This window comes from Apium graveolens, chromosome 10 (genome assembly GCF_009905375.1).
Source record: "Apium graveolens cultivar Ventura chromosome 10, ASM990537v1, whole genome shotgun sequence".
Classification (NCBI taxonomy): Eukaryota; Viridiplantae; Streptophyta; class Magnoliopsida; order Apiales; family Apiaceae; genus Apium; species Apium graveolens.
Window position 1 is genome coordinate 132,172,865 of NC_133656.1, and position 71,270 is coordinate 132,244,134.

Genomic DNA, 71,270 nt, shown 5'->3' on the forward strand with positions numbered 1-71,270 from the left:
CAGAAGGGGGTTGAATGTAAATCTCAAAACTTTTTCAAGTTTTGAGCAGTTTGTAAGGCTAAGTGTTTGAGTGATCAAATGTGTGTGAATTGCTTGGAGCTGATGCAGACAGATATATATTCAAACACAAATGTAATGAACACAAAGAACTTAAAAACTTTTCTGGTGGATTTGTTGTTCCACCAGAGATGTGTTATTTCAGAAAATCTGTGATTCAAAATTAAATCACAGCTGCTTCCTAGTACAAACTAGATGATTTTCTCTCTTGATATTTCTAAACAGCTCAGGGAAAATTCACATCTAATTACTAGCTACTACTTGGTTTATATATCACCAAGTTTACAAGTGAAGACAAAGATAAAGTACAATAAGAAAATAATTCTCCACTTATTTCTATTCCATTTTTATCCAGTGTAATATGGAATTATCTGTTGACTTTCCATTTTGAACCAGACTAAAAACGGCTGCTTTTTCTGCTGTTCCTGAAATAGGCTACCACATCTCTGTCAATCCATGTGCCTCTGTCAGCTTTGTTAACTGTCACTATCAACTGCTATGAGACTGAGCATCCGTTGAAGTTTTCATCCGTTGATGGCTTTATCCGTTGATGCTCTAGCAGTTGAAGCTTTATCCGTTGAAGCACTTATCCGTTGATGGATATTATCAGTTGAAGCATTATAGACATCCGTTGAAGCTTTGTTTCTTATCCGTTGAAGGTCGTCAATATCCGTTGACACTTCTTCACTTATACAAAATTACAAGGCATGAAATATTTACAATTAGCCCTCCTATTTGTACATCCATTAGTAGTCAACATGACTGATTATTTTCTAACATCTAAGAATTACAGCTTGAAACCAGAGAGTGAAATGTGCTACAATACCAAACTTATTGCTAAGTAAGGCTACTCCTTCAACGGATAACCAAGATGGTCTTATCCGTTGAGGCTACAAACACTAGATTTCTACGTAAGTGTTTTGCTTAACTTATCATCAACCTAATACACATATTCCTAACAAAAGTCAGGTACTCCTTTGAGATCTAGAGTAAATATGTGGAAGGGAAGACCCAAGTGCATTGCTAGTATTAAGTAATATGCATTAGAAAAGCACATAAATATTTCTTGGTGAATTTTCACATTCCCTGATTACTGGAGAAATACTCTGATAATAGCATAAATTCTGATAGTAGTTGTGACTCATTTACACTGAGAAGCCACTGTAAAAAAGAATTCTAAAAGATGCATAAAATGAGCACAAATAGTTGAGGTGGACTCATGTAAAAATTTATCCTATAGTAGACTTCATTATTAATGACAGATTTTAAGCACTTTCCTTAATTATGCCTTATTTCTAAGATGTACTGAAGTTTATCAGATTTTAATCTTTATCTGATATTTTGCTAATGCACACACTCTCACTCCATATGAATGATGAAAATTACTGTGATGATTAAGTTGTTTTTGATAAACAGTTAAGTGTCATTTGCATAAATTATGAGGACAAGTTCTGATGGAAGTTCAGATGATTAAACTCTGAAGAAACAAGTCAGTATTTGTATGAAGAATCACAGATACAAACATTAACTTTTTGAGTACAGAAGCCATGTTCTGATGACTGTTAAAATCTGATAATAGTCAAATTCTGATATTAAATTCTGATGGAAACTCTGATGCTTACCTGGCATTATTCTTTACTTGACTTATTTGGTAAATACTGAAACGGTCATATTTAATCAGAATATAATTAGGTGAGATAAAAATAGTCATAATTATTTGGATTAGTGGTAAATGTGTTTGTCTTGAAAAACTGCATGTGCACAGTAATTATTACTCATTTCCCGTGCCCATTAACTCCTGCTTTAACTATTGATTGTTCACATATTTCCTAAATCCTAACACATCGGTCTAGGGAGACACTTATTAAGTTAACTCTACACTTAATCATTAATTAGTCCTCCAGTCCCTTGATATTCCATTGGCTATTTAACCGACATTTCATCTCAGATATATCATCTTCTATCCTCACACAAAATCATTCTCTCTCTTTTAATTCTTATTATTTTCCTCCTTCATAAAAATGGTTCTTGTAAACATGTTTATGAACTATGAAAACTTCAACGTCGAGTTTAGTTGTGGTGACTGGGAACAGGAATGGCACGTCACTGCCATTCCTGATGAGATATGGAACTTGGTTCCACAAGAGGTTCGGACAAATCTCTTGTTCTTTGAGATGGACTATCAACTCCATCTTGATCGCTTGGAAGAAGAACGGAGAGAGGCTCTTCTTCAGCAAGAACGGATCATCCGTCTTTCAGTGCTAGTTGTCAGCAGCAGGTGGAACTAATCGATAGCTTTCCTTCTTAGACCAAGGTTGTTAATGTTCACCATCTTAGACTAGGATTATCTTGTAATCTTTTGCATGTAATCTACAAATTTCATAAAATGTACTCTTTTGATATTTTAATGAAATTTCTTTTGATTGCAAGATTTAGTCTTTGTTTATCTCGCATTATGTGCATGTGAATGTTCTCATTGAAGCCTGTTAATCTTTACTTCATCTACTTGAACTGTATTTCTTGATGAATGTTTTAATTAAAATTGTGGTTACTAATAATTTGTGATGATTTGACAAATAAATGTTGAATTTGAATCGACATATCCTGAGTTACACTTGAGAAAGGTAGAAGCAATTGAGAAAGCTCAAGAGAAATAACAGGCCCAAATCACTGAGGTCCTGACTAATCAAGCTTCTCAACAGGCTCAATTGAATGATATTCAATCTTCAGTGGAACTTCTTCTCTCACTCCTACTATCAGATGATGCCAAAAAGGGGGAGAAGATAGTTAAGTCTAAATGCTCTAATGATCAGATACTGAAGAAGAAAGATGATGAAGCCGATGACCAGGGAAACCCTAGCAAAGGTAGAGGTCAAGTTCAAAGTAAAGGGCAGAGCAACAAGGTTTCTTCAAGGAAACTAATTACTGAAGCAAGCAAATCTTCTACTCAAAAGAAGACAAGTTCTGAAGCTGCTAAAACTCAAAATCTGATAGCAAGTACTGAAACTCAAAATCTGATATCAAATTCTGATGAGCAAAGTCTGATGACAAAGCCTGATGTTCTGATACAAGGTGGAAGTCAAGATTCTCAAAAGTTCATGCAAACTCTGAAGCTCAAGGGAAAGCAGACTACAGTCTACTACAAAGATCACAAGATTCAGACACTTGATGAGGAAATTGCTAGAAGATTGTTTCTGAAGCATAATCCAGGAATGGATTTAAAAAATCTCAAGGAGGAAGAAACTAGATTTTAAGATGAAAAGAAAAATCTAAAGCCAAAAGCTTTTGTTGCAAAGAAACCTCCAAAGCCTAAGGTAAAAGGCATTGTGATCAAGGAGAAGTTAAATACTGAGGCATCAAAGCCCAAAACAAGATCACAATCTGAGATTGATCCCAAAGAGAAAGGGAAAGGAAAAGTTGATGAACCAACCAAGCCACTGGAGATGAAAATTCCTCAAATTCTGATAAAGCCAGTGTGCAAAATGGTTCAAGTTACTGATGATATTCTTGCTGAAGATGAAGATGTTCAAACTCTGAAAAGAAAGAAGATTTCTGAAGAATCAAAGATAACCTCTGACAAGGCTCAAGTTGTTCAGAGTGAAGAATTGCAAGCTACAGCAGAAACAACAAGTACTGGTAAAGTCATCAAGACATCGACCTCTGACAGTGCTCAAGTTGATTTAGACAAGATGGAAGTAGCTGATAAAAAGAAACTTTTGTGGAAAAATGTCAAACCATCAGATCCAAAGAAAAGCCAATAGTTATCTGATTTCATGACTATTGGATTGAAAGCCAGAGAAGCAAGAGACAGAGCTGGACTAGGTTCTGATGAAGTTAAGATTAAAACCGGAGTTGAAGTTGCTACTAGAGATCCATTTCTTTTAACTGACAAATCACTTGAAGATGTTACACAGAAACACCTTGATAAGGTTATCTCTGTTCAAGTGGTACTGGATGCTCATGACAAGCACAATGTCAAGGAAAATTTGATTCTATTTCTTGAAGATGGAATGACATATCAAATGTTAGAATCAGATGTGTTAAACAAATCACTGAAAGAACTTTAATTCTTTCATTACCTTTTAGAGGTAAAGTCTGATATTACCAGGAGATGGTCAAATTTCATATTGAAGACCATCAGAGATAAAGCAAGAATTGTTGGTTCAAGAGTTACAGAATTCATTCCTAATATTGTTGAAGATGATGGAAGTGAAACTCCAATGAAGAAGGATTCTGCTAAGCTTGAAGTGTTACTGAATGAGAAATGTCTATGCTACAATGAAGATTCTTCCCATCCTAGGGTAATAAGACTGAATGATGGTTTAGAAATAAACCATATCTCTGCTTTAAGGACTGCAATCTACCAGATTGGAAGTCAGAATGAAGAGATGAGGCAAGTCAAGACTACACTCTCTCAAGTCCTGGGGATTAAAGAAGAAAAGCTGATATCAAGCTTTGTCAAGAATCATTATGGATTCAGCTTGACTCAGTGAGATTCGTAAAAGCTAGAAGGACTGTAAGTTGTAGTTAGTTATCTAGTTAAACTCTTATTTGCATTTTTACTTTAATGTTTTTGACATCATCAAATCTATTAACTTGTATATTTTGCATAATTTACAAGTTGGGGGAGATTGTTAGATATATTTGAGATGTCATGTCTAATATGATTCATGTTTAGTTTTCAGATCTTAACAAACAGGACATATCAGGACTTACTGGAATCAGGACTTACTAGAAGTCAGAACTTAATATCAGAACTTAAGGTCATATCAGAACTTAAGTACGGGAAGACTTACAGTTAAGGAAGGAAGCTGATTTACAGTAGAAGATCGAGACTAAAACAAAAGAAGATATGCATGGAAAGAGTTAGAAGACTGGAAGACTTGTAGAAGATATCTGATTGATATATTTTAGGAGACAAAATTATATTCCATATCAGTTAGAAGTTATCTTGTAATTGTGTACTATATAAACACAAATTTAGGGTTTACACTATATGTATTATCATTATCGAGAAGATTATACATTGTAACCTAGCAGCTCTTAGTGATATTTGTTCGTCACTAAGAGAGAACAACAGTTCTTATTATAACAGAGTTTATTCAATATACTTGATCTTTGTTACATACTTGTGTTAAATCGATTTGATTGTATAAGTATTCAACCCCCTTCTACAGTGTTGTATGACCTAACAGAGGATCTTCCAGTTTCAATAATCAAAACAAAACTGCAAGGCAGGGTAATGGCAAGAGAGTTATGCATGATACTTCAATTGTGTGTGAAGTATGTCATATGACAGGACATAGTAAGGACAAATGCTTTTGTGTGCATGGATATCCTTCTTGGCATAGGCTTCATGGTAAACCAAGGCCAAAGCCTCAGATTAAAACCGCTTATGCCTATAGTGTTGTTGTTGAGTCTAGTGGTCAAACTTCCGCAGTAAAAAATATTGATTCTATAGGCTTTACAATAGCTCAATGTCAGCAATTGATGACTATGATTCAAGGTGGATTTAAAGAACTCTATGATGCCAACAACGTCAATTATGTTTCACCTACTTCTTGGAACACTGCTGGAACTTCTGCTACTCATCTAGCTGGTAATGTCATTCACTTTGTTTGTCATACTAATAGCAAACATAGTTTAAGTGCTGATAAGTGGATTCTAGATTAAGGAGCTACTGACCATATCACTCCTCATTTTGAGTTACTCACTGATGTACATGTAATTACCATTGTACTGCACTTACCTAATGGTTGTCACACTCCTGTCACTCATGTAGGCACTGTCCACCTTCACACAAATATTTTCTTAACTGATGTCCTCTATTTGCCTACATTTACCTACAATTTGTTATCTATTCCTAAACTCACATCCACAAACTCTTGTGCTATATTTTTTAACTCAAATGTCTGTTATATACAGGACCATATCTTGAAGAAGACCATCGAGATTGATGAACTTCAAGAAGGCATGTATCTTCTTCACAATCCAGTTGTCAGTCATGAAAGCTTGCCAGTCATTCCTCTTTCTAAAAGTCGAACATTATATAATTCTGTTACTTCTCGTTCTGTAATAAATTCATTATTTTGGCATGCTCGTTTAGGGCACCCATCTGTTTCATCTATGAAGTGTTTACCCAACTCAATGTATCAAAATTATGTTATATTTAATACTTGTGAAACTTGTCATTTGGCTAAGCAACAAAGATTGCAATTTTCTGATAGTATTTCCGTCAGTTCTACCTTATTCGAAATTATCCATGTTGATGTTTGAGGACCGTATAGATTTAAGACCCATGGAAATTGTAGTTACTTCTTAACAATTATTGAGGATAAGTCTAGAGCAACTTGGGTTTTCTTATTTGTAGATAAAACTCAGGTCCATGTTCTGTTAATGAACTACATAGCCTACGTTCATAAACAGTTTAATTGTCATATTAAACACCTTTGTTCTGATAATGGCACGAAATTCTTGAGCACTCATTTTCAATCGTATCTTGCTGATCATGGTATTATTCATCAGCGTAGTTGTACATATACTCCACATCGTATCTTGCTGATCATGGTATTATTCATCAGCGTAGTTGTACATATACTCCACAACAAAATGGTGTTATGGAGCGTAAACATAAAACTTTGCTTAACACAACTAGGGCCTTGCGTGTTCAAGCATCTCTTCCTATATCATTTTGGGGTGACTGTATACTTAAAACCACTTACTTATTAAATTGAATCCCTGTTCAAAGCCTTCAAGGTCTGTCTCCCTATCAGATTCTTTTTTCTGAACCACCACCATTTGATAATTTGAAAACTTTCAGGTGTTTATGTTATTCTACTGATACTACTCCTCATATGGATAAATTCAGTAATAGATCAATTAAATGTGTGTTTCTTGGCTACCCCTTCTCTCAAAAAGCATATTGACTTATGGATATTCAAACCAAGCGAGTATTTGTTTCTCGAGATGTGTTGTTTAATGAACATATATTTCCTTTTAAGGAAATTTTTGTGTCATCTCATGCCCTCAGCTCTTTAATCCTGATGTTACCGAGTTTATTGATCCTTTCTCTGATTGTTCTGTCCCTGATCGCATCACTGATTCTCCACCCCTTGACACATCAAGTTCTCCTGTAACATCTACCATATCTCATGTAACATCCACCATATCTCATGTGCCATCTACTTCAGAATATGTCCACACTATGGATACCCCAGTACCTATCATACGACCTACACGACAAAGTACAAGGCTCAAAGCTATACCAACAAAATTTAAGGATTATGTTGGTTTACCCAATATATTGAGTTTATCAGTTATTTAAGCGCATCATTTTTCTAAGTTTACTCATGCACATCAAGTGTTTCATAGTAATATCACTTCTGTTCCTGAACCTGCTTCCTACAAGATTTCCTGTCAATGCCATGTCTGGTGTGAAGCCATGACTGCTGAACTTACCGCTCTTGAAGCTAATAAAACCTGGGATATTGTTCCTCTTCCCCCTGGCAAGAATGTTGTGAGCTGAAAGTGGCTATATAAGGTGAAATTTAATCAAGATGGCATTGTGGAATGATACAAAGCTCGGTTGGTTTCTCGGGGTTTTACTCAAACTGAGGGCCTCGACTACTTTGAGACGTTTACACTGGTTGCAAAAATGTCTAGAATTTGTGTTCTTCTTTCATTGGCTGCTGTAAATAATTGGTTTGTCACACAGATGGACGTGAATAATGCATTTCTATATGGTGATTCGGAGGAGGAAGTATATATGTCTATTCCTTAAGGTTATTGTTTGCCTTCTGAATTTGCTTCCTACTCTTCTTAAATTCCACTTGTTTGTAAACTGGTTAAGTCTTTATATAGGTTAAAGCAGTCCCCTCGAAAATGGTTTATCAAGTTCAAGTCCGTGTTACTCCCATACGGATTCAAACAGGCCACCTCTGATCATAGTTTGTTTATATTTAGCATCCTCAGGTTTTTCGGCAGTCTTTGTTTATGTTGAAAATATTCTGGTGGTTGGTAATGATTAACATACAATTTCTCATTTCAAGACTCATTTGGCCAGTCATTTCAAACTGAAAGATCTGGTTCCAATTAAGTACTTCCTTGGCATTGAAGCTGCTCATTCAGATAAGGGCATTTATCTTAATCAACATATATATACTCTTGACATTATAAAGGATGTTGGTTTCGAAGAGGCCAGGCTTGCTACTATTCCCATTGAGCAAAATCATACATTGTTAAGTAATACTACTTCACCCTTTCTGTTTAATCCTGGCCCTTATCGAAGGCCGGTTGATCGTCTTATTTACTTAACAATTACTCGTCCAGATCTCTCTTATGCGGTTCATGTTCTATCTCAATTTTTGTCCTCTCCTCGACAATGTCATTTGGATGCCGCATTCCGTGTAGTTCGTTATCTCAAGAACACTCTGGGACAAGGACTTCTTCTTTCTGCTTCTAGTCATCTTCAACTCACAGCTTATGCAGATGCTGATTGGGGAGGTTGTCCTCTTTCCCGTTAATCTCTCACTGGATATTGTGTTACCATGGGGTCTGCCTTACTGTCCTGGAAATCTAAAAAGCAGACAGCAGTGTCTCGATCCTCTGCCGAAGCCGAGTACAGGGCTTTAGCTGATATCTGTTGTGAGATTACCTGGTTATTGAATTTATTTCAGGAATTGGGATGTTCAAATATGCAGCCTATTTGTTTATTTTGTGATAATCGTTCTGCTATGTACATTGTTGCCAATCCTGTCTTTCACAAAAGAATAAAACATATCGAGATTGATTGTCATCTCATTCGTGAAAAACTCCAGAAGGGACTCATCACTACTGCTTACATTGCATCCAAGGAACAACCAACTGATCTTTTTACTAAGGCCATTCCTTCGTTTTCCATGTCTCATTTACTGTCCAAGCTCAATCTCCTCCCACACTCAAGCTTGAGGGGGATGATGAGAATACTCATGCAATTCAACGCCCTTAGTCAACATAGCTAAATATTCTATTTTGCTTTTAGAAGAAAAGTTAGTTAGTACGGTTGTAATCTTTTATTATGTAGTCTGCTTAGTTGTCTTATACACATCATGAAATAATGTAACAAACATCTCAGTTCCTCCATTAATGGAGCTGACAAATGTACTTCTTGCCAGTTGGGAAAGGGGGAACTAATATCATGATTGTTGATAGAAGTTTCTAACTTTGTTCTTGACTTCTTGTACGAAGACACTTCTCTCTTTTTTCTTGTTCTTTCTTTTTAATACAATGAATAAGAAAAAATCGAAGCATCATTGATTACACTCTCATTTAGTATATTGATAATGTTTTATATGTTGAATATGATCCAATTTTGAGAGAGTATGTTACTTGTCATACATGTAATTGCAATTCAATGCCTGATTTGCTGTTATAATTTGTTATATGTGCTTGATAATGTAACCATTTTAAGGTATGCCGTTACTTTCTACCTATAAAGTGGTTGCTGATTTTATCAATTTTGCGGTTATTCCATAAAAAATATCAGTTATGAAATTATATTTTTAAGTGGTGTTGGATTATGTATTTAGAGAAGAATCACCAATGCATCGATTGGAGATGTCTTGTTACGTGATATGCATGTCTTCTTTAAAGATTTAGTAAATATTGCACATTGACAAAAGATTCATTCAGTTGAAAACAAATGAGGCCTAAAACACAAAAAATAACTGAACCAAACATCCTGAAATACCTAGTTAAATCTTCATTAGTTTTTTTTTTATTTTTCACAATATGCCCAAGCTCTCCTCCTACGTAGTAATTGACTAACTGTTTTCTAAAGCGGCTATCTTCTGACGAATACTTTTGGTAGGGCTCGGCTCATATAAGAGGTGAGTCGAACTCCAACACAAATTTGATGTTGATAATCTCGAACCTAACTCCAACACAAATTTGATCTTGTTTAATTAATGGAGTTGAGCCGAGTATGTATCGAACCAACTAAAATCCAGTTCGAACGCAGAAACCCGGTTCGATTCGAGCTCGAACTCATGTAACTAAAAATAAATTGTTACTAAAATTTAAAATTAATATTTACAAGTCAAAAATTAATTTGTTATTACTTATATTAATATTTTTATTGATGAACTCGCGAGTATACTCGACTCGTCTCATCTTGATTAACTCGCAAGTAAACTCAAGTCGTTAAACTTAACGAGCTGAGCAGATCTCGTTTAAGTTAAACTATCAGCTTGACTCGTTTAAATGTACCCAAATTCAAACTTGTTTATACTCCCTCCGTCCCGGCCAATTGTTTACATTTGGTTTGGGCACGGAAGTTAAAAAATATGTATAAAGTAGTGAAAAATAGAAAGAAAAGTGAGTGAATTAGTGAGACCCATTGATTTTTAATGTATAAAAAGGAGATAGTGGAGTAAAAGTAATATGAAATGGAAAAAAAAGTGAGAAAGTGGTGAGACTCATTTACTATTTTTGATAAGTTTTGAAATGTAAAGAATTGGATGGGACATCCCAAAAAAAATGGTTGAGACGGAGGGAGTATTTTATTAGCTGCATCGCTCAGCTCAGGACATACTGCAACCCTACTTCTAGCTAACAGGTGTGCATCAATTTTCATGTAGAGTAATTGTCGAGATCTTGTTCAATATCTGATGTAATTGTCGAGATCTTGTTCTATATCTGATGAACGTAATATCTGATGAACGTGGACTATGTAATGTGGACTATGGTCTGTTTCTTATATATCTATGCGAGTCAAACTTTAGGTTGGTGTTGTTATATCTAATTACTCCCTCAGTCCAAAAAAACGTTTTCTATTTGTGTTGGACACATTTATCAATACATATTTTTGATTGTTAATATCTTTAATTTCGTATTAGTATTATTTCGTATTAGTATTAAATATAAAAACTCCATTATATTAAAGTACTCATGAATACGAATCCAACAAAATCACTCATGATTATGTTTGATATGTTTGATGTTATAGATTTGACGAAGTATAATATTTGTTGGTTTACAGCTGTATGTACCTCTTCATTATGTTATGAAGTTGTTAAATCTCTTACTTCCATATGGCAAGATGTTTATTAATCTTAAAGGAGTTTCTCTGGTTATATATGTTTGAAATTCAAGTTTTTTTATATAAAATTTAGTGGGTTAAGCTCTACATGGGTCATGGAGTCCCCAAAATTTTCACATAATGTTGTGGTTTGTAAATTCGGTACAAGTAGAATAATTGTTTAATGGCCGGTTTGGGCTTTCGTTGGTGCAAAAATCCTAGTTAGTGGCCTGACTAAATCCTTGTTTTTGTATTTTACTTCTTATGATCAATTGTGGGAAATAACATGAAAAAAAGTTAAAATTCAGCAACAAAAAGAAAGTTCATACTTAGCATTGACCTTAAATTATTTGCATAACCATTTGAGCATGTGAACTGTTAACCAGAATTAGTGTCTCATCTTCCCTTTATATTGTAAAATATTTGACGGAAGATACTTAGCAAAATTACAAGGACATCTTTTAATTATACAAGGCTACTGATCTGAACTGGAACTTCATATTTTTGGCTTCAGAAAAAAGATTTGCCAGCTTCCTGGAAATGTTCTGAAGGTTTCTTTTCCCAGCAGATAAAGAACTATGACCCTCTAAAACTTGGGTCAGTTTTCATTCTAATCATTATGCTGATGATAGTTGTCTGTCTTTGCTCACTCATCACAAGAATAAATCGACACAGTTGTTAATTGTGACTCTTCATGTCTGTAAACAGGTTTCCACATGTCATGGCATTGCGTTTAGTGCTCCGGTCATTGCTCTGGGATCCTGTAAGTTGTAAGTACTTATGAGTGATGACAGTTATATAGAATGAGAGATGGTATATTTTCTGTTCATATTCGTCAGCAAGTGTAAATGCTTGCTCATATCTTATTTAAGAAAGAAATTGATATATAATGGTTCTGCTCAGACCTATTTTTTGGGTCTAAAATGTGATGGATAACTTCCAAATCAAATTCGCATTAATTTAGAGCCAAACATCATACTAACAGGATAGCTAAAAGCAATCGTGGCCCTGGTCACCTGTATTTGACAATGACGAAATGTCATTATCCATGTAAATATGAATTATCAAGCACTATTTCGGGCCGTACGGATTATATTATGATCAACTTAAAGTTTTTTGAGTCTCTTACATGAATAATTTGAATCTTGAAATAAAAAGTAAATGTTTTGATTTTACATTACCTGATAATTATTAGGATATACAACAGCTAACTTGTATGCATATATTTGAAATTTGTAGTTCAGTGTGATCTCAATTGGAACTCTTGTGTGGTTGGTTAATAGTGCGTTAAGCAGTAATTTAATGGCGATAGACATTATTCAGTGACAATTGCGAGTTTTCTGGAGTTTTAGTGATCTTTATATTATACTCAAGACTTAATGAACTTTTGAAACTCAAGTTTTACATCAATATACTCATCTGTGTCTCTGTGTTTCAAAGTCATTCATTTTTGCTTCTGAAGTTTAAACCTTGGATTTTTTTCCCGATCCAAGATTAAACAGGTATGCATTCAGTATTTCATGGACAAAAATGAATGACTTTGAAACATAGGGGCATGTGAGTATATTAGTGCAAACCTTGAGTTTCAAAAGGTCATGAAGCCTATACTTAACTGTCACAATCTTTAAAAATGGTGCAAGAATTGTACTTGGGAAATATCTGATACGCTATGTTTTTAATTTCAAAATAGGAGGACCGGTTAAGTGTCGATGAAGCTTCACGGCATCCTTATTTTACACAAAATGCACAAGGTCCTAAACATGGACCTATATAGATTGAATTGGCATCACTGCCTAAGAAGTTCTGTAAACATAGAGGTACTCTGTTTATCTGGAGCTGTGCTAGCTGAAAGTTAGCTGTAAGCAAATTGCATATTATTTATTATCATATTTTATCTGTCTTCTGTAAGAGAACTGAACAAATTATTTCAACCTGTTGAAGTGGGCTGTCTTCCAGTTGCGAGTTGAATGAATTACTACAGCCCCAACCTGCACTTGTTCTACAAACATCTGTTTTAGTGTATATACATCATTTGATTGTTTAGAACACAGTTGCATGACTAGTTGAAACTTATAGCATAAACCCAACAGTTGTAGATTTGTTCAATAATAGTTGAAAGCATAAAAAACGGTATATTTACTTGTAAATTTATGTTCAAAATTTGTTGATAGCATAAAACAGTTTTTAAGTAGAACCAGATGACAGTCGTTGAGGCAGAAAAGGGATAAATTATAATTATCTACAAGAAATTCAATCATATCATATGATTCGCAAGTGTAAATGTCATTAAAAACGTTAGTGCAATGTGAAATTATATAGAAAAGAGACTCCCAAAACTAGATACATAATCTCTACAGCCACTGTCCCATTCTTGTTTGCCAACAAAGTGCAACTTGACCATACAAACATAATAGTTTAGCTTGCATTTGGCATGTGAGATGAACACAACTGAGAAAATAATTGTGATATAATTCTATACAATTCTGTAAAAGAAGGGTTTGATGTCCATTTGCAACATTACACCTACTTGAAAACAAAAAAGATAACACGGGAGCATTAGAGCAACTGTTGAAATGCGTATGACGTGTGAGGATATAAATATTGCGTATGCAGTGTCGAGCAACCTGCAAAAGGGTGAGCAGGAGAAAGAAACTTTTGATGATAGCATGGTGGTTTGCTTTAGATGCTATCACAAGTCTACTGCACATCCTTGGAACTTGCGAGTTGAGCCAATGGCACCACAATAGCTGACAGATTATCCATGCTCCCCTTCCTCAACGCAGAATTTACTACTCGGCCAGCCAATAAAGACCATAACAAGTTTAGTGACATATTCTCAGAAGCCTCGGTTTCTTCTAAAAGTTCACAAACATCTTGTGAGGTCATACTTTCGAAAATGCCATCAGATGCAACCACTAAATACATGTCCATGCTTTTCAAAGACTTCCAATCTGTCACTTCCGGTATTGCATTGACACCATACCTTGCCATAAAATCAATCAAACAAATATATTAAAGAGATCACAAAATAGGAAGACAAAAAAAATGCTTCACCATTTCTATAAAGGTATGTGCTTTTTAAACATCGACAGAGGAAAATACCTAATGTTTTCAGCATACTTATCTAACAACATGCTACTTGCACAACGAAACGAGCCATAAGGGGTCCATAGTGTTGGAAAAGTAAATATGATTTAAATGTGCTTAAGAGAAACTAGTTAATAAAAGCAAACATAATATGTCGGACTTCTTATTCTTCAAGAACTACCTTTTAAGATAAATGTCGCCAATAGAACGAGATACGGCTAATATACCATTAACGCGAGGTACACCCCATACTCGAACAAAACCACCAGCAGCCTCTATCCGAGCTTTTTCATCATCTCTGCTTGGATGATGATCTCTTGTCAGTTCCTTAGCTGAGAGCTTTGTCACAGGATGATCTGCATTTTCAAAACTGATATGAATGGCGGTAGCACAAATAATCTTATTTAGTTAATACGACATCATTTTGACAACCAACTATAATAGAAAAAGAAGCTCTCTGCTCGGTGATAGAATTTACTCTCGTATGAGCATAGGAGTGCTTTTGAATCACCAACATTGGCAACTAAAATATCACCATCCAGCAAAAGAACAACTGTGGCCGTAGACCCGGAAACATATTTGTTTTTTAGAGCTTCCTGTTATTATGCGGAAATTAAAAAAATATACAAGATAAAATAGATGTGTGGACTTGAGAGCAAAGAACATGAATCGTCCAGAGCAAAATTTACCAATGAAAATTTCATATCAATATCATGGATAGCTCCTAATAGTGCTTCCTTCAAAATGTTACATACATGTATATCATCAGTAACCGCCAACCCTCCTGGAGAACTGAAACATCAACATAAAATGAATCATTTACTAACTTACGTAAGATCCCACCATGTGATCTATGCAATTGAAAAATCTTGGTACCTATTTAAATATCAACAAGTTTGCCATGGAAATGAGACACGTAAAAGCTTTAAATAATACCATGCTTTCTGAAAGTAGCAAGTATTGATATTATTATATTTAATAATACCCTTTGGTTTGACGAAATTTCATTACATTCAGACATCAGAATAAGCCTTTAATTAGAGATCAGAACTCGATAAAATTATAGACTAAACAAGAAGCAATTCTGACTTTGGCAAAGTAAAGTGCTCACAGTGGCAGAGCTGAACCAATTCCAGGGTACAAAAAATGTAGGTGTGCAAACAGTATTTACTGTCGATGGGTAGATTTGATCCCGTGTCCTTTATTCAAAATATTAATACCTTGAAAAACTTCGCAAATTGTTACTGCCAGATTTAAATATTTACCAAGTACATTTCAATACGCTATAGTTCTAACTTCCACCAGCCAGGATAACTGTATTTTATGATACAATGATACATACAGTTATCATATCAAAAAGTTCAGAATGGTCCGTGGGTATCCCGTGTACTACATGGCTTCGCCCCTGAGCGTTTCTACAATCATTTCAATATAAAAATAAATTTTGAGCTAAAGAGTTTCTGAGGCATAAGATATACATCCATCTACTTTAAAAAAAAAATCAATTATAATTACATCCAAAAATGAACAAAGAAATACCTCCCAAGTGTTAAAGTATCATTCTCTGTGTTGTTTTTGTTTTGAGAAACCAATTTGCGTTTTTCCACAGAAAGCATGGACTGCTTGTAAGTACAAAATATAACATGCAGCAGAAAGTAATCCAGCAAATAATTTGAGGCCATCTCGCTGGCTTCCTTGCCTCCATGACCATCAAATACTGCAAGTACACCAACTACTATCTCCTTAAGCTCATCTTTACCTGCAGCCACAGAATGTAACATGATTATTAGCTCAAGTGTTCAAGCATGCTCATGAATCCGTCTATAATTAGCGAAGGAAATGAAAAATATTTGCGAAGCAAATTCATGTGTAAGAGAATTCATGTAATAGTGAATAACTTATTAATAGGTTATGTAGGAATCCAGAACAGTTGTCTTTATAAGTTATGATGTTAGCTATTAGATAGAACGATTAACCAACTAATTGAGGGTCAATAAAACTTTGACTGACATAAAGAAAAATTCATGAGCTGGTCCTGTTTATAAGAAAAATAAGAAACAATTCTGCAAAAGTTGATTTGAGACTACCAACTACCAAGCACTGGTATCTTGAAATCAATATTGCACGTAACGCGATCCTCTTGATAATCCCGATGCCCTTGAACTGTAGCAAACTGGCAGTTAGTAGTTTGATTATTAAGGATTCTAGGTGGAAGGACCCACTGAGGACACTCAGGAGACTGAAAAACGGCCGGAGCACCACCTTCATCATAAGCCATCATACAAGCCACTGAAACCTCTTGAGCCGTTGCTGTAAGTGCGTACATAAGCAACCCAAGTACTGCTACTGTCATCATTAGGTTGGTTTGTCTATTACGCTCCTGGATCAAGATAAATGAATAGCAACGACTAAAATAAATAATAACAATCAGTTCAGCTGAATATAATTAATATAACAAGTTTTTCTGAATGAGCGGGTAAGTCAGTACCACTACTTGAGATTTGCAATAGAACTGTATAAACTACGACTGAAACTAGTACAGTCGCAAGCAACATAATATGTAATTACTTGCATTACACTTTGACACCACAAACACTAGGAAATCAGTTGTAATTTGTATATCTATGCCAAGAAAGTGCCTACAATTTCAATTATACTGGAGTTCTTGGAGTCCCAACATGTTCTACTTCGGAACATAATTGTTTTGCAAACATTTTATGCTAACATGCGACTCCTGCGAACATGTCATGCTAATATACGCCTCAAAAGGCTTAATTGTAACTGGGAATTCCATAAAATTTGCCCAATATTATATGATAATACTAAAAAAATTGAAATGAAACTTTACAGTAGACTTTCATAAAAAACCCAAAAACAAATAATCAAAAATCATGGAATAAATCTATTACTATAACACATTAGACATTTATCTGTAATAAATTGATTTAACATGTTATAAATACAACATCACATATTACTAAAAGATTTGAAATATCCCTTAATCCCTTTTTATCACAAATTATGGGTTCGATTCGTAAAAAATGGTTTAGGAGAAAATAAGATTTGCAAGCAACAAGTGTGTATCAATCATTCTATATGGACAAAAGAAACAGTTTCCAGATGCATATTGCTATAGAGAGAGGGGGGGAGGGAGAGAGAGAGAGGGGGGAGGGAGGGAGAGCGAGAGAGAGAGAGAGAGAGAGAGAGAGAGAGTCACCAGCGGCCGGAGCATATTGGTATTTTGGAGCATATTGGTATTTTGGAGCTGACTGAGATCAATTTAGCAAAGTAACGCCCGCAAGCTTAACCAGTAACCCCTTTGTCGCTCATTTGACATTTATCGCTTAAAAACCAGTTTTATAACCGGTGAAGAGAACTCCCAATTTCGTACACGAAAATGAAACAAAATTTATGGATTTTATTTGATATTTTTGATACAAGTATACGAAAATACATGAATAAATTCAGTATCAGTTTTGAATTTATCCTTCAATGCATGACACGAAAAAAAATATATAAAATAAATATATATTTGAATAAATTTATCAAAATATATTAATACATATACCTTATATTAATATTTTATATATATAATTTTTACCAAAATAGATTTAAATTAAAATTTTACAATACTTAAGTGCACTTGAGTCTAAAACTGCAAACGAACAGACGAACAGAGTCGAGTCGAGCTTAATTTTTCCTTAAAAAAATGAGTCGAACCGAAACGAGTTTAATAACCGAATGGAAAGTGATGTTCAAACTTAGCTCATTAGAACCCAAGCCGAACACGAGTTTGTTCACGAACAACCGAGCTAGGCCGAATTCGAGCGGAGTCGAGTTATCCACTGATAGTTTGCTTTTTTCAATCGAATAACCTTAAATTATAATTTATAATTTTACAAGTTCGTATCGAGATCAACTACTAATTTTATCTTACAATTATATACGCACGCACTCTCATACTCTACACTTATTTCTTAATTTAAGTCGTTTTATTTTTCAAGACGACTTTTAAATATCCAATTTTATTTTTACTTACGAGACATCGTAACTTTGCAAATCGTACATTGCTTTTAAAAATGACGATTTCAAAATTTATTATATTTTGTTGTTTTACTTAAATTTGGTTTGTTTAAATTACAAGTTATTTATTTTATTTTATTTTTGAACAACGGAAGCATATATTAGAAATAATGGGCCAAGCCCATATCATCCTTACAAGCCCATTTAAACAGGTCAGCCCAAACAAAATCACATCCAAATTAACATCAGTCCAAATAAACTACTAATTAACCAAACGTAAAGTAAAATAACAAAATACTAGAATAAATAAGGCCCAAAAGAACCATTACAACTCTTCATCTTCCTAACTGCAGTGCTGCATCAGAGCTCCATCTCTTCATCATCCTGGGCATCACCTGGAACTTCATGCTCTGCCAGACCAGCCGGAAGCTCTACCACTACCTGAAACCCTTCACCATCCAGAGCATATGCCTCTCCCTGAACAACTTTAAGACCAGCTTCAACACCCTCCTCTGCAACATTACCTACATCTGCAAGCAACCCATCATCCTGAGGATCCAGAATTTCTTCAGCCAAAACATCAGGCTCCAACTCCCCTTGTCTCACAGCCCTAAACCTAGGGTCAATACTCCCCAGACCCATATCAAGATACCACAGCTCCTCAATCCTGCCAAAACCTTCCTCCACAATGACCATATGATCCCAATGATGGGCACCATACTGAGCCAAGTAAGCCGCCATTGCATTAGATTCCTGATCTATCAACCTTAATTCACATTGATAGTTACGGTCAGCCTTTCTCTGATTAAGCTGCCACAGAGCATGCGCATGCTCCACCCTAGCACCAAGTTCCATGGAATTAAAAAGCTCCCAAAAAGCCTCCCCATGATCAGTTTCCAGAATAATCTTCTTGAACTTCTTGTAATAGGCCTCTTTCATCCCTTATAGAAGAGCATGCAACTCATTTAACCTAACATCTTCAAAACCTAGTGACCCTGCAGTCATGTGCAAAATCACCCCACTTCTATTCCTAAAAACAACTCCAATCCCAGAACGACGCCCATTAGCAAGTGGCTTCTGAGAAAAGAAGCTGTGAACATTGCATTTCACAACACCCTTTCCAGGCATACGCCACCTTGCATTAACGTTAACCAACTCGACCTCCATTGCCAACTGCTGCAAAACCCTAACTATTTCCTCTTACAAAAACACTCTCCAATGATCCAAGGGGTTCCAGAAGAGTGGTATTAATACAACAGTGAAGAGACTCTTAAGAGCACATTATGACCCTAAAAACTCTAGAAATACGCTTCCAACCAGACTATTAGATTTCCCAGGCACTTTATGGGATCTTTTCACCTCCCCGAGAAGTCATAATGACACTATATAGGTTGTCAAATAATGCCTAATCCCCTAATAACTTTAAAACAATCAGAAATATGAAAGATTCCCTCCCAAAATAACTACAAATTAATAATAATCCGAATGAACCTCTAAATTTATACTCAAAAAAATTCCGGACTGCTTAAATATGTACCCCTCCTTGCATTAAAATTGGCAACTTCATTTTTGGACCTCATAACATGCCTAACTTGTACATCAAGAACTATCTCATTCCACAACTTATACTGAATCTCACTCACGTCCAACTGCATTACTAGCTGCTTGCAATCTGATAATATCAAGTTTTTTTTCCTTTTGCCAACTCCTATTTCTAACAACATTGAGTAGAGTTTCTAGAGCAGAGCATTCCACTTCAAAAGCATTGGAGGCTAGAGAAGGCCCAACAAAATTGAACAAAACATGCCCTGATTTATTATAAACCACTCCACCAATTCCAGCAACCCTTAATCCTTTCCTTTCCCAGACGAAGCTACCATCTATAAAAGCTATAATCTCATGATCTCCATTAGAGATTATCCTCCACCAGAAATCCTTATGACTTGCAGTAATCACCCCAACAGGATTGATTACCCACCACTGCTTTCTATTCAAACTTATCATACCATTTGCCACTCCCCATTCTAATGCCCTATGTTGTACCAAAAAAATTACCTTTTCTAAACTACTAGAAGCATTCTGGAAAACTCTTTGATTCCTATTATTGACGGAGGAATCTGGTAACAACAAAGATTGAGGTTTCTTGCCGGAATTAAGATCTATGACGGTGGTTCTTCGCCGGAAAATCAAGCGGTGTGTGGTGGTTTGTGGTTATTTTAGGCTGAGATTGATCAGAGTAAGTGGTGTCTCTCTTATCAGCTCTCAACTTCTTACCCTCTTAATGTGCCTATGTACCCTTTATATAGGGATCAAGCCTGACGTAGTTCTTGTGGAACAAGAAATCTAATGGGCTTAGACTTCTTATTCCTAGGCCCGGTAGAAGCCCATCCAAAGTCCGTATTCCGCTAGCTTTAGGAATGTCCAACTCTTAGGCCCAACCGCGAAGGCCCAAGGCTCGTCCGTAATCGCGGGACTTCACGGATAGTGCATCTCCCTGCGCAAGAATAACACTCTGCTACAGCCATCTCCCTTGATTTACGGGCGCAGGTATAGCCACGGTTCACCCCAAGTGTCGTATGCATCCCTTTCCCCCGAATGAGGATAACCCACCAGATAACAGGACAGGTGATCCCAAGCTCTTGGGTGCAAAGTGCAGGATGACTCCAAAGTTCTCCAACGAGGACACCCGTTGAATACAAGAACAGAGTTCTCAAAGCACACACCAATGTTAACCCCGCATCCCCAGCGAGGACACCCGTTGAATACAGGAGGAGGCCTTCAATCATCAGGCATAACCCCTGAGGCCTTCAAGCTTTTCACGGACATCCCCCTCGTTGACCGTATCAAGGAGGGAATTCTTCAAAGAGTATCTACAACAAATACGTTAGTAAAAACAATCTCTATTTCTCCTCTCCATGCAAGCTTTGTCCTGAAGTGACCATTGAGAATACTTAGACCAAGCTAGGACGCGTCCTAAGGCCCTTGGCGCGTCCTAACCTTTATGAAACTGTATTGTCTCCTCAGAAACCATCGCACAAAGCATTCCATTACTCAGGGCGCGCCCTAAGCAATACAGGCACGTCTCCCAGTCTTGACTTGCCACAAGACCACATTTGCCAAGTCCTTTCACCATGTTTGACGCGTCCACATCTCTTGGGCGCGTCCTTCCCTAGCAATGTATTCCCATGCTTCACCATCACCTGACCATAAAATATCTTCTAACATGTAGACGTGTCATCTTTGCCTGGACGCGTCCTTACCTTCCACAATATAATACAGGTCTTGACTGTACTTAATCCGCATTTGACCCGAGTCACTCCAATACCAAATTTTAGGTATAACAACTACCCCCCAAATTTCATTTACAGTTGAAAACAAAATTGGAATCTTTATCCTTAAATCCAAGCAACGAAATTTGGCTCACTAACACAGGACGCGTCAATTACGGAGGACACGTCTTACCTTCGCTGGTACTTGTAGCATACAGCTGTCCTCCACGTCAGCTATCTTTTCTTCTATAGATACCCAAAAAGGGAACCCACACTGTCATTTCTATCCTTCTCTTTCTCTGAAAACCACCATCGTCGTCGCCTCTAAACTTCAAGTTCAAAACTCTGACGATTCAGCCGGCCATTTCTTGATTTTCTCAGCTCAATCCAACTCTCAACTCACAAGGTACGCGGATCTTCTTTTATTTCCTCATTTGGTTGAGTAAATCGGTCATAGTAAGTAAAAAACCCTTCATATACCTCATGTTTTCATGCACTGTTCTTCATTTTCGTCGTGTATATATATGTGTATATATAACAAATCTCCATATTTTGCTCTTTTAATTCTTGAATTACATGTTTTTAGGGTTTTATTATATTTTCCCCAAATTGCTAACAGTCGGTTAGAATTCCACTGCATTGCAACCACATAGGACGCGTCTACCCGTCAGGGCGCGTCTTATATTCCCTTGTTTAAGACGTATGTTTAAGTCGTTTTAACCAGAGGTCACATAGGGGCAATACTTTACTAGGACGCGTCTTCGTTGTGCATCTCATGCGATAGATTCTTAGGACGCGTCCTCGCATGTTCCCAGTATCTTCCTCCTTCTTTTTTCTTTTATGTGGATGCGTCCTCAAATTTTTCTTCCTTCTTTTGCAGCTGGAGGACGCGTCATCTTCATCACCTTTCCATCCATTCAAAGTTCTCAATAAACGCCTTGGGATTTACTCCCCACACTTGATCTCTTTCAAACCCGATTTTCCTGAATTTCACAGGACGAGTTCCTTCCTTGAAGCAGAAAGATGCGTCTTCAATTCTCTCAGATCAAAGATCTCTATAATGTCTGATTCCAGTTCTGATTCTATGGATCATGTCCCCATAGGCTCTAGAATGAAAAAGAAAGAATTCAAACGAAAAAGAACCCCAATTCTCAAGGCCAGAGCTACTATCGAAGATTGGACTGATGATGAAGTCATCCCAACCACCAGTCAACAACCCTCCTATATGATTGTTTCTGACGAGGGTGCGTCTCCTTCTCAGGACGCGTCAGCTTCTCGAGACGCAGCTTCTTCACAGGACGCGGCTCCTTCTCAAGACGTGTCTCCTCTCAGCGTAAGTGAGTTTGAAAAAAGAATTCCTAATCCTGAAAAGTATCCCGTGTCTCCTCAAAAATCCGACCCACCCCTCGAAGACTGGGAACCGTCGGATGTCGAAGTGGATTGTGACTGGACCCAACTTGGTGCTTTAACTGAGGCAGAGAAAAATGCCAGGAGGAAGAAAGAAGGCAAGCTAGCCTGTGTAGCCCTCGACTCCACCCCAACTAACTTGGAGATCCAGTGGCACATGAAATACTATGAAATGGAGGGCATCTGGGCGCGCCCTCTTCATACCATGAGGCCATACATCTTCAACATTGGGAACCAAAGGATCCCTAGAATGGTGCTCACACCAAAATTGATTTCTCTAGGCGTGGGCGCGCCCTTGCACCCATACATTAAAAAGATCTTGAAGTGGTATGACGTTGTCCCGGTTCAATTATCTTCAAACTCGTACAAACTAGCTTGGGCTTTGAACATGATGTACCATAATCTTGGACTGGACGCGCCCTCCATGAAGGAATTCAGCTTATTTTACAGCATAAGAAAATCAATCCCTGGCAATCATTTCTTTGTAGTCAACAAGTGGCTGAACAACAAGGGATTCAATGAAGGCAAAATCAGCCACGAGAGGGATTGGAAGGAACCTTTCTTCTACGTCTATGACGTCAAGAGATCCCGAGTTCGTTTCAACCTAGAACCAAGTAAGTGATTCCCAAAATATGTCCTCATATGCTTGACGCGTCTTTTACTATGGACACGTCCTGCTTTTCCAATTTTTTTTCTTTTTCTTTAACAAGTCATTTTTTATTTTTTTATATCTTTAGACAAAAGAGTTCAAAAGAAATTAACAGGGAAAAGAAAAAAAAGAGCAGATAAAGTTCTTCAGTATGTAGAGAAACACTTCAACCTCAAGGACATGATCACGGAAGACAACCTCAAACTAGTGGGCGCGTTATCTGCCCGAGTTGGCTCTATCTGCAAGTTTCGTGAATTTCATAATGGCAAACCTGTTCTCACAGCCTCAGAAAAAGCCCGGGGCCTTAGTGCCGCAGAAGTGGCCGAGATTGACATTAGTAAGCAATTCGATTTAGAACAAGGTAAGTATATATGAGAGAGAACGCGTCATCCTTTTTGGACGCGTCCAAAGCTACAGAATTAGCTCCTCATTTTTAAAAATATCAATTTACCTAAATCCGTAGGGCGCGTCATGATTCTTTGACGCGTCATGCTAATGTTTGTCTTTCCTTTTATACCCAAAACTTAATACATTTTACGGGTGTGTCCTGCACATATATCTCTGTTTTGGGCGTGCATTAGTTTCAGGGCGCGTTTTGTTCCAGTCATTTGGGACTCACGCTATTTTCCCGTGACTTGCACTTTTCCCATAACTCACGTTATAGCCCGTATGTCCTTAGGTAGGGCGCGTCATATATTTATGATGCGTCATTCTTTCTTTATTTGACACATTCACGCATTCCTCACATCTCTGCATATACCTTTATTGACATATCATCATGCATTTACATGCCCTTATATACATTTTATTTGACACTTGCATTAACAGTCTTTAATTTATGTTCTCGGTGCGCCCTTCTATCTGGACGCGTCCACCTTATTCAACTAATGTTTTTCTATGTTCATGTCGCAGATATGGCTTCTCTCCCGAAAGGATTTGCTATTGGAGCTTCCAAAAAGCTGAGGGCCAGGAAACAAGCCCCTGCAAAGCATGATCCAAAGGTTAAAGACCCCACTCCTGCTGTAACTCCTTTCCCTCCACCAAAAGTGATTGACACTACTGTGCTCGACATCCCTGAGAAGGAGGACACGCCCTTAAAGTGTCAAAAGATTGTTCCTGACGACCAATCTTTTGTTCTCAGATATCTGGGCGCGTCCTCGGTTGGCGACTTTACTGAGGATGAAGTCAGGGGTTGGACTTTCAGGACTGAGCAACAGACAGAGGAGGCAATGGTGAGGGCTGCAGTTGAGCTTCATCTGCACGCCAGGCAAAGTGCTAACATGTCTGCAAGACTCAGGGCGCGTCTTGCTGCCACCGACACTGCAAAGAGCCAAGCTGAAGATAAGATAAAATATCTGGAAAAGTACATTAATCTGTTTGCCCAAGAAAAGGATGCTGAGATCAAACGCCTGGAGGAAGAGAAGACGCGTCTTGAGACGGAGAAAGCTGTGTTGGAAGGTAATGTCTCCTCTATGGAGAAAATAATGGAGAGTGTTATCACACTAAATTCCACCATGCAGCTAGAGCTTAACACTCTAAATGATGACAGGCTACATGGGTGGAAAGAGGAGAAAAATATAGTCTACCAAAACGGCTTCGCAGCTGGGTTCGAAGAATGGTGCTCTGGGTTTATTGACAATGACCCAGAGTATTCTTTTTCTAAGTTTGATACAGACACCCAAACATGGGTAAATGACTTCAGAGTTAGGACTGCATATTCCATTAAGAGCAAAAGGATCTTTCTAGGCCTGGAGGAAGAGGACGTTTCCCCGATACCTTCTCCCCTTAACGTTCAGCCTCGTCCAACTGACACCCAAGACAAGCCTCAGGATGCGCCCCATACTTAGGACGCGTCTTCATTTGATTTATGCAACTTTTATCAGGACTATCCTAAGGGTGCGGGCCCATTCAAGCCCTGCCACTTGTAATGACTATTTTTGAACTTGCTCGTTTTCATGATATTTCTCTTTAATTTGCCTCTGCATATCTTTTTCTTTATCAACTCTACTCTATCACATGTATGGGCGCGTCCTGTACGGAGGACACATCACCTTTTAAACATCGTTATTCTTTCTACCATCGCATATTAAGCAGGTGTTATTAATGGGCGCGTCCTTTCTATTTGGACGCGTTTGGATAGAATTGTCTGGATAGTGTATTATTTTTTATTTATTCATTTTTTAACGAGCATGATATCATGATGCACTTGTGCATTCAGATAAGACACAGGGGGTCTGGGGCGCGTCCTTAGTTAGGATGTGTCTTCCCTTTTAATTATGCTTTGTCAAAATTAAAGAAACATAAAACTATCGGAGCATCAATCAAGATAACTTGGGCGCGTCCTTGGGAATAGTGTGCGTCTTAGTTCCATTTTCACTTGAGTTTTGTTGTCCCTTTTGACAGTCACTACTTCAATTAATATCTGTATAGAACTATCACTCAGGGAGCGCCCTATGGCTAGGACGCGTCATGCAACTAAGTAAATCAACAAATAAACAACCCTTTGGAAAATTTTCAAAGTTTTTTATTAATAATGCGCTCTGGTGTCATAAGTGCACCAGTCCCACGACTACTATGCTCTGTGGGGAATTTATTCGAAAAATGATCCTTCAACTAGTTCTAAGGTAAGTAGTACATGCACTACCCCCCTAGGCTAGGAGGAATTTATTTAATTCTAGTCTATAATCTGGGCTTAGCCCTAAGTATATAATAAAAGATGTATGTAAGGGTCCAAAGTCGCGCCTCACTAATAATACTTTCGGAGATGTTCCGCATTCCACGCTCGCGAAACCAACTTCCCTTCCATATCCTCACGGTGATAAGTCCCTTTCCACAAAATTGCTTTTATCTTATAAGGTCCTTCCCAATTAGCTCCAAATACACCATGTTGAGGATTCTTCGTGTTTGGCATCACCTTCCTGAGCACCAAATCCCCTATCTTTAGCAACTGCCCTTTTACCTTCTTGTTATAGTACCTTGCGGCACGTTGCTGATATGCCGCAAACCTCAGCTAAGAATTCTCCCTTGTTTCTTCCAAAAGATCCAAATGAAGCCTTTGATTAACCTCTGCATCCTCCTCCACGTATCGATCTCTGCGGAGCGACCCCGAACCAACTTCCACGGGGACCATAGCTTCGTAGCCGTAAGTCAGCATAAATGGAGTTTCTCCTGTTGTAGATCGTGGAGTAGTGTTGTAGGACCACATCACTTTTGGGAGTTCTTCAGGCCAATTCCCTTTACGCTCCTCCAGTTTGGTCTTAAGGGTGTGCTTTATTATTTTATTCACGGCCTCTGTCTGTCCATTACTTTGGGGATGATAGACCGCTGCAAACTCCTTCTTAATTTTCAGGTCCTCACACAATTGTCGCAATTCCTTGCTGTCGAACTGCTTCCTGTTGTCAGAGACAAGTTTGTAAGGAATACCAAACCTGCAAATAATGAAGTTGAAAATGAAATCTCTGATTTTCTTTGCCATGATGGTTGCCAATGGCATAGCCTCTGCCCACTTAGTAAAGTAATCAATCGCGACCACCGCATATTTGACATCCCATTTAGCCTTGGGCAACTCCCCAATAAGATCTATCCCCCACATGGCAAATGGTCACGGGCTTATCATAGACATCAAGAGCGTTGTTGGCATAGATGAGTAGTTCGCAAAACGCTGGCAGCGATCACATGCCCTGACGAAATTTGCAGCATCCTCTTTCACTGTAGGCCAATAATATCCTTGGCGCAAAACTTTCATCGCCAACGAGCTACCCCCCGAGTGATTGCCACAGATTCCTCTATGCACTTCCCTTAAGATATAATTTCCTTCTTCTTCATCAACACATCTAAGCAGCGGCTGATTGAAGCCTCTCTTGTACAGAACTTTGTCATACACCACATACCTTGCAGCCTGATAGCGGAGTCGACGAGCTTTGAACTTATCCTCGGGGAGTGTTCCCTTATGAATGTAAGCTAGAATGGGCATCATCCATGTTTCCTTAGGAGCCTCATCCACTTGCATAATTTCTATCTCTGGGATACTAGGAATCTCCTGGATCTCAAGGGGTATGGATCCTAACAACACAGCCTCTTGTTGCGACCCCATTTTTGCTAGCGCATCCGTGTTACTGTTCTTCTCCCGCGGCACACATTTCAACCTAACTTCTTTGAACATTCCAATCAGGTGTTGTGTGCATCTCAAGTATAATTCTGTTCGTGGGCCTCGCGCTTGAAATCCCCCGTTCACCTGATTCACCACCAGCTCTGAGTCACTCCTCATAATTAGGTTTCGCACTCCCATTTCCAAAGCGATCTTTAGGCCATTAATCAACGCTTCATACTCCGCATCATTATTTGTTGCATAAAACTTGAAATGAATTGCGCTCATCAGATGATGACCTTCTAGAGACACGAGTACTATACTTGCACCTACTCCTCCATTGTTAACTGCCCCATCCACATGCAAGATCCACCAGGGATGTGGAAATTCCTCCAAAGACTCCTCAACATGAGGTGGATGTAGCATCACCAAAGCTTTGTCATCAACTTCAGAATCAAATTCCAACAAGAAATCAACTAAGGCTTGCCCTTTAATCGCTGTTTGGGGCACATATTCCAAATCAAACTGTCCCAACTCCACAGCCCACTTCAGCATTCTTCCCGATGACTCTGGTTTGTGAAGGACTTATCGTAGCGGGTATGCCGTACGGACTTCAACTCTATGGGCCTGGAAATATGGTCATAATTTCCTTGATGCAAGGATCAGGGCATAAACCAGCTTTTCCATGCTTGTGTAACGAGTTTTAGCATCGTGCAACCGCTTGTTCACGTAGTACACTGGTGACTGTTGCCCATCTTCCTCTCTTACCATAACTACGCTGATTGAATACTCAGACACTGCGAGGTACAGTACTAGAGATTCTTCATCTAATAGTTTTGACAGCATGGGAGGGTTTCCCAGTTGCTCCTTGATCTTTCTGAAAGTCTCTTCACATTCTGGTGTCCATACAAAGTCTTTCCCTGCCAACTTAATCGCCTTGAAGAATTCTTTGCATCTGTTAGAAGATTTGAAAACAAATCGATTCAGCGCGGCGATCCTCCCAGTTAAACTTTGTACTTGTTTCACATTGGTGGGTGATTTCATATCTAACAATTCCTTGATCTTTGCGGGGTTGGCCTCAATCCCCCTATGGTTGACGATGAACCCGAGAAACTTGCGCGACTCCACGCTGAACACACACTTTTGTGGGTTCAACTTCATGCGAAACCTCCTTAGAATGTTAAATATTTCCATCAGGTGTTTGATATGATCATTCGCCACCTTGGACTTTACCAACATATCATCCACATACACCTCCATGGTTCTCCCAAATTGGTTCTTGAACATCATGTTTACCAACCGCTGGTAGGTTGCTCCAGCGTTAATCAGACCAAACGGCATTCCTATGTAACAGTATAACCCCCTGTCAGTGATGAAGGATGTATGCTCTTGATCAGGACCATACATCGGAATTTGATTGTAATCAGAGTATGCATCCATAAAACTCAGCAGGGCATGCTCTGCTGTCGCGTCAACCAACTCATCAATTCGTGGGAGCGGGAAGCTATCCTTTGGACAGGCCGTATTGAGATCTGTGAAATCCACACACGTCCTCCACTTCCCGTTCTGCTTTTTCACAAGCACTGGATTTGCAAGCCATTCGGGGTAGAAGGATTCTTTGATTAGTCCCACCTCCAACAACCGGTCTACTTCTTCTTTTAATGATATCGCCCTTTCCCCGCTCACCGGGCGGCATTTTTGACGTATGCCCGTACAATTCGGGAAGATATTCAACTGGCGACACATTACTCCTGGGTCGATTCCCACCATGTCTGAATGACTCCATGCGAAGACATCAAGATTTGTAATTAAGAAGCGGGTAAGACTTTCCCTTATTTCATCACCTAACTGGGATCCCATTTTCAAAACCTTGTTCGGGTCATCTTTGCCGACCGGAATAGATATTGTGTCTTCGGCCGGTCCCGTCTTTTCGGCGGGCATAGGATTCCTGGGATCCAAATTGAAATCAAAGTCTCAGGGGTCCTCGACTTCATCTGAGGGCGCGTCCCCACGAGTGAGAGCATCTACCTCATGATAGGGCATGATGTTGTGCAACGCAGGTGTGGAGGGCGCATCCTCATTTGGAGGAGCATCAACCTCAATTTCATTTTTACTTTTCAAGGGCGCATCCTCTTTTTCAGGAGCATCCACCTTGAAGTTATTTTCGAGACTTTGCAAAATCCCACTTCTTCCTTCTGATTTTTTCCCGTTATCCTCCTTCTGCATGATTTTCTCTGTATGGTTCACCACAACTTCTTCCACACTACGGATCCTCGAAACATTCCCCAACATCAAAACAGAAGTCCCAGTGATACGGGTTTCCTCCTCCTCTGGGCCTTCCACGAAATAGTGGGCATAAACCTCTCCACTTGGTTTTGTATGAATGTCCTCCGTTCCCTCAAATGGAAGGCCCTTCCCCTCGTATCTTCTCCTGCGGAATTCCTTAACAGCCTTGTGATAGCAGTCGCGTGACTCGTATTGCGACCCTCTCAGACTACCTACTCTATTAGGTGTTGGGAACTTTATCATCAAGTGATGTATCGAGGTTATCACCCTGAACGCTCATAACCAAGGTCTGCCGACCAACACGTTGTACGTGGAATCCTGATCCAGCACTTTGAAATCTATCATTTGAGTGACCGACAAAGCTCCTTCCCCGAGTGTGACGGGAAGCCTAACCGAACCCATAACTCTCACTGCTTCTCCAGTAAAGCCATAGACGTGTGCATCTTCAAAGTACATGTCGCTATCCGGGAAACCCAATTTTTATATGTGCTGTAATACAAGATGTTCGCAGAACTCCCATTGTCCAAAAAGACCTGATGCACGTTCATTGCCCCAATAAGCATAGTTATTACCAGTACATCGTTATGGGGATGATGTACCCATCTTGACTCTCTCTCCCTGAACGTAATATCAGCTGACTCTCCTTTGAATATTTTTGAAGATCTATCTTCCAAACTATGAATGTTGGTGAGCGGCGGATGTCGTGCCTCTCTCGCATTTCTTTCCAATGCTCGATTACTATCACCAACAAAAGGGTGTCCTCCAAAAATTGCCCTGATACTGCCAGCCCTCTGAAACTTAACTTCCGTTGATTTTTCAACATCTTCCACCCGCAGGGGCTGTCTTTCATCCTTACCCTTGTCATCGCTTCCCCTGCGTTGTTTCACCTTGTCAATCCATTCTCCCAGGTACCCAGCCTTGATCAATTCCCCAATTTCATATTTTAGGTGACGACACTCATGGGTGTCATGGCCGGTAGACTCATGGTAATCACAATACTTCTTCTTGTCTCTACTCTGCCATGAAGTTAGACGGTCTGGTTTCTTGAAGATTCCTCTATCCTTATTTACCTTGAAGATATGATCAATGGATGCTGTCAGTGGGGTATAATTGCTGACCCTTCTCTCTAGTTTGATGGTTGGCTCCATTCTCTCCGCGTGTTCACGGTGTTCACCCTATTAGGGCTTCTGACATTCCGCCGGTAATCTGGGCTCAATGATCTATCTCTTCTCTTGGCTCGCCCCTTGGAGTTATGGGTGTTGTCATTCTTTTTTGTTTCTGTAAGCGATTGCTCAATCGCTTTGAATGATTCCGCTTGCGCAAGCACATCTGCTAACGACACAGGGTCCTTCCCTTGCAGGTGCTTCCAGAAATCTGTTCCCACACGCAGTCCAGCTATAAGAAGTATTTTCAGCGTTTCATCAGTTGCGCCCCTTACCAAAGTGGATTTTGCATTGAACCTTTTGAAGTATGAGGTCAAACTTTCTCCTTCCTTCTGTTTCACATTAGCCAGTATGGTAACTGGTGGTGTGTACTTCACTGCAGCTTGAAATTGAGTCAAAAACAAAGTTTTCATATGTTCCCAAGATGTGATCACACCTGGACCAAGTTTCTGGAACCACTGCTGAGCGCCTTCTCTAAAAGTGGCCGCCAAGAGATGACATCGAGCCAAATCAGGTACTTGATATACATCCATCTCAATGTTGAAACGCCCCAAAAATTCCACAGGGTCAGAGTTCCCATGAAAACGCAAGTCATTGGTTGTGTTTCTGTATCCTGCAGGCAATTACGCCTCCCTCACGACAGCAGCAAAAGGTGAAGGAGCTTGCGCAGTCGCCGTTACTCTTCCTCCTTCAAGATGGTTGAGCAACCTCTTGAGATCGTTCACATTAAACGTCCCTACTCCAGGAATGGTTTGAGCATTAGGCTGTTGGGGTTGCTCCGCGACTTGTTGTGGTTCCCCTTGATTACCCCCCGGGTGTAGCGGTGGATCTCGCCGCCCCTCGCCCTGAGGTTGCGGCTGTGGTATGTTACCATCTTTATTTTGAACGTTTTCCCGCACGCGAGGTTCCTCTTGACCGCGTCGCGGAATTTCATCATTATTTTACACTCTTTCTTGAATTCGCCCGCCGTTCTGGTCATGAGGACGCGCCCTGGACCCATTACCCGTAGCATTGTGGGAAGCTACAGGAATAACGACATGAGCTTCTTCAGTGGAGGGTGTGCCATCTTTCCTACCATTGTAGGGTGTTCTCCCATATTGGTATCTCATCCTTCCTCGTCCATTCCTCTGATATCCCCGGTAGTGATTCCCGGGCCTTCTTCGCGGAGGGGCACACTCGTGCTCGCGGGGCCGCACCCTGTCATCCCTTTGGAATGTAGGGGGCACACGCGTTGTATCACGGGGCCTCGCTTCTCCACCATTTTCTTCCTTTTGCCATTCTACCAGCAGCATTCTCAAATCGTCATCTTCCAACCTTATGCCAAGCCTTCTTTTCAAGGTTGAAAAATCTCTTCCTTCCTCCTCTTGATTCTGAGTGTTCTCCGCACGACGACACTCGTCCATCGTACGCCCGGACGTATGTGGGTGTGGCACCACCTGGTTACCAAGGCGAGGCATTTCCCTACCATCAGTATCCTTATCGACAAGCTCCACAATAGGTTCTACATCATCAGAATATTCCAAGCGCCGCAGAGTGATTCGTGGGTTTTCTCCGCTGCCCTTTCAACTACTGGCGCCTTCCCCACGGCATGACCGTGACGGGGAAAACGACGACCTCTCCTCATTCTTCGACGCTCCACGGTATTCAGTCTTGAGTGAAAACTATTAAGAGTATCCCCCATGCGGTACAACTGCTCCAAGATATCAGCGTTGCTGATGAGAACCGGAGGCGTCCCCCACATCCGGAGCTCTCGGTGGATCTGCCATATTTCTGGGAACGTAGGGTTCATGGCGAGTGTAGCCTCCCCCACATTCTCCTTCAGATCTGCTATCACTTCCATCATAAGAACTTCCATCACGATTGTAAGACATCTTTTCCTCCTAAGATTACGATCTTAATTAGCAGCCCCTCCTTCTAGCGCCAATTTGTTGACGGAGGAATCTGGTAACAACAAAGATTGAGGTTTCTCTCCGGAATTAAGATCTATGACGGTAGTTCTTCGCCGTAAAATCAAGCGGTGTGTGGTGGTTTGTGGTTGTTTTAGGCTGAGATTTGATCAGAGTAAGTGGTGGCTCTCTTATCAGCTCTCAACTTCTTACCCTCTCAATGTGCCTACATACCCTTTATATAGGGATCAAGCCTGACGTAGTTCTCGTGGAACAAGAAATCTAATGGGCTTAGACTTCTTATTCCTAGGCCCGGTAGAAGCCCATTCAAAGTCCGCCTTCCGCTAGCTTTAGGAATGTCCAACTATGAGGCCCAACCGCGAATGCCCAAGGCTCGTCCGTAATCGCAGGACTTCATGGATAGTGCATCTCCCTGCGCAAGGATAACACTCCGCTATAGCCATCTCTCTTGATTTACGAACGCAGGTTTAACCACGGTTCACCCCAAGTGCCGGACGCATCCCTGTCCCCCGAATGAGGATAACCCACCAGATAACAGGACAGGTGATCCCAAGCTCTTGGGTGCAAAGTGCAGGATGACTCCAAAGTTCTCCAACGAGGACACCCGTTGAATACAAGAACAGAGTTCCCAAATCACACACCAATGTTAACCCCGCATCCCCAGCGAGGACATCCGTTGAATACAGGAGGAGGCCTTCAATCATCAGGCATACCCTGAAGGCCTTCAAGCTTTTCACGGACATCCCCCTCATTGACCGTCTCAAGGAGGGAATTCTTCAAAGAGTATCTGCAACAAATACGTTCGTAAAAACAATCTTCATTGCTTCTCTCCATGTAAGCTTTGTCACGAAGTGACCATTGAGAATACTTAGACCAAGCCAGGACGCGTCCTAAGGCCCTGGGCGCGTCCTAACCTTTATGAAACCTGTATTGTCTCCTCAGAAACCATTGTACAAAGCATTCCATTACTCAGGGCGCGCCCTAAGTAATACAGGAGCGTCTCCCAGCCTTGACTTGCCACGAGACCACATTTGCCAAGTCCTTTCACCATGTTTGACGCGTCCACATCTCTTGGGCGCGTCCTTCCCTAGCAATGCATTCCCATGCTTCACAATCACCTGACCATAAAACATCTTCTAACATGTAGACGCATCATCCTTGCCTGAACGCGTCCTTACCTTTCACAATATAATACCGGTCTTGACTGTACTTAATCCGCATTTGACCCGAGTCACTCTAATGCCAAATTTTGGGTATAACACGTATGAAGCCACATTGTCCATACAGTGGAACTGATCACCATGGTCCACACTTGCTTAATGCTCTCCTTATGAAAAAGAAGCCTAATTCTCCACATGTTCTTCAAGTTTGTCATACAAGCTTTATTAACAATTCCCCACCAGTTAAGAACAAACCCCCATACCTTCTTAGCAAACTCACAGTCCCAGAATAGATGTTCTAATGTCTCTTCCTCCAGATTACACAAAGAACAAATTGTACTTTCACTGAAACCTCTAATTTTATTTGCTAACCACACCTTAGAAGGAATAACCTTAGACTGAAGTTTCCATAAAAATAACTTCACATTCTCTGGTACCTTACTCCTCCATATAATTTCCCAATAAGGCTCTGCTTGAACTGGTTGCCCAAAGAAAAGTTTATAGGCTTCCTTACAGTTAAAACTATCACCCAGAGGAATCCAAATTAAGGTATCAGCCCCACTTTTCAATTGCACAAGACTCAGTATCTTATCAAATTCCTTTAAATTCTCTAACTCTCAATTCCTGAGTTTTCTTGACCAGAAGACCTCATCTTCTTTATCATAACATTCCCATAACACTTTAAAAGTACTAATATCCATAAACTTTAATTTAGATAAGCTATAAAGCTTCTTAAACTTCTCACACAAAGGCTTGTCTTGACTCCAAAAATCTTCCCAAAATAAAGCTGTCTCCCCATCACCTAACTCCCACCTAAGAGAATCTGGCCCCAAGGAGCACATCTCAGATAATGAAACAACTGCTGACAGAACATCCTTCACAGTTGTTGAACAAGATTTAAAAGAGTTTATGTGATCAAGCTTGCTCCAGAATAACTTATCATATTTTTCTATGGTGTTTTTTTTAATATGAAGAATTGGAAATAAATGTATCATGATAACAATTTGATAATTTACTTACGAAAAACTAATTATTAATAAATGATGAAAAAATGTACTAAGAAAAACATTTAAGTGATCAGTAATAATTCATCATTTGTAATACATATAAATTTTATCCAAGTCGAGTCGAGTTACCGAACTCGAGCCGAGTCCGAGCCAAGCTCGCACTAAACGAGCCGAGTCCGAGCCGAACACACAAAAAGTACGGCTCGACTTGTTTATTTATTCGAGCACATTTTCATATTCCAGATCTGCTCGTTTAATAAAACGAACCGAGACGAGTTCAATTAAACGAGCAGATCCCGAATATTGTTTACAAACAACTCTATTTATTTGCTGCTATATTTATTTGCAGCTCTACTCGAGTCTTTATGACATACTCAGTTAAGACTTGATTAGTAAAAATTTAATATTTAATTATATATTATATTTATCTTTATTTTTATTATTAACTTTAAATTACACAAAATAAAGGTACATGAACACAAACGAAACCAATTTTTAACAGTTTGAATTTGGGTTAGTCATTAATGCCACAAGACGTGAAAGTAAATAACACGAAAGTAGAAAAAACGAATTACCAACTTTAGTATAAGATCATCTACAACCGCTTCTCTATTTTGACATAACTCGATCTTCAAATTTCTCCTTTTTTTATTTTATATTACCACTTCATCTTTAATCATTCCTTCAAACTTTACTCCAAATCTATTTTATCACTGTATGATTGACTATTTTAAATTGTTGAGAGAGTTGGACCTAATAATATAATAATGTGAGAGGTTTTTATAAAATCTATATCTTCACATTTACGGTGTAACTCCAAATATGAAGTTGCACATTGCTTTTTTTTTATTTATAAAGGTAAAGTAATACATTGTTGGAGCCCCATAATTTCATAAAGTAAGAAATGAAGTAATATGAGATACTAGGACTTTTTGCCCGTTTTGAATCGCGGAGTTAAATTTTTTTTCATCAACCATAATTTGTTGTTATCCTTTTAACTTTTTTTTGCCCATTTCGCAAGGCATGTTTCTAAAATTTGAGTTATCCTTTGATTTTTTGAGTAATTATTTTCAATATTTGAGCATTTGTCTAAATACTCGCTTAAATTTAAATTTAAATTATTTCATCTCTGATTTTTAAATACTCGCCTGAATACTTGTTTGAGATGATTGATGCGTTGATAATTTTTTCCATAAAATTAACCATAATTTTAGCCCACAAAATTTTCCTTCCACTCTTCTAAGGATTTTTTTAATCCCCGTTTGTTCTTCTTCTCTGCACGGGAGAGTTAGTTACGAATAATATCGGGGTTTTAATAGTCAAGAATAAGTAATTTTTTACAAGCTCATTTATATATTTTTATTATTTAAATTATTTAAACATTTTGTGCAAAACTTAAAAATGACAAATAAAAACAGGAGGATTTCGGATTTGGAGGGAACCAGAGAACTCTAGAAACCGCCATTCATTACTCATACATACACCATTTCTGTGTCTCTCTTTCTGTGCAAATCTCCAACAAACTTGAATAAACACAACAAGAAGATGTGGCGACGAACTTTCGGCAAATACGACGTCGAATCAGGCGTAACTCAACCTCTCTATCCAATGATGCTAGAGCCGCCGGAGCTCCGGTGGAACTTCGTCGGCAAAGTTTACTCCATCGTCGCGATCCAGTTGATCCTTACCGTCGTTATTGGCGCTATCGTCGTCTCCGTCGACTCAATTTCAACTTTCTTCACTACTTCTGGCGCTGGATTGTTTTTCTATATACTTCTCATCATCACTCCGTTTATCGGTACGTTTCGTTAAAAAAACATTTTAGCTTAAAAATAGCGAGGATAATTTATGAATAAGTGCGGAATAATTGTTCTCACGAGAAAAAAATGTTTTAGAAGTTTATAGTTTAATATTCTGATTTTTGTTGTTAATTTGTGTATATTAGTTTCAAATTGTGGTTTGTTTTTTGTTGTAGTTTTGTGTCCGTTATCGTATTATTATCAGAAGCATCCGGTGAATTTTATACTGCTTGGAGTGTTTACGATTTCTCTCGCGGCTGCTATTGGATTGACTTGTGCTTATACAAGCGGTATGTTTATTAATTATGTTTATTCCTATAATTTGTATGTGTAGTAGTTTTTCAGAATTTGTTGAGTTACTATGTGATGTAGGTTTGAACTTGTATGTGTATCGTAATTATTAGAGATCAAGTAGTTGGTGTATGCTTGCCGTTTTTGCACTTCAAGTTTCATTTCCTGTTTTTTGTGTTGAACTGTGTGGTAATTAGTGTTTAGGTCTATGTATTTTTCTCTTGGATCCTCGTAATTTTGTTCTGTTGTATAGGTAGAACTATTATTAAGATGTTGTAATGTTGCTCGTAGGCGGTATTTAAAATTAGAACTAGGCTGTCACAAACTTGAATCCAGTTTTGATGCACAGTGACAACGAAATAGCCTCCAACCCTGTCTTTCATGTATGGGAAAAATCTTACCAAGGGAAAATGAGTAAATGTATTTGATGATGTTAGTGTAGTTTTGATAGTTCAGTGTCTAGCTTGAGTGGCTGTGATTTTCAATTGACAAGCTTAATCCTGTGTCTTTGGTGGGGGGTTAATTGTTGACATTGCTTTGTGATGCTTCATCAGTTATACAAGCCATTTGATGTTAAAAGTTATTTTAATTGAATTTGTTGCAGGGAAGGTTATCTTGGAAGCTGTTATCTTAACAGCTGTGGTGGTAGTGAGTCTTACATTGTACACTTTCTGGGCTGCAAAGAGAGGATATGACTTCAATTTCTTAGGACCTTTCCTGTTTGGTGCCATTGTCGTGCTCATGGTTTTTGGCTTCATTCAGGTTTGACTTTTGTGCTCACATGGTTTGACTTTTGTGTTCACATTTCTACTATTTGCATTGGATAGTTTTAGTTATTTTGTTTTTATTTTAGTCTGAATTTGTCTGTTGGATTCTGGTAATTTCATCATTTCAGATATTCTTTCCCCTCGGGAAGACTTCAGAGATGATCTATGGCTGTCTAGCATCAGTTATATTTTGTGGATACATTGTCTTCGATACAGATAACCTTATAAAGCGCTATACTTATGATGATTACATCTGGGCTTCGGTTTCACTGTATTTGGACATCATCAACCTCTTTCTTTCATTGCTCACTATTTTTAGAGCTGTTGATGAATAAGTGTTAGTTGTCAAGTGTTCAGATGTTGTAGTCCTTTTGTTTTACGACTTCATCTTTAGTGAAAAAACATGGGAATATATGTTTTATATACTAATGTACTTGTTCTAGACTACTTGTACATCCGTCTGAAGTTACACGTTAATTTTTTATATAGTTACGAATGTTACTCGATAAGTTTCACATCCTTGACCTGAATATTCGAACTATCAAGTGTCCTCATAAGATTATATGTTAATATTGGGGCAACATATCTTACTCACCATTATCGCGGCTGTTGTTGCATAAGTGGGTTACTGAACATTCGTGATCATGTTTTCCTGGTTGGAAAAATGGGTGGGTATAGTCAGGTGCCTATACTTCTCCCTGAATGTTGCTAGGGTGGGTAGGGGTGGCTAAACAATTTGTTTCTGCAATTGCGAGATTGGAAATCTGGTCTGGTCGAAGATAATATCAAAAGGTCCGTTGATACATTTTTGTTAAGGCAATTCTGACATGTTAGTATGACGCTGAAATCATCTACTATTAGAAATGAGCCTTTGTTTTTTGTTTAATTTGGGTTTGATAAACGATGATAAAAGATTTCATCTCACTGGACTGGGATGGCAAGCTGAATTGCTTATCTAGCTTTTAGCTGTCTTGTCTCTTAAGCAGACCATCCCTTTTTGAGTATCAACTGCAAATTATATGGAGTGACTAATGTTGGTACAACAGTGATGACTGATGATGTTCTACAGAGCAACTTTACTTGCTGCAGATGGGCTATAGGTTTATATATGAAAAAATTGAGATTTAAAGCTGAACTGCATACTGTTATTAGTTAATTATTAGAAATTCAAAATTGTGAGAATTTCGATGTTGATACTTGATATTCTTTGGTTAATACGAGGCAAAAATATTTATGTCTGGTAACCTTGAAGAAGACAGGGTGCCGTGATGATTTTGTCTGTCAACCATGAAAATTCATTGTAATAAGAGACTGGATGAATATAAAATTTCTTAAATTTGCCGAGTTAAATTGTAGTAAACATCCTTAATCATTGGATATTTATTTAAGCTTCACAACCTTTGTCGTTTTTCTTTACTAGTGAAGGTGTGATTATTTTGGCAGGGTTCGAATAGTAATAGATAGGATCAACAGCTTTGGGGTGTTGAGGTAATATGCTCTCAAGAGAAATTGGAATTTTAGGTTGTTGCAATGCAATATGCATCCCAGCTTAGAAGAGATCTCCTTGCTTTCCTACAGGTCTTCAATGCAAGCAATTCTTGTTGCCCATATGATTTTGGCTTTTCAGGAGCAGGCATATTGTTGCTAATGTTGTGTTTTATGGTTGAATATTGGGTGATGGGGTTCTTAATGCCTGAAACCGCAGGTTTGATTCTCCAGAAATACTCATAAGCATTGAATGAGGAAGCTGCTGGTGGTGTGGCAGGTATTGTCCTGGTCGTTGGAGGTCGTGGTGGGAGAGAATGTGGCGATGTTTCTTTTCCTTCATTCTCTGTTTCAATTTTGGCTGCAGCATGGGTGAATTTGTGAGACCATATTGGGTTCTGGTTTTCCATTCCCATTATTTTCTTCATCATCAAAGCTGACCTGTGTATGTTAACCACTTCCCTTGACATTTCTGGCAATTCTTGTTTAGTGACGGTGTCTTGGATTTCATCAGTTCCCTCTTCGATGTCTTTGATTATTTCATCATCATGTCCCTGAATAGCGTTCGCAGCCTGTATGTTAAACACATTCTCAAGGTTTTCTTTGATTATGTACTCCTTTTCATCAAACAGGACCGCTTTATTGCTATTAGGTTGTTGAACATGCTGTTGACTTTTAGGAGGCTGAATTAATGCGAGGCGAAGGCGACCATCTTCGCGGTGTGCTTGGAGTTTTTTAGTTGAAGGACTTGAAACAGCTTTAAGGACCAATCGACCATTCTGACGAAGAGATTGCATGTGGACAGCTGGACCCTCAGTACTACCTGCAAGTAAAGGGATGGGGGGTGGAAAAGATTTAGGCTGCAGCTTCTTGTTAGATGCTGCAGGATAGTTGTACTTCGCCACTTTTGGTATTTCTTCTGAGTAGGAAATCTTTGGTGTTTCTTTCTCTTGCTGTGCCTGGTGTAATAGTTCTTCAACCTTGTCAGAACTAGTCTCTAATGTGACCTCGTTAGAACCAGTGTCTAAGGTGACCTTGTCAGAACCGGTTTCTGATCCAAGACCTTCAGTGCATATCTCGAGACTTTTAGAGCACAAGGAGCTTGAAGATTTCTTCACAAGATGATGAACATAAGGAGGTGGGAGCTCCTCTGTTTTCTTCTGCGATACAATTGAACTCCACAAATCTTGTTTAGGATTCTGGTGAAACTTTTTACCATCAAGTTCTTCCTCTTCATCATCAGACGAAGATGACTGATAATTAACAGCAGAGATAATTGAAAGCTGTGCAGATGAAAAAATCCTTTTCAATGCAGGAGGTTTGTTAAAACCATTATCAGCTAACCATTTCTTTGAAGACATGTCTGCAGAAAGAGTTCTTCGGAAGGAGGCAGCTGCAGGTGGCTTTGGTCCTCGAGAGTTGGATCCAAGAATGGATATTATCCCCTGCTTCTCCTCTTCAACTTTAAGGGGTAAGTTTCTCTTACAAGTTACAGTCAACATCTTCACAAATCACAGGTGATGGAGCTTTGTAGCTGGTAGAAGAAAAATACACTGCTTTTGCTGCACACCATAATAAAATATTGTGAGAAACAGGTCAATAGTCTCAGTAGGTAAGCTCTGTTTAAAAAGATATTTTCAGTGTAGCGATACGTTGGAGTTTATGCATGCCATGTTACATAACAGGATAGATTAATTGATAGAAAACTGAACCATAAGAAAGATCATAAACGTGCATCTACTTGTATGTAAGTTTGTGTGTGATTATATGTATTTGAAAGCAACTTACTAGGAATGAGCAACGGTAGCGAAATACTGATTGGGGGTAATGAAGAAGATGAAATAGATGTAGGAGGCAATCGATGATTGATAAGCCCAAGTAAAACTGAGGAGCGGGAAGGTATTTGTAGGAGGCTAGGAGCTCACTAATCACAATGCTTATGGGATATTGGGATGGGACCTGCATACGTAAGCCCACGTATTTCAAAAAATGCCTTTTTTGTTTTTTGTTCTTCTTGCAAAATAATCCGTACGAAACTACGTTGTTTCATGTTTGTGTTGTGTAGCTGTTTGTTTAGATGAGTATTTCTTTTTTTTTTTTTTTTTTTTGAGGAACCTTACCGTATATGTGAACTCCGGTAAATAAATTTCAGGAAAAACGTCAATTTACTTTTTGGATGTATTTGCTTCTATAGTTTTGTAAAATTATAAAGTAAAAAATAATGTAGAATGCGTGTCCTCCACCGTATCCCTTCCTATATTCATCCTGACCAAATCATATGCAAGCATATGAAATGATCAGTACGTGTAAACATCGGGTAAGAGGACTCTGATGAACATGAAGTAAACGAGGTGAAATATCTATTTGTGAAATAGGTGGGCACTGGGCAGGCATGGGGCGCAGCTTAATGTACAAATTAGATTTTATCAAAGTCTAACAGAAATTAGCCTTTGTATGTCAGTATTTGGCCAAATAAACATCTCTCCCGATGGAAACGTATGAAATGAAAATCGTTTGGTTCGTTGATTTCGAATAGTACGAATGGTTTCATATTAGGCATACTTATCATTTTTAAGACAATTTGATTTAATTTATAATTTGGAAAATGATATGTATTAGCTATCCCGAATTGTCTTTCAAATATATAGTTGTAATTTTTTTAATAATAAGACAGTGACCACATTATTTGAGAATTTTTTGAAAATTTTTAACATATTAAATCATACCAAGTGTTATGAATCATGAGAAATATGTTTACAGGAAAATTTGGGTTATCTAACGCTATTCTTCAAATTTTATTTTAGTGCGGGCGAACAACCTTTATCTGAATTGTAACACAGGATGACTGGAGTAGGGAATGAAATTACAGAACAGACTTTCCGTGGGAGTATTTGTAAGTTTGTGTCGACTACAACAATTCTACTCATAATATCGTTCTAGAATCTAGATCATAATATCGTTCTGGATTACACAGTTACACTTATCATTTACAGCTACACATGTACGTGTTATCCAGTTGTGTGAACGCAGAGTAACGCAAAAAACGAAGCACGGTTCGAAGAGCACCGAATTAGAATATCTGGACCCTAATTTGTTGTTGTAGAACATAGTTTGATACTACTGACAAGGTCCACGTATATCTCATAAGAGTCATGAAGTTCAGATAAAGGTTGAAAATAAAAACGTCATATGACATAGTATATATTTGGTTTTCACAATTATTGGCCAATTTGCGATACATATCCAGACGAATAAAAGTTTATGGAGAAGGAATAACGAGGCTCATTTGGGACTACTGCATAAGAATTTAGGACAGTCCATAAAACTTCATTTCCATCCTCCAGAATTTATATGGAAGAGGGATGAACAAGAAAGGGAACCCAAAAGTTTTAGTAAATGGTCCTCGCCAAGGTTTCTTTCTTTACCCTGCTGGTGGCCATAATACTTACCTGTACGGTCCCCTACACTGAAGAGCATTAAAAATTTTCAATTTAAATAAATATATATGTATTTATATGATATATGTATATTAAGGTCAACACACTGATTTCAACTACACTGCTGAATCTCAGAACCGATCATGTTTCCCCCAATTCTTTCTGGACTACTGCATGCTTTCAGCTAAGATAGTTTAACGAGGGGGTAAACAGTGTTCTCACCGAAAAAACTTAAGATATAAATCTAGCAAGCTTATATAATTTAAGTCATATATAATATTATTTAAAGTGATATGTGAGATTAAATGTTTAAAATACTAATTTTTAGCATTTAAATTAAAAAATTGAAAAATCTAGTGAAAATGATTAAAAAATATTTAAATTTGGATAACTGACAAGTAATATAGTCATTTAAGTAGATGGTGCCCTCACATGGATCAGGTTATGGATTTGTTATCGAGTGTAGATACGAAGGATGGACGGAAGGTCTTTCTACTTTTTAAATTGATACTGGAAATCACAATTTAATTCCAAATTTTCATGTTGGTAAAATTTTGTAAATTTTTTTGAAATCTGTAAGTATAATTTTTTTACGAAAAAGAATTTAGATATTAAAAAAGTTTTTTTAGATGATGATGTGACTGTTTTTATGCTGTTTACATATGGTTGAGAAAAAGGTTGGGAATCTCATGAAAAAGAAGGGCGGGGAAAGAGCAATTTGATGCCCGTTTTTATTAAACTTTACCATTGTTCTTATTCCATTTGAGCTAAGAAAAAATCTCAACTTTCCATTTATAACATAACTCTGATGGGATAATTTGATGGACACTACAAGAAAAGAAAAATACAAAAAGGAATATATGATTAAATTATTGATCTCCATCCTTTTTCTTCCCACAAAAATATATGGATGAAATGAAAGTAAGCGTCCAATATAGAGCATCACAAACAAGGTTCAACCACTTGGCTAAATGGGTAAGTGGACACGTCATTACTCATTGGTTCGATCTAGCTGGGTACTCTTTTGTTTGCGATACTACTCGTTTTCTCTGGTCCAAATTTGTATACCACAGGCCAATGGCAACGAGACCTGCAGTGCCGATGGCTTTGCCTTTTCACTCGCTTTCATAATACATACATTCGGGGCATGAATTTTGGAATATTCTCTTTGCATTATGGGAAGACGTTGTCGCGGCAATGTCGTAACAACAGATTTTCCCAAACACAAGAAAAAATATGGTAATTGATAACTCCGGTGAGCGGGCGGCTCCGTCCGTCGGCGTTCCTGGACCTTCTGTGCGTGAGAGAGGTGTAGCTGCAGGTTGGGCGCCTGCAAAACAACACCGGAAGAGGGGTTTGGCTCCCACGGCGCCTCCGGTGTAAGAATAAGAACAGGCTTTGGAGAAGATGAAGGTATATACTTATGTAATTTTGAGGCTGCTGTGTATGTGTGTTTTTATGTGATGGCTGCTATATGCTTTGAGTGTATGTGAGCGTGTGTGTGCAAGAGAAATTATTTTCCAACCCCCAAACCCTTCAGCCTTGGGGGTATATATAGCCCCAAGGTAGGGTTTAGGGGTAGTTACCTCTAAATCTGGGCCGTTGGATCTTGGGACCAGAGGACGCCTGACTTGGGTGGATTGCTTACATGTGTCCAGGGGAGGACCACCTTCAGAGTGTCCTAACGGCCCCTGACGCGCGCCGTGCTTGTCTGGTGTGCTGGTTGTTGATAGCTGTCATAGTCACGTGCCCACGTACCTTTGCTTGGCGGGTTGTGGGATGTGCATGTGCTTGCTGGGACCTCCCTCGCCGTGGTTTTGGCCCTGATCCGGATCCGGGTATGCAGGCGGATCCGGATCTGGGGAGTAGGATAGGCCCGAGCCTGGGCTCCGGGTTGGATCCGGATCCGGGTCATGGGATGGGCCTGGGCCTGGTCTCTCCATTTGATTGTTCTGGGAGAGGGGGGGTCTCGGTCCATCGATCGAGCCTGGTATCCATTAGATCCAAGTCGAATCCTAGCCGGGTCTCTTATACCCTATCATTTGCCCCCCACTCCCTTATGCAGATTTTCTGGATGAGGGAGTAGATTAGAATTACGTAGTTGCCTTGGAGAAAAATTTATGCTCCCGGTTGCCCTCCAATCCGGATCTGGTGTAATGGATATCAATCCGGATTAAGTTAGAATAGTTGCTTAAGAAAAATTTATGCTCCTGGTTGCCCCCAATCCGGATCTGGTGTAATGGATACCAATCCGGATTAAGTAGAATAATTCATAAAAATTTATGCTCCTGGTTGCCCCCCAATCCGGATCTGGCAGAATGGTTGCTTCAAAAATGCATCTGGTTGACAATGATCCGGATTATTGCTATTGATCCGGATCCTGGGCTGTGGAATTTGAAAAGTATGTAATTTGGAAACGGTTTTGCTCATTTTCCCCCCTTCGAATTTGAATTTTGGGCAGTTACTCCCTAGAAACCCGCCCCACTATCATTGAGGGGTTTAAATGTGCTTTAATATTCATGTATATAAAATATAAATACATGGGCAAACCAAGGGGTTTTTTGCTTTTTGGTTTTGTAACTGATTTGCCAGCCAACCATACCCTGCCACATGGCAGGGGCTGTTTATTCTCCTTTGGCCTATAAAAGGCTTCTCACTTCTTCCACTTCTTCTTTATTTTTTCCTCAAAAAAGAAAACCAACAGTCACAACATTCTTTCTTTTTCGATTCGCTTGGAGATCTTTGAAGCTTTGGGGTGTTTGTTGCCTGGTTTTTCCGCTGCCTTTCCGCCTCGACTTGCTCTTTCGCTCGACAAATCTGTAAGCCGCTACTGCCCTCTCATTGTTCTTTAATTTTGATTTTTCATATTTCCCTTATAGTTTTCGCATGCTTCGAATTGATTGGTGTATTTATGTGTTTTTGGTTTGTTTTTGTAGGGAGCTTGTATATTTTCGTTTGTGTTTGTAAATCTGTATGTATTTCTGTGTTTTAGGCTCGATTTTTGTCGATTTATAAGGTTTTTTCGTTTGATTTTTCTGGGTATTTTGGGGCCGTTCTTCGTGTTCTTGGAGGAAAGTATATGTATGTATATGAAAAATGTTTGTGTTTTGCTATTTGATTCTCAAAATGACTGTTTGTGGGTTAGGGTTTTTGTTTGGATCCGGGTCGAGGGTAGGTTTTTGGGTAGAATTATATGACTTAAGTTTTTTGTTTGTATGGATCCGGATCTGGGTATTCGCCATCAAGATCCGGGTCCATGGTGGTTTGCTTTTGTGGATTGTAGTCAGCATGATCCGGATCGTTGATGTTTTTCCGGGTTGGACTTGCATTGGTGGTCCGGATCATTAGGTTATGATAAAATAACGTACCTGATGCGGACCACTTAGGAAGAAAAATAAAATCTGTAGGGCCCAGACTAACTGACCTTCATTTTAATAGGTATATGGTCCAGATCAAAGAGCGAGCTAGGAAAGTATACAACTGCTATCCCAACTTTTCTGACGAGGAGAGTGATCCGGATTCGTCTGGTAGAGAACAGATCCGGGGCGAGATGGTTAGAAAGGGGTCCGGGTCCGTGGGAACAATTACGAGCTTCCGGTTCAAGAGGCTTTCAGAAAACTCTGTTATTTTCACCCCGGATGGCCGCTGGTCCGATATTAAATATCACTTTGTTAGAAAGCCACCCGGGTTTGAAGACAGCATATACTATACCCGAGTCAGATACGAGAGGCACGAGGATGGCCACCCGGGCCTTTATGATCAGGGCGCCCTGGAGGCAGCTTTTGCCTCATTTGGGATCAGCCGGGATCATTACCAGCTGAAGGATTTTTATGCTGAAGCTGAACCGGGTGATATGGACAAGGCAATTCGGGCTGCTTTTCAGTTGACTCCTGATATCGCTTGGAGGTGGCCCGAGCCGTATGAGAGGATCTTTCATCGTCCTGCGGATGGTTACGTCCCGGTCTGGCTGGAGCATTTAAGGTCCGGGTGGAGTCCACGCTGCCATATTTTTCTCAAGCACCTGTGTAAGTATGTCTATAGGATATCCCCCATGCAGATAACTCCAAATGGAATAAAGTCTATGACTTGGTTCATAGCTTGCTGCAACAAGGCCGGGCTCATGCCTACCTTCAAGTTGTTCCACCAGATATTTTATCTTTCTAGGTCAAGCCAGAAACCTTTTTACGAGCTGAGATTCCGGGCAGCAGAGTGTGGATTTGGTCCGGGTAGGTCCAAACCGGTTATGCACCAGACTTCTTTGAAACATTGGAATGGGGAGATATTGATGTTGAAGGGGTACGATTTGGAGTATCTTCCTTATTTCACAACTGGGGAGGTTAAGACGAAGTTCAACCCAGAGATCTTAGAGGGGGAGGCTGTAGACCAAATTAGAAAATTTTGTGGTAGTCTCGGGTTCCAGCCAACCCGGGATACGTTTATGAACCATAAACTCCTGTTCCAACTTGGCTGTAAGTTTTTCTTTAACCTGTTCTGTCAGTGATCCGGGTTCTTGTCCATACTCGGGAATCCGGATTACGTTCCCCTTTCTTTTTGCTTGTTTTAGGGAACTGTTTGTTATTCGATCCGGGTCTCTCTGATTTCCCTTATGATCCGGATCCTCGTATATTTTGCGTTTTTACTTTTCGCCTGTTTGCATAAATCGTCTTCCCATGATCCGGGCATGCTGCAGTATTTTACTCCCGGATTTGGGAGTACTTGCATTTTTATCAATCCTGTGCTTATAGTTTTCCTTTTCCATTTTTCAGGTTTGCCGCATTACAACCCTGCTTCCCGGGCCATAATGTCTTCTTCAGCTTATGCAGCAGCTTTTAACTCATTAGGACTGGCATATAAGACAACAAAAGGGGCTCCTGGGACTGGATCCGGGTCTGCTGACGCAGAGGGTGGAGCCGAGTCTTCGGCACCCCAGAATGTTCAAGATCCGGGCAATGCGCCCTTGGACAAGGACCCGGACGTCCAGGACATATCTGACGAGGAGCCTCCTTCCAAGAAGAGGAAGTCCGTCCCGGGAAAGCCTCCTCGCGGAAAGGCTGTTATTGCTGACCGGGTCATATGTGATTCGGAAGGGAAGGGACCGGATGGGACCCCTATCCGGATAGGGACAAAGAGCCTTATCGATCTGGCTGGGTTCATGTCCAGTATCCCCTCAGAGGAAGATTGGGAGGAGGTTGAGGGCTACAACATGGCTGCTGCCTTGAAGAGGGTCACAGGACAATGGGGGCAGGTAACTTCTGAATTTTTAAGCCCGTAGTTCCGGATTATGCCCCCCAATCCACTTTTCTCTTGTAATAATATTCTTCTTCTTTTTTTTTTGTTTCTCAGCTTGGGAGTGCGATGTCCATCTGCTCCGATGTTGCCTTCACTGAGCTCAAGGAGGCTAACAATCGGACTAAGGCTGAGAAGATGCTTTCTGATTCCCTGAGGGGTGAGCTGGAGGAGGCCCGGGAGGGGTTCCAGGTTGTGGAGGCCCAGTTGAATGAGAAATTGAAGAATTCGGAGACCCGGGCCGAGGGGCTGGCCCAGAAAGTTGAGAGGCTCAAGGCCGAGCTTGCTGCTAAAGAGAATCTGAACAAGGAGGCCATCATTGCTGAGTTCAAGGCCAGCGATATTTATGACTTCGAGGTTGCTCAGGTCGGGGTTCCCGAGGTGCGCAGGTCCTGGGTGGTTGCCGAGCGTCATATCAAAACTGACCCATTTGCTTCCTGGGAGAGCTTTATCCAGGAGTTCCTTGCTGCAAAGGCTGCAGTTGAGCAGGGTCAAGGAGAACCGGAACCCTATGATGGTCCGAGCCCCAGCTTCCTCTAGATCCGGACCAGCTTTGCAAAGCTTCTCGGGCCCCGCCCATGTAATTTCATTTCTAGGATTTTTTGATTTTGTACTTTGATTTGAACTATATGTAATATTTGGATTTGTTCTGGATCGATGGCGATCCGGATCCTGCTTTGAACCTTTCTTCCGTCGTAGAAAATATTTGCTTTTCTTTCATCTGTTGTTTTTATTTTTATGAGCAATCTGGATCCTGGCTCTATTGCGCAAATGATCCTGATTCAGGTTGTGGCAATGCCCCCGATCCGGATGGGCTTTATATCCGGATTGTCCCGGGTATGAAGCTGTATCCGGATTTGCTGTTGAAATTGTTTTCGATCCGGGTATGATACCCGCCTGGGTTGAATTATTATTTTTTGCTTTATGTACTTGGGGAAATACAAGTGCATAATGGTTGTTTGCAACCTGGATTTGAATGCTAATCCGAGTTATTTTTTGCTTTTTAATTTGCTTTCAATCCGGGTATATGAACTACCCGGGTTGATATATATTTGTTTTTTTTGCTTTATGTACTTGGAAATTTTAAGTACATAATGGTTGTTTGTAACCCGGATTTGAATGCTAATCCGGGTTGTTTTTTGAATTTAAATTTGCTTTCAATTCGGGTATCTCTAAGCAAATAGTGGTTGCTTTCGTTTTTTGCTTCTAACCCGGGTGTTGATTTAAAAGTAATGACTTTCTGAGAAAGGAAAATTCTTTTCATTGATTTGCAAATGTTTTTTTTCATACAAAATATCGGATCATAGATTGGTTGCTTGCCATAGGCTACAAGTTCTGGTTGCTTTTGGTTGCTTTTCTACTGGTAAAACTTTCTGAGCCTGAGTCCGTGCCATGTATTTGGTACTTCAGAGTTATCCATGTTCATGAGCTTGTATGTTCCTGGCCTTAGAACTTCCTTGACTTTGTATGGGCCTTCCCACTTTGGCATTAGTTTTCCAGTGTTTGTGGGGTCTGAAGCTTCCGTGTCTCGAAGGACCAGGTCTCCAACTTGAAAGTTTTTGACCCGGGACTTCTTGCTGAAGTGCTCTCTTGTTTTTTGCTTATATTTTTCCATTCTTGCAACTGCCTGGTCTCGAACTTCATCAATTAGCTCAATATTCGTTCTGAGCCCCTCCTCGTTTGCTATTTCATCAAAGTTGATTGCTCGATGGGAGGGGGATCCTACTTCAATTGGTAGCATGACTTCAGTTCCATAAGCCAGCTTGAAGGGGGTTTCTCCTGTGCTTGTTCTGGGGCTTGTTCTGTATGCCCAGAGTACATTAGGCAACTCTTCTGGCCATTTGGTTTTGCTTTCCCTGAGTCTCTTTTCTATCCCCCTGAGAAGTATTCGGTTTGTTACTTCAACTTGCCCATTTCCTTGAGGGTAGGCTACTGATGACTTCTTGTGCCGGATGCCCCTTTCTTGAAGGTAGGATTCGAATTCTGAACCAACGAACTGTGGACCATTATCTGAGACTAGTACCCTCGGGATCCCAAACCTCATCAATATATTGTCCATAAACTTGATGCAGTCTTGTTGGTTTATTGTCCTCATTGCCTTTGCTTCTACCCATTTTGTCATATAGTCAATTGAGACTAGTAAGTACCTGAGGTCTCCTCTGGCTCTGGGAAAGGGTCCCATGATATCAATTCTCCATACATCAAATGGGATTGGTGACAAGACTGAGGAGGGTAGGACTGGGCTCATCCGTGTCACATTGCTGAAGAGTTGGCATTCCTTGCATTTTTTCACAAAGTCTATTGAATCCTGGTGGATAGTAGGCCAGTAGTACCCCTACCTTATGATTTTGTGAGCTAGTGCTTTTGCGGACATGTGGTCCCCGCAGATTCCTTCGTGAACTTCCATGAGGCAGTATTGTGCCTCTCCTGGGCCTATGCACTTGAGGATTGGGGAGAAAAAGGTCCGGCGGTAGAGTATTCCCTCTTCCATGAAGAATTTTGAAGCTTTTGCCTTTAACCTTTGAGCCTTCCCTTTATCCTCCGGGAGCTCTCCCTTCTCCAAGTAGTTAATGAATGGAGTCATCCAATTCGGACTGTTTTCTATCTCCATGACTTCCTCAGACTCTGTGCTTGGTTTCTGCAATTCTTCGAAGTAGACGGAGCAATCCAGGTCTGATGAGTTTTGAACAAGTTTGGACAATGCATCAGCTTCTGAATTCTCCTCTCTGCTGATTTGGATGACTTGGACTGTTGGTATGGAGGCTAGGTAGCTTTGGACCAGAGCCTGGTAATTGGCTAGAACTGGATCCTTGGCTATGTACTCGCCATTTGTTTGCTTTACGACGATCTGGGAGTCGCTGTAGATTTTGAGATTCTGGATCCTGAGTGTTGTTGCTAGCTTCAATCCTGCAATCAAGGCCTCGTACTCTGCCTGGTTGTTTGTTGCTGAGAATGCAAAGGAGATTGCTGTTTGAATTGTGAATCCTTCCGGGCTCTTTAGGATGAGCCCGGCTCCCGATCTTTCATTTGTTGAAGAACCATCAACTTTGAGAGCCCAGGCTTCTGTTTCTTGATCTGTGTTTCTCTCAGGGTCAATGCTCATGGGCGCGGGCTCTTCTTCTGGGAAATTGCATTCTATGATGAAATCAGCTAGAGCCTGGGCTTTGATTGCTGTTCTAGGAATGAAACTTAGATTGAACTGACTTAACTCAACTGCCCAATTTACCAATCTCCCTGAGACATCTGGCTTGTGTAATATCTTCCTTAATGGTTGATTTGTTACAACTCGTATCTCCCTTCTCTGGAAGTAGTGTCTGAGTTTCCTGGATGCTGTGACTAAGGCGTAAGCAAACTTTTCTAGCCTCGGGTACCGGGTTTCTGCGTCTTTTAGCACTTGGCTCACATAATAAACTGGTTGCTGTTTGCCATTCTCTTCCCTGATCAAGGCTGCTCCAACTGCCAGGGCCCCTGCTGACAAGTAAAGGGATAGGGGTTCCCCGGGTTGAGCTTTTGTTAACCCAGCCATTCTACATTTGCCAGCCATTCTGGGTATTTGACTTCGCATATTATTCCAGCCGTCAGTAGTTTCTCAATTTCTTCATCGATTGCTTTTTGCCTTTCCGGGGCAAAAATTCTTCTCTTTTGCTTGACTGGCTTCCTTTCTGGGTTGACGTCCAAGCTATGCATTGCTATGGATTCATCCAACCCGGGCATTTCTTTCGGGGTCCAAGCGAATATATCAGAGTACCCTTGGAGTAGTGACACCAAGTCTTTTCTGAAATTAGCCTCGAGCCCGGATCCTATCTTTATCTTTTTTGAAGGATCGCTCGTGCTGATCAGAATTGTTTCTGTTTCAACAGCGGCCTCTATCTTGGATTGATCCGTATCTGATACCATCTTTTGGATCCGAGCCTCTGTGTTCTTTTTCATATAAATCTAAGCCTGGGCTGTCATCTCTTTATTGTCTCTTTCTTCAGTTATTTCTGGGTTGGTTGCTTGCACAGTAGGGTTGGTTTGGTCAATGCCTAGGCCCAATTCAATCCCCTTTATGACTTGGTTGCTTTTTTGCTCTTCTGAGCTTTGTTTGGTCGCTTTTGGATCTGAGAGGGTCTCTATGACCTGAACTTCTTTTCTCCCATCATCCCTTGATTGTTTGCGATGTTTCTTTATACTTTGCTGTTTCCGGAGCACGACAGCCTTTCTCTTGTTTTCTTGATGGGTCTCAGCCATTACCAGAGCCTGGCTATAACATCTTTCAGCTACCTCATAGTCTCCCTTGATTTCTCCTACCCCGGTTGGGGTTGGGAACTTGATTTTCAAATGTGATATGGAGGTGATTGCTTGGATCCTGGTCAAGGCTGAGCGCCCAATTATGCCGTTGTAAGATGAGAGAGTATTGATCATGTAGAACTTAATCACATGGGTAACTTGGTTTGGGGCCGATCCAAATATTACTGGCAAGTACAAAGTTCCTTGGATCGGGACCAAGTTGTTCCCGAACCCATACAGAGGGTCCTCTTGGCATTCATTGGAGCGTACGCTCCCAAGCTTCATCCTGTCCACAGTATGCTTGAAGAGTATGTTTACTGAGGATCCATTATCGATCAACATCCTTCTTACTTCGTTGTCAAAGATATCAAGTGTTACAACCAAGGCTTCATTGTGATTCGGGTTGACTCCTTCATAATCCTTGCTGCTGAATGAGATCATCATCTCCGGGTAGGATTGGATTGAGAATACCTCATCCCCTGAGCCCGGGCTCCTAGGGGGAGAGTGCGAGCCTCCCAGGACCACATTTACCACATTCTTACCTTTTCTTGGCCTTTCCTCTCTCTGATTTTTCTCCCTTGAGATATATTGATTGAGGTTGCCTTTCTTGACTTGATCTTCAATGAAGTATTTTAGAGAGAGACAATTCTCAGTCTTGTGTCCATGGGTTTTATGATAGTCGCACTGCCTGTTGTAAGGCCTGCTCTCTGGGGGAGTCTGCATTGGCTTTGGAGGATAGTAGAATGGCTTTCCCTTGATCTCCTTCAGTATCTCTTCCCGGGTCCTGTTTAGTTGTGTCCACTCTGGCTCTTGCCTAGGCTCCCTTTGCTGCCTAGGGGGACCGGGATCACTTTTGGATTCTGTTTTAGGACCCAATCTTTGGAATATTGGGGTGTTTTGTACAACGTTGGTTTGCTGGGTTTGGTTGCTTTGTTTGAACTTTTTCTCCTGATGGTAACCCCCTTTCGGTCGGTCATCAGAAGATTTGTTCCTGTTCCCTCCATTCCGAGTCATTCTCATTGCCTGGAGAACATCCGTTTCTTTTATGAACCGGGCTGCCATAGAATAAGCAGCGGCCAGGCTTTGGGGTTCCTTGTTTATCAATTCCACAATATATCTCTCGTTGTGTTCTGGATCCAGGTTTCTTCAAAATATGCTTAGAGCCTCCCTTTCATCTAGATTCGAAACTTTGTTGATAGCTTCCTGGAACCTCCGCATGTAGGCTGAGAGTGCTTCGTTATCGTACTGGCGGATTGTCTCCAGGTGGCACATGTGCATTTCATGTGTTTTATTAGCTCTGAATCTTCTAAGGAAGGCTTCTCTGAATTCTTTCCAGGAGTGAATGCTTCTTGATGGGATTCTGTTGAACCATCTTTGAGCCCCCCCTTTGAGGGTCGAAGCGAAGAATCTGGATTTCGTCAAGTCATTGTAATAGTATATCTGGGCTATCTGTTCGAAATAGTTGAGGTGCTCTTCCGGATCCCCCAGCCCATCGAAAGAATCGAAGTTGTAGTGTTTGAGATTTTTCTGTCGGGGGATGGCTTCTAGGGAGTGGCTGAAGGGCGTGAGGGTTTCCCCAACTTCCACCCCGGATTCTTTCTCCATTTTTCTCTGGAGCTCGTAGATCATTTCCTTGAGGTCTCTCTGACCCTCCTCTTCGTCATCGGAAATGAGTTCGGGGGTAGGGTCCCTTCGTGCTCTTTTTCCTTTTGTTTTAGCTAGGAGTCTCTCCTCCTCCATCTGCATTCTTTTCTGAATTTTTTGCTCCAGCTTTTCCTCCTCCTCTTTTCTTATCTTTTCTCTGATTTCTTCTAGCTTTTTCTTTCTGGTTGCTTCTGTCTCCTTTTGATTCTTTTTTGCCTTAGTCCCAATTCGGTCGAAGACAGATCTCCTGGATTGCTGAGAGTCCCCGAACTCTTCTTTCTCATCATCTTGCTCAAATTCCATCTGAGCCCGGGCTTGTTCATCTCTGTAGAGCCTGATTGCTTCAGCAAGTTCATGGCTTGTTAAGTTAGCCATATGCTCCTCTGCCACTGGGACATTTGTGTACTTGTACTGATTTAGCTCTATGACATTTCTAGCATCCCTGATTGGAGTATGCTGTGTCAGTGGTTGCTCCTGGAAGGTTTCCCTGTCTCCCCCAGGTTCTTGAACTTGAGAGGGGTCTTGATCTTGAATGTGGGTACTGACGGAGGGCCTACCAGCTGTACTTTTTCCTGCTCTTGCCATTACCACAATTGTACAAATAACTAACCAAGATTTGAGGCTACAAATGTGGATCTGAGGTTGCTTTTTTGAATATTACAAAAATTGTCCAGAGTAACAGCAAGCAAACTTTCTGGGTTTTGCTAAAAATAATACCAAACAAGAACAGCAGGCTCTTGAACACAAAAGAAAATACACAAGCTAAAACAGTTCTGGGTTTTAAACCACCAAGACTATTAAACCCCAGGCTTCGAGATTACCAATACTATCAAACCCTAAACAACTAAAACTTAACAAACAAGAGCGGGCTCACACAAATACGGCCTAAAGCAAGAAGCTCATACAAACGTGTTCAAAGTGAAAACTCATATTCAAGAAAGGGTTTGGTTGTTTATGTTCTTACAGGTTTGAAAGTGGACTCTCTCAAGAGTTTGCTGATGAAGATGAATCCAGGGGCACCGAGACCCAAGGATGTTCCCCCTCCTTCTAGCGCCAAATGATAACTCCGGTGAGCGGGCGGCTCCGTCCGTCGGCGTTCCTGGACCTTCTGTGCGTGAGAGAGGTGTAGCTGCAGGTTGGGCGCCTGTAAAACAACACCGGAAGGGGGTTTGGCTCCCACGGCGCCTCCGGTGTAAGAATAAGAACAGGCTTTGGAGAAGATGAAGGTATATACTTATGTAATTTTGAGGCTGCTGTGTATGTGTGTTTTTATGTGATGGCTGCTATATGCTTTGAGTGTATGTGAGCGTGTGTGTGCAAGAGAAATTATTTTCCAACCCCCAAACCCTTCAGCCTTGGGGGTATATATAGCCCCAAGGTAGGGTTTAGGGGTAGTTACCTCTAAATCTGGGCCGTTGGATCTTGGGACCAGAGGACGCCTGGCTTGGGTGGATTGCTTACATGTGTCCAGGGGAGGACCACCTTCAGAGTGTCCTAACGGCCCCTGACGCGCGTCGTGCTTGTCTGGTGTGCTGGTTGTTGATAGCTGTCATAGTCACGTGCCCACGTACCTTTGCTTGGCGGGTTGTGGGATGTTCATGTGCTTGCTGGGACCTCCCTCGCCGTGGTTTTGGCCCTGATCCGGATCCGGGTATGCAGGCGGATCCAGATCTGGGGAGTAGGATAGGCCCGAGCCTGGGCTCCGGGTTGGATCCGGATCCGGGTCATGGGATGGGCCTGGTCTCTCCATTTGATTGTTCTGGGAGAGGGGGGTCTCGGTCCATCGATCGAGCCTGGTATCCATTAGATCCAAGTTGAATCCTAGTCGGGTCTCTTATACCCTATCAGTAATTAGAGTATTCGGTGCTAATTTTTAACAATCGTGTCTTATATAAATTATATTTAACACACTGTTCTAGATTTCTTAGATAATTATTTCAAGGGCCCAGTGTTGACTATAGGCCCTATGAGCGCAGGGCCGTCGGACGATTGAGCCACTGGGCCGAAGGCCCACCGGGCCTATAAGCCGAAGGCTCACGGAGAATCCCAGGGCAAAGCCCATTCTTCTTCAGGACCGTTGGAAAGAAGAAGAAGCATAACGCCCCCTTTTCACTCTCTCCTTAATGATGAGTAACGTAAGGTGCATTCATGGTAAAATTTGGTATAAAATCCTTTGAAAAGTAAGACAACACAGACACAGATTCTCTAAAACACTCTGCTCTTCTTGTATTCTTTACCTACCTCTACAACCAGATTCTTATTCTCAAGCCGGAGGTGAATCGGGGGTACAAACCCTCGCATTCTCTTCACTTTCAGGTACTAACTAAAGCCATCTTCACGGAGGCCGAAACCCGTTCAAACACCCGAATGAATCTGGGCGTAAAATTTGGCGCCGTCTGTGGGAAATACGAGAGTTACAAGCTGAGATAATGAGAACATGACAGAAATAATTCATGAACATTCACCACCACCTGATTTTTCCGACAAGGGACAACCATCCACTCTAGTGGACGAAGATGGGGTCATCACATTGACTCCTGAGAAAGAGGCCTTACTCCTAAAGATCCGGGCAAAAAAGGCCGCGGAGAAGGGCAAGGCGAAAACTGATCAAGCTCAAAAGGAAGCAGAAGCCCGAGCAAAGCGAAGAGAGGCTGATGCGCTCCGGCTGAAGGCCCTACAGCTGCAAAGAGAGGAGATTAAATTACAAGAACGAACTTTGCGCGAAGCATTGCAGGCCGACGAGCCCGTAAGAACGAATTAGGATAAAAGAGAACGTAGGGCGCATGACGAAGAAGATGAGTCTGACTCTGATTCGCATCCCCGAAGGAAAAGGACCAAACAACCCTTTTCATCTGATTCAGACGAAGAGCCCGATGGATCCCGCCTCAGGCTCAATCGTCTAGAGAAGGCCCTGTTCGGCGATAGGAGGGCCGACAGAGAACCGGTTGTGACCCAAGAAATTGAGCAATATCAACCTCCCGGCGAAGAAAGGCAATTCCCTAAGGTGAGTGAGTTCAGTGGGAAGGGAGACCCTGAAGACCATTGCGAAAAGTACGAGATGCTAATGATTGGGATGAGTCACAATGATATCATGCTATGCAAAATATTCAAGACCTATTTGAAGGGGTCAACTTCGATGTGGTACAAATCCCTCAAGCCCAGGTCCATTGGATCCTACGAGCAGCTGAAGAGGAAGTTTCTGAAGTACTACTCGCATCTATGCCGAAAGGCGAAGGACACTGAAGCCCTGGTCCACTGCAGGCAAAGAGCGAATGAAGAGTTGGGGGATTATCTCGCTCGGTTTAAGGAGGAAGCTGGAATGGTTACTAACCTGGACAAGGTCAAAGCAATGGGCTTCTTGACGTCGGGGCTGGACCCCTACAAAGGTAAAAAGTTTCGCTCATCTCTTTATGATTTTCCCCTGAAATCCCTGAATGATATATATATGAGGGGCGAAAACATTCGTCGAAAGATGGAAAATATTGGGGGATATAAGGACTACTGAAAGGATGACCGATCAAAGCGAGCCGGCAGATACGAAGGCTCAAGATCAGGCGTTGGCCGAAGGGATGGTAGGAAAGAAGGAAGAAAAGAAACGGATCGGGGGCCGAACGGCGACGAGATAGAGATTCGGCCATGTTCACCCCTTTAAATGCGCCGATCTCCAAGATTCTCCTTGAGATCAAGGGCAAACCCGGATTTGTCCGCCCGACTAAAATGAAGGTCCCAAACCACAAGAAGAACCCTGACAAATACTACGACTATCACAGGGACAAGGGGCATAACACCGACGAGTGCTATCACCTCAAAAAGCTCATTGAGCGAATGATCAAAGACGGCGAACTTAATCAGTTCATCCGAGATCTGAGAGACAGGCTTGGACCGAAGGAGAATCAAGAGGAGGAGGCAGAGGCCGAGGAGCCAGAACAAAAGGATAGGATAAGGGGCAAAGTAAAAACTATATCTGGGGCAGCATCTTGGATAAGGATAGCAAGACAGCCAAGAAGAAATATGCCTGACAAGTGTACAATCTATATCATTTCGGTCAGGCGAAACCCCATATGCCCATGACCTTCAGCACTGAAGACTATGAGGATGTCATTCGCCCGCACGAGGATCCTCTTATTATAAATCCTATCATCGGGCAGAATAAGATATGGAAGGTACTGGTAGATACTGGAAGTTCGGCCAACACACTATTCCACAAAACCTATAGCAAGATAAACTTGGCCGGAGAGCAGTTAGAGCCCTGCAATGATGCCCCCCTTTACGCCATTGGAGGACATCCCATTTAGTTTGAAGGAACAATCACGCTCCCTGTCCTTCTGGGAAAATTTTCATATACTGTTGAAAAGCCAGTAAAGTTCTACGTAGTTCAGATCGAGAGCCCGTACAATGCAATATTTGGGAGACCCTTCTTGTCGACTTTTGAAGCGGTGGAGTCTATACCCCATCTTAAACTCAAGTTTCCAACCGAGAAAGGGGTAGGAGAAATGAGGGGCGATCATAAAACCGCCCGAATCATAATGCTGGAAGATCTCCAGAAGGATCAGGAATATGAAGGGCCGGACGAAATCGGAAAAAGAAAGCGGGCCGAATCCGAGCCCAGCGGAAGCCGTGAAACATTAAATATTGAGTTGGAAAAATTTGAGGCGGATCTCTCGAGCCCGATAGCCGAACCCGGGGTGAAAACCGAAGAAGTAGAATTGTACGCAGGCCATTCGGGAAAAATAGTTCGGATTGGGAAAAATATGGGGTTAGACCTGAAGGAAAAGGTAGTAGCTGTCATTCGGCAATACCATGATGTGTTCTCCTGGGGGCTGAAAGACATGCCTGGCTTGGATCCCAAGACGACTAAGCACTTCCTAAATGTGCAGTCCGAGGCCAAACCGGTAAAGCAGAAGAAGAGGACATTTACAGTTGAGCGACAGAAGGTTATAGAAGCCGAAGTAAAAAAATTGTTGGAAGCCAAATTCATCGAGGAAATTAAATACCCTGACTGGCTAGCCAATGTAGTGGTTGTAAAGAAGTCAAATGGGAAGTGGAGTATGTGCGTGGACTATACAGACCTCAATAAAGCATGTCCAAAGGACCACTACCCATTGCCCAGCATCGACCAGCTCATAGACGCTACAGCAGGATATGAGGTACTTAGTTTTTTTGATGCTTTTTATGGCTATCATCAAATTGATATGAATGACAAGGATGTGCCCAAGACAGTGTTCATAACTCCGAAGGGGACTTATGCTTATATCAAATGCCCTTCGGACTAAAGAACGCTGGAGCCACATTCCAACGAATGGTAAACAAGGTCTTTAAAGAGCAGGTCGGTCGGAACATGGAAGCATATGTAGATGACATGATTGTAAAATCATTGTTCCAAGATCATGTCGAAGACTTGAAAGAGTGCTTTGAGACACTACGAAGCAATAACATGAGGATCAGTCCGAACAAATACACCTTCAGAGTCTCCAGTGGCAAGTTCCTGGGCTACATGGTCAGTGCCCGGGGAATAGAGACGAACCCCGAAAAGATCGAAGCAGTCATTAATATGGAATCCCCTAAATGTATCAAAGATATCCAGAAGCTGACCGGTCGGCTCGCCGCCCTTCGGTGTTTCATCTCTCGATCAGCCGAAAAGGCACTCCCCTTCTTCGCCGTCCTCAAAGGGTCAAAGAATTTTGAGTGGGGGCCCGAGTGCCAAAGGGCATTCGAAGAAGTGAAAGAATACCTTACTAAGGCACCACTCTTAATGAGGCTCGACTCGAAGGAAACTCTCCAACTTTATCTGGCCGTGTCCGACAGAACCCTAGGGGTTGTTCTTGTGAAAAACTATGAAGGCAATCAATACCCTATGTTCTACGTGTCTCATGTCCTCAAGGATGCAGAGACGAGGTACCCTAATGCTGAAAAATTTGCATATGGGTTGGTTATGGCCTCCCGAAAATTGTGACAGTACTTCCAAGGCCGAACGATCCAAGTTGTCACCAGTCAACCTTTGAAGAAGATTTTAACAAGGCCCGAAGCCTCGGGAAGAGTAGTGGCCTGGTCCATCGAACTCGGGGAATTTGATCTCGAGTATGTCCCCAGGACGGCGATCAAGGCCCAAGCTCTAGCTGACTTCGTGGTCGAGTGCACATTCACGAGGCCGCAGGATCTCACGCCCGGCGAACAACTCATTCGGACCCCAGGAAAATGGAAACTCTTTGTAGATGGATCAGTCGCTGGGAAAAGGCGTGGGGCCGGCTTAATTCTCTCTAGCCCCGAAGGGTTCGAGATATGTCAGGCTATAAGATTCGATTTCCCTCTGACAAATAATGAAGCAGAGTACGAAGTACTCCTCGCAGGGATGGAGCTGGCTCGAAGCCTTGAGGCGAAGCACCTAAGGGCCTTCAGTGACTCTATGCTGGTGGTGAAGCACTTCTATGGAGAATATGAGCAGAGAGACCCCTAGATGAAGGCTTACGCCACCAAGGTAAAAGATGCTTCTCTGTCATTTGAAACTTTTGAGCTGAGTCAAATTGACAGGGAAAATTATGGACGGGCGGACGCCCTTTTCAGGCTAGCTTCGGCTGAAACACAAAACCTAACTGGTTCGATCTACCTCACCGAAGCCAAGATGCCTTCGATCGAGAAGAAAGAATGTCTGGAGATTCACCAAGGGAACGATTGGATGACTCCCCTAAGAAACTTTCTGGAGAAAGGTCTCCTTCCTCCGGACCGAAGAGAGGCGCTAAAGATCAAGTACAGGGCGTCGAGCTATACCTTCATCAAAGAGAGGATGTATCGCCGCTCAATCAGTTAGCCCCTCCTGAGGTTCCTAAACACCGAAGAACAGCGACAAGCTCTTGAGGCAGTGCATGAAGGAATCTGCGGCGAGCATCTGGCTGGTCGGTTCCTCGCCTTTAAAATCCTTCGCCAGGGCTTCTTTTGGCCAACCCTGAAGGCCGATGCCAGTGAATACGCCAAGAAGTGTGTACAGTGCCAATTATTCGCCACTTTCCTGAAACAACCCCCAGAAGAAATGACTTCCATACTAAGTCCCATTCCGTTCACCGTGTGGGTCGTGGATATAGTTGGCATTCTCCCAACAAGCACGAGGCAAGCAAAGTACTGCATAATTGCCATTGATTACATGACCAAGTGGATCGAAGCCCGACCTTTATCGGCCATAACCGAAGAAGCAGCAAAGAAGTTCTTCCTCGAACAGATTATTCTCCGATTCAAAATTCCGAAGATTTGTATCTATGATAATGGAACTTAGTTTATTGGAAACAAATTTCGGAAGTTCCTACACCACTTCGGAGTCGAGCAAAGATTTAGCTCAGCCGCCCACTCACAAGGGCAATAGAAGCGACAAACAAAGTAATCTTTCAAGGGATAAAAAAGAGGCTCGGCGAGGCTAAAGAAAGATGGGCAGAAGAACTCCTTTGGATCTTGTGAGCCTACCGAACGACCCCTAAGACTTCAACAGGGGAAACTCCTTTCAGAATGGCATATGGAACTGAAGCCCTGATCTCCGTCAAAGTAGGATTGGAATCATACCGAACTGAGGTCTACAACATGGAAACCAACTGCTTTGGGCTAAGGGCGAACGTGGACTTATTGGAGGAAGAAAGAGAAGCCGCCCACCAAAGGAACATGAAATACTTGCTATAAGCGGCACAACATTATGACTCTAACATTAAGAAGAGGTCGTTCGGAGTCGGAGACCTAGTCTTGAGGGAGCTGGCTGCATCTATGCCAACCAAATAAGGAAAGCTTCAGCCTAACTGAGAAGAGCCTTATAAGGTGATCGAGGTCATTCATCCCGGAACATACAAGCTTGAAAAACTATCGGGCGCAAAAATCAAAAACACCTGGCATGCCAGTCGCCTTCGAAAGTTTTATCAGTAATTTTTTTTTTTAAAAGTTGTTTGTACTTGAATTTTATATGAGGAGTGTAAGCAGTTCAAACATAAATAAAGATTCACTTTCTTATGTCACATATCTTTATTAAGTACCAAAGACGCGGCCGTAGGAGTATTATCTAAGGGCAATCCCGAAGGCGATAAACTCTCCGGCCACCGCCTTTGTCCAATTTATTAATAAAGCATCCCACTCAATCAAACGTCCTTCACCCCACCACCATTATTTAACTTGCAAAAAGCACATGGTGAGGATAAATGAAGGACCTTAGGGGGCCGTCCTAAGATAAGACCCTCTCATTCATCCTTCCCTTACTGTTTAATGATATTAAAGATGTCCAAAGGAAACCAAGTCTAGGGGCAATCCCAAAAAAAGACATGATCCTTCGGTCTCAATCACGCATATACTCAAAACATATACAGAACGATGACAGTCCGGTCTAGGGGCGATCCCGAAAAAGACTAGCCGCTCCACCTTATTGGCGAAATGAACGAGGTCATGCTGGTCAAAGGGTAATCACAAAACGATCAGCAACCCTGTTCCTTCGCCCAACAACAGCCTTTTAAAGCATTAACAGCCCGAAGTCACCTTCGACCTTTAACACTCGGGGCCATAAGGGGTAGTAAGGCAATAAAATTGTTAAGGCAAATGAAGCCGAAGATACAATTCATTTTAATTGCTTAAAATTGTTAAGGCAAATGAAGGCGAAGATACAATTCATTTTAATTGCTTAAAATTGTTAAGGAAAATGAAGCCGAAGATAAAATTTGTAAAATTGTTAAGGCAGATGGAGTCGAAGATACAATTCGTTTTATTAAAATCATTATGGTAAATGAGTAGGCCGAATACGCGGTTAAAATAAAAGAAACAATGTTGACAAAAGATGAAAGATGCATTAAAAGCCCGAAGGCTAGTTAAATTATAAAAGCTCGAAGGCAGGAGTATCAATTATAAAAAATAAAATTACAAGTAAAGAAGACGAATGAAGAAAGCCGCTGGAAGAGTTGGGTATGGCCATAGAAACACCAACGGCAACTTCGCCACAAGATCATCTTCAGTCATATCAAGCACCTCGGTGCCGGACGCTTAGGCCTGGGGGTCTTCATCCGAGAGCTCTTCATCTTTACCATAGGATATAAGAGGGGCTTCAACTGCTGGCCGGCCGATAGGATCCTCCAGGCTGTCGTCCAATAACTGCTTATAATCCCAGTTCAGGCCATGGGCCTTCTCCAGGATATAGTCAGCACCAAACTGGAAGCAGCGCTCCTCCGTCAGGTCCAGCTATTTTTGCTTCTTCCGAAGCTCCTTGCGGGACTTCTTTAGCTGGACATTTCGATGGGAGATCCTCCTCGGCCTCCGTGGTCCTCTTCTCTAGCTCCTTCACCTCGGCCATCCGAGTTTCCATGTCCCGGACTTTGTCCTCCACGGCCGCAGCCCAAGGAGCATCCTGCAAAAAAGACAAGGCAAAAGCATTAAACAAAGAGAAAGGAGCCGAAGGATAAAGACGAGCAAAAGTAGAAACAAAATTTAAATATACCAGGGACAAAAAGGATAGAAGCTCAGTGGAAGCCTCGGTCGGAGAAGCCTCCGGAAGCGGCTGGAGCCTGACGAAGCGGCGAGACCCTCTCCGCCTCTGGCCTCTCCCCCGTCTCCTTAAAGGATTCGGTGTGGCCCTTCCATCAGCAGCCTTCTTCTTCGCCGCCTCTTCGGCGACCCTCTTCTCGGCCACCCTGGCCTTCTTCCTTTCGATCAAAGCCTCTCTGGAAGACATTGAAACAAAAACAAGGGAAAAATATGTCAGATCGATAATGGAGACAGAATAAAAAAGAAAATGAAAGAATAAAAGAAAGTTTCCAGAATAATAAAAGAGAAACTAAGATGGACGAAGGAGAAATTTGTTACCCCCACCCCACAAACTTAACAGCCAGTCTTTGTCCCGAAATTCTTCGGGACCCAGCTTACTCACACGGACATCTACCAGGGCCGCGTAGTCCTCCTTCTCCCTCTCCTTCAAACTCAGCACAAGGAGCAGCGAAGGATTCACATCCCTCCAGATGGACATTGGGGCCAACCTCCGCCCACTCATGAAGCACCAGTGAGTATGGGTGTTCTTGTTGCTAGAATTGGTGGTCGTCGAATCCTCCCGGCCAGCCCGATGAGCGATGGTATAAAACCCCGGGCTCTTCGGGTTCCTTCGAAAGTCGTAATGCCACCAGAATCGTCTCGGAGTAGGAGTAACTCCGGCATGAAGGCACCTGTTCTAGAAGCAATTCATGTGGATGAACCCATTGGGATCCATCTGCCCTAGAGCGATCCCCATTTATTTGAATAGATGCTTCACTAACTTCAGCGTCGGCACTCGAAAGCCACACTTGAACGCCGCATCTGAAATCCCGATAGCACAATCGCCATAGCTCTCCGGCACCCCAAGAGTATCATAGATCCGCTCATTCTCCTTGGGGGCATAGAGCCAGAAGAAGTTCAGAGGGATAGAGAAATCAGAATACATCTGAATTATCCTCTCCTTCGATAGCTCCGACCGGTTATTCGCCATCGGAAAATTCGCCGCCGATCCGAAGAGATCTCGACCCGTTCTCTCAGGGCGAATAGATGACTTTCCTGCCAAAGTGCTCGATCGTGGGCCCCAAGTCTCTGGAGGGCGATTTGCTCGGTCCATGTCCCTGTATTCGGAAACAGAGAGATATTAGTCCATGTACTCGGGACATGATAAAGGAAAAATGAAAAATGATAAAAGGACGAGTACATGTCCTAGAACCGAGCGAACAGAAAAAGAATCTAGAGTCGGCTCCGGAAGGATATTCTAAAGGGAAAGTCTTCCGAAGGAGGTTCTAGCCCCCAAAAACCCTTCGCCTGCCATCTTTAAACTCCAAACCGCCCATCTGCCCCCTGGGTCGGCTCCCGAAGGACGTTCTTAGGCGAAGAACCCCCGAAGAGAGTTCTTGGCCAAAAAACGTCTCGCATGCCATCTTTAAACCCATGGAAGGCCCCATAAACTACCAAAACCCAGAAAACTCCTATTGCCTACCCAGAAGTACCCACAAAACTCAAAGACCTCAAAAACACAATAATGTACACTTAAAACCCAGAAATATCCCATAAACTTAAAGCCACTGGACTCACACGCAAAAACCATAAAACTCAAAAACTTGCATGCAAATGTAAAGAACGCTTGAAAAGAAAAAAAGGACTTACTGATTTGAAGATGTTCTTGGATTGAGATGGGATAATCTGGAAAGACAGAGTTGTTGTTACCCGTGATTGGAAAACTCGCCGCAGTTCGTTGCTGTGTGTAGAGAAAATGGAAGTGAAAAATAGAAAAGGAAATGCATAAATGGACTTTATATAGGCGCCCAAAATGAATTCAGAAAGGCGATGTTTGGGGGTTTTTAAAATAGACGTCCCAGATTAAAACGGTTGAGATTCAATGGCTGGGATTAATCCGTGAAACGACGTGCCGACAGTTGTCACTTTAATGCACCACAAGTTTCCAAAAACGTGCCACGTGTACGAACGAAGATCGAGGCAAAACTGAAGCGGTCGCCCTAGGGTTTCTTCGCCCCAATATGGGCCTGAATTGATGTCCTACAGACCGTCCGAAGGCCCAGCCGAAGGACAGGGATATGTTGGCTGTAGGCCCAATAAGTCCCTCTGAGCGAAGGCCCGTCGAAGGATTGAGCCATTGGGCCGAAGGCCCACCGGACCCATAAGCCGAAGGCCCACGTAGAATCCCAGGCCAAAGCCCATTCTTCTTCAGAACCGTTGGAAAGGAGAAGAAGCATAACGCCCCCTTTTCACTCCCTCCTTAATGATGAGTAACGTAAGGTGCATTCATGGTAAAATTGGGTATAAAACCCCTTGGAAAGTAAGACAACACAGACACAGATTCTCTAAAACACTCTGTTCTTCTTGTATTCTTTACCTACCTCTATAACCAGATTCTTATTCTCACACCGGAGGTGAATTGGGGGTATAAACCCTCGTATTCTCTTCACTTTCAGGTACTAGCCGAAGACATCTTCACGGAGGCCGAAGCCCGTTCAAACACCCGAAGGAATCTGGGCGTAACACCCAGATTTAAGGATTTTTTTAACCTTTCGCGAATATTTTTTACAGAATCCGACGCTCCTGGAATAGTATGTTAGATAAATCTTAACCGGTACAGTTAAGCACACGATTGCCAGGGAACAAGACCTTAGAGTGTTAGTGTTAGTTTAATCACACGCCCAAATATCGAAGACCCAATATCTAAAAGCTTGTCAAGATGAATGTTCATTAAGATAGAAGCCCAAAATAGACAGGCCAATCATTGAGAAAATCTCTCCAAAATAGAAATGTCTCCCTCTTTTCCTCCTCAACGCTCGTCCGTATCTTCAGCATAAGGGATGAGCCTTAATTACACAGCTTTGACAGGTTTGATAGGTATAAATAGATGATTAGAGTAAGAAACTCTCTAGACACTGAAACACTTTACCATTTTCTTGTATTGTCAAACCTATTTTACACTCACATTATTGATTCTCACACTGGAGCTGAATCAGGGGATAATACCTTGCATTCTCTTCCTTTTTAGGTTCAGACCGAAGAGTGTTCTAACACGATAACATGAAAATACGGAATTGACGCTGCCCATTTTAATCACTTGCTGTGAATATACTAAATGATGCTGGAGAGGTTCTTATAGGGGGTATCTACTCTGGAGTAAAATAAAAAATGGGTCAAGTAACAATGGGATTATATATATATATGCTCCCAATACTCAAAAGTTTGGGTGCCAAAACCCGTCCCAGGGCATTTTGAAATCAACGACCTAGATGAAGATGGTTAGAATTCAAGGGCCCCGATGAGATCATGGATCTCGATAATGGGACAACTGTCAGCATTAATGGTCCCCACTTCCCTATACCACAGCCGCGTGTCTAGCCACGTCTAAATCACTGATTGAACGCCCTAGGGTTCTCACCCAAAGATGGGCCGATGCCTCTTGTCTTCCGTCTGGACGATGAGCCATCCGAAAGACAGGCACATGTTAGCCTTAGGCCCATTACAACCCCAAAGACCTAAGGCCCAATATCTAAAGACCCTTTAGGACGAAGGTCCAATGATATAGAAGCCCAAAAGAGACAGGCCAACAATTGGGAAAATCTCTCCAAAATAGAAACGTCTCCCCCTTTTCCTCCTCAACGCTCGTCCGTATCTTCAGCATAAAGAACGAGCCTTAATTACACATGTTTGATGGGTATAAATAGATGATTGGAGTAAGAAACTATCTATACACTAAAACACTCTACCACTTTCTTGTATTCTCAAACCTATTTGACACTCAAATTACTAATTTTTATGCCGTAGGTGAATCGGGGGGACAAACCCTCCCATTCTCTTCCTTTTCAGGTTCAAACCAAAAGTGTTCTAAGATGAACGAAAGATGTTCTTGCATTCGCAGGAAAATGCGGGTATAACATCTAGCGTCTTCTTTGGGAAACACGAGAATTGTTGCGAGTTACTGAGAGTATGATGAACACAAACAATAATGATACGCCGCCTAGCTTCACTACTCATATAGGGGCCAGACATCGAAATAATTGTTGGTTGAAGCTGACAGAGTACTCAAGCTGACCCCCAATGAAGAAGCTATGTTACAAAAAACCAGGGCTGAGAAATTGGTTGCATAAAAGGGCAAAAAAAAGCAAAATGAACAGGCGGAAAAAAAGCTCGTGCCAAGGATGTTAGGTAATGAATTACACACATGGGAGGTTGAATGTGTTTTTGTGTTTTTATGCTTTTCTTGAATTGTTTAAAGTGGTGAACAAAGTAAATTAAATCTTGTAGTGAGATATGTTAATACTGAAATTAAACAAGCAATAACAGTGAACACAAATCTTTTAAAACTCATTTAATTTTATATTAAAATTAAGGGTTTTATATCAAGTCGGCCACCTTATTCGTCAAAATATCTCACTTAGACCACCGTTTCCCACGACGACTCATTTAAACCATTAAAAAACTAATATATATCACGCCGTTATCCTTTTCTAAAAAAATTAACAGAAAATGTTAAAATTTTTAAAATCTCCGTTAGTTCAAGCAGAAACAGTCAGAAGTGGTGAGCTGGTAGTCCACGTATGTTCCACGTTGGACTAACTATCAAGTGACACAACACAAGTGAAAGCAACCCTAATAAATTAAACAAATAACCCGAATAAACAAATAAACTGACATATTGGCGGGTTAATCTGGGGCTAAACAAAAACCCTAAACAACATGTTCATTCAATCGTCACTATCAACCATCATCCAATCGTCAATCGTATCTATCTTCAACAAAATCTGGACACCAATTATCACTCTTTAACATCATTCGATAAGGTAATCATTTACCTTACTTTTACCACAACTCCAGAAACATCTTCCTGGATTTTTGGAAGTCCATGACGTAAGTACTCGAGCATTCATACCACAAAAACAAAAAATCAAGTTATTATCAGACTTAACAACTGACGAGTTTGACAAAGCAGACATGGGGGTTTACGATAATAAGCGAAGATGTTGATAATGTGAGAAGTAATTACAAAGTTATGCACAAATTTAAGAGAAAATTAATTTTTTTATCAAGAACCCTAATACACACACTATGTTTGTATGTCTGCTATATATACAGGGGTCAAAGTGAAGTCAGTCAAGCTAGCCGTAGCTTATTCAACGCCATGTCAGCTGACACATCAGCATCACCTTTAACTTTTTTTATTAATATAACGGCGTGATATATTTTAATGGTTTAAATGAGTAATGAGTCGCCGTGGGAAATGGTGGTCTAAGTGAGATATTTTGACGAATCGGGTGGCCGACTTGATATAAAACCCTTAAAATTAAGAATGTTTTGCTACAAAATTTCTAGGCTCTTTGTTGTTTAAGAGCTTAGCTTCTTTCTTGAGAGAATACAATATTTCCTGATCTAAATTGTTGCTTCTAACAAAGGACCAGTGTTAACTTTATATGATAGTTAACTACTGGTTTACACAGTGTGTAATAAAAGATGGTATTCACTCTAGTAAACTGTCACTAATCATTTCATTTTAGGAAAACCATATCTTCCATTTCTGGCTTAGTATATTTTTGAATACTTTGTTAACTTTGATCTTCCTTTGTCAGTTAATCTTCACCCTTGATCTTGCACTCTTCAAGCTGCTTTTTGTACACTTGTCAATCCAACTGATTGAATTGTTTGTTGATTGTTAATCTTGGATAATGAACTGGTCTGCACTTTGTATTTTGAGTTTTACCTCGAGATCCCTAGTTTGGTATATAGAGAACTTGACATCTCGATAAGTATATTGGCTTATCGAGATCTCTCATTTCTCTATGTTGTTTTGACTTGTAAATGTCTCTAAGTTCTCTATAAGAGAATTTAGCTTTCAAGATCTCTCTATTTCCTGTCTTCACTTTGGCTTATAGATATCTCTGAGTTCTCTAGTGACTAATTGACTTGTCGATAACTTAGAGTTCTCTAGTGATATTTGACTTGTCGATATCTCAGAGTTCTCTAGTGATTTTTGACTTGTCGATAACTCAGAGTTCTCTAGTTATTTTTGACTTGTCGATAACTCTGAGTTCTCTAGTGAAAAAATGACTTGTCGATATCTCCAATATTCATGTCTTCAATTTGGCTTGTCGATATCTCTGAGTTCTCTAGTAGCTTTCCTTACTTCTCTACAAGTCATTCTGGAGTTCTCGAATGACTTCTCTATAACACTAAATCTGTGACTTGTAGAGATCTTGACTTAGAACATTTTTCTCAAAACATATTTATTCAACTGCAAGCTTCTTCATAATTCTTCTGAGGCATGATCTTCTTGATCTTCTTCCAGATAGAATTCTTAGGCTTGATACTGGTTACAGAAAAAGACCCCAGTATGTTCTTGATCATTTTTACAGACTTTAAATGTTACAATACAAAATGCAAACTAATATTACAATATAACTTACTTAGGGTTGTCAATTTGACTTAGTCTTGTTATAGTACATGCATGTCTTGCACAACAATCTCCCCCAATTTGTGAGAAAATTGCTTAACATAAATTCATGCCTGTTAAAAAGACTAACCCCAAACTTCAATGGAAAATAAATTTATTGCATAAAAACTGACATAATTACAACATTTATTCATTAGGTAAAGACTGTTTTTGCTTCTGTATCTTCTCTAATAAGGTCCCTTAAATAAAAAAGAATTTCAAGTTCTTCTATTACATGTGTTTCTTCTAGAGCTTCCACAAGTTTGAGTTTGTCTTACTTTGGATAACCATTTAGCAAATTAATCCTAAACCTTGTGAATTTTCCAGCTTTGATGTTTAAGAATTTTCCATCTTTAGAAATTTTGTTCATTCCTTTGGCCATGAGTTCTTCTGATCTTTTAATGAACATTTCAATCTCCTCATTGCGTCTCCTTATCTTCTCCTCATATTCAGGCTTTTTCCTTGCTTCCCTTTCCTCCCTCATTATCAGCCACTCGGCTAAAATAGATCTCCATGCTCTTGTTGCAGTATCCGTATCCTTCAATAAACTGATCACTCTCTTGATTTATGAGGGAGAAAGAGAGTCCATTAAATTACAACCAAGAAATGTAAAAGACCCATCTTCATAGTAGATTCTTACTTCCTTTAAAGTTACAACCCAGACTCTAACTATTTCCTCAGCTAGTTGTTGAAAATAATCTTCATATTAGATGCACCAGTTTAAGGGTAGAAAATCATTTTGCTTGAAACAATTCCAGATGGCCGTTTTAGTGACTTCCACTTTTTTAACAGACGTAGTTGATTTTGAGTGATGGTTTTGCAGAAGGTAGGTTTGTGATTTTCTTGAGAGATGTTTGGCTTGTGGTGATTGGTATTTTTAGAAGGGTGTTGGCAGTTTGCTTGTAAAGGAATTTAGTTTTAGAGGTTTGAGGTGGTTTAATGTTGGAGTTTGTTGGCTTCAAAGGTTGAGCTTGAGTTGTTTGGATTTTTAGGTTTAGTTGATGTTCTGAGCCATCTTGTCTCTTCTTGCTTCTCCTCTCACTTCCTCTCTTCTTCTCATCCTCCTTCTTTTTCTCATCATTTTTATATCATTTCTTCTCTTCCTGCTTTTTATCCGTGCTGTTAGTTTCACTTGAGTATTGACTTGGATTTGAGCCAGAAGGTTTTTTCTCATCATGCTTCTGCTCATCATCATCCTTG

The 71,270-nt window shown here is 40.8% G+C and overlaps 6 protein-coding genes and 1 long non-coding RNA gene across 10 annotated transcripts; 3 read left to right on the top strand and 4 right to left on the bottom strand.

Moving 5' to 3' along the window:
- The first annotated feature begins 11,489 nt into the window (after positions 1-11,489).
- LOC141689094 (uncharacterized) lies at positions 11,490-13,081 on the top strand. The gene is made up of 3 exons (XR_012562247.1): positions 11,490-11,710; positions 11,822-11,883; positions 12,804-13,081. It is a non-coding gene; the product is annotated as an uncharacterized LOC141689094 (long non-coding RNA).
- Positions 13,082-13,377: 296 nt separating this feature from the next.
- LOC141692450 (putative protein phosphatase 2C 51) lies at positions 13,378-17,575 on the bottom strand. Of its 4 annotated transcripts, none has more exons than XM_074497296.1 (7): positions 17,418-17,575; positions 16,288-16,580; positions 15,740-15,959; positions 14,890-14,992; positions 14,679-14,796; positions 14,382-14,556; positions 13,378-14,096 (listed from the first exon to the last, which is right to left on the bottom strand). In XM_074497296.1, exons 2-7 carry the CDS (start codon positions 16,469-16,471, stop codon positions 13,811-13,813), a joined length of 1,086 nt encoding a protein of 361 aa, XP_074353397.1. In that variant the 5' UTR covers positions 16,472-16,580; positions 17,418-17,575; the 3' UTR covers positions 13,378-13,810. The 4 variants fall into 4 exon arrangements, with proteins under 4 accessions (XP_074353397.1, XP_074353396.1, XP_074353398.1 ...); XM_074497295.1 differs by having other exon boundaries at positions 16,295-16,546; positions 17,418-17,561; XM_074497297.1 differs by having other exon boundaries at positions 16,288-16,546; positions 17,418-17,561.
- Positions 17,576-27,149: 9,574 nt separating this feature from the next.
- Positions 27,150-28,190, bottom strand: LOC141691002 (uncharacterized). The gene has a single exon (XM_074495753.1). The coding sequence runs from the start codon at positions 28,188-28,190 to the stop codon at positions 27,150-27,152; it is 1,041 nt and encodes a 346-aa protein (XP_074351854.1).
- Positions 28,191-30,328: 2,138 nt separating this feature from the next.
- On the bottom strand, positions 30,329-31,617 carry LOC141691003 (uncharacterized). The gene is made up of 2 exons (XM_074495754.1): positions 31,096-31,617; positions 30,329-30,937 (listed from the first exon to the last, which is right to left on the bottom strand). The coding sequence occupies exons 1-2, from the start codon at positions 31,615-31,617 to the stop codon at positions 30,329-30,331; spliced, it is 1,131 nt and encodes a 376-aa protein (XP_074351855.1).
- Positions 31,618-36,565: 4,948 nt separating this feature from the next.
- On the top strand, positions 36,566-38,457 carry LOC141689772 (protein LIFEGUARD 2-like). Its single transcript, XM_074494161.1, has 4 exons — positions 36,566-36,956; positions 37,134-37,247; positions 37,853-38,010; positions 38,144-38,457. The coding sequence occupies exons 1-4, from the start codon at positions 36,704-36,706 to the stop codon at positions 38,348-38,350; spliced, it is 732 nt and encodes a 243-aa protein (XP_074350262.1). The 5' UTR covers positions 36,566-36,703; the 3' UTR covers positions 38,351-38,457.
- A 1,075-nt stretch (positions 38,458-39,532) lies between these two features.
- LOC141691004 (protein FAF-like, chloroplastic) lies at positions 39,533-41,002 on the bottom strand. Its single transcript, XM_074495755.1, has one exon. It carries the CDS (start codon positions 41,000-41,002, stop codon positions 39,533-39,535), a length of 1,470 nt encoding a protein of 489 aa, XP_074351856.1.
- Positions 41,003-60,590: 19,588 nt separating this feature from the next.
- LOC141691005 (uncharacterized) lies at positions 60,591-60,941 on the top strand. Its single transcript, XM_074495756.1, has one exon. The coding sequence runs from the start codon at positions 60,591-60,593 to the stop codon at positions 60,939-60,941; it is 351 nt and encodes a 116-aa protein (XP_074351857.1).
- The last annotated feature ends 10,329 nt before the right edge of the window (positions 60,942-71,270 follow it).

Excerpts from the sequence above, each read along its gene's own strand:
- LOC141692450 (XM_074497294.1), bottom strand. The coding sequence starts at position 16,556 with ATGATGACAGTAGCAGTACTTGGGTTGCTTATGTACGCACTTACAGCA. Across the intron at positions 14,993-15,739 it reads GATACTTTAACACTTGGGAG|TTCTCCAGGAGGGTTGGCGG; the intron begins GTATTTCTTTGT and ends TTGATGTTTCAG. Across the intron at positions 14,797-14,889 it reads TTGATATGAAATTTTCATTG|GAAGCTCTAAAAAACAAATA; the intron begins GTAAATTTTGCT and ends GCATAATAACAG.
- LOC141691002 (XM_074495753.1), bottom strand. The coding sequence starts at position 28,190 with ATGCTGAAGTGGGCTGTGGAGTTGGGACAGTTTGATTTGGAATATGTG.
- LOC141691003 (XM_074495754.1), bottom strand. The coding sequence starts at position 31,617 with ATGGATGTATATCAAGTACCTGATTTGGCTCGATGTCATCTCTTGGCG. Across the intron at positions 30,938-31,095 it reads ATGTCAGAAGCCCTAATAGG|AGTAGAGACAAGAAGAAGTA; the intron begins GTGAACACCGTG and ends ACTTCATGGCAG.
- LOC141689772 (XM_074494161.1), top strand. The coding sequence starts at position 36,704 with ATGTGGCGACGAACTTTCGGCAAATACGACGTCGAATCAGGCGTAACT. Across the intron at positions 36,957-37,133 it reads CATCATCACTCCGTTTATCG|TTTTGTGTCCGTTATCGTAT; the intron begins GTACGTTTCGTT and ends TTTTTGTTGTAG. Across the intron at positions 38,011-38,143 it reads TGGTTTTTGGCTTCATTCAG|ATATTCTTTCCCCTCGGGAA; the intron begins GTTTGACTTTTG and ends TCATCATTTCAG.
- LOC141691004 (XM_074495755.1), bottom strand. The coding sequence starts at position 41,002 with ATGTTGACTGTAACTTGTAAGAGAAACTTACCCCTTAAAGTTGAAGAG.
- LOC141691005 (XM_074495756.1), top strand. The coding sequence starts at position 60,591 with ATGAAGGCTTACGCCACCAAGGTAAAAGATGCTTCTCTGTCATTTGAA.